Source organism: Lepisosteus oculatus, chromosome 6 (assembly GCF_040954835.1).
Source record: "Lepisosteus oculatus isolate fLepOcu1 chromosome 6, fLepOcu1.hap2, whole genome shotgun sequence".
In the NCBI taxonomy this organism is placed as follows: domain Eukaryota; kingdom Metazoa; phylum Chordata; class Actinopteri; order Semionotiformes; family Lepisosteidae; genus Lepisosteus; species Lepisosteus oculatus.
Genome location: NC_090701.1, coordinates 22736900 through 22797847, shown reverse-complemented (window position 1 = coordinate 22797847; position 60948 = coordinate 22736900). Strand labels below are relative to the sequence as shown.

Below are 60948 nucleotides of genomic sequence, written 5' to 3'. Positions count from 1 at the left end.
AAGTTTGACCCTGGACTCATGCGATACTTGGAAATATACTGGTGAAGACAGTGTCAAGGGTGCCGGTTTGCAGAGATAAGGTTTCTGTCCCTTAACGCACCCTGAGTTCTCTCATCTCCTTGCGTAATTTTATATGTAATTAGCAAAATGATGATGCTCAAATGTTTTTCTCTTTTCCCCTTTCTGATACTCTGATACTCTAAGACTTCTGGGATATACTCTCATCACCTGAAACTTATCCTCTCAAAATCTTACCTGCATTTTTCCTATTCCTCTTTCCCCTTCTCTGTGGAAGGGAAAAAGTGTGCGTGAAAGAGTCAAGTGGGTTGTACATCAAGCTACCCAGTCATGCAGTTGAAACCAAGAAAAGTGAGATGAGATGCTCAGAACAGTTATCTATTAGCAACTGAAATGGTCTAGTTCATCCAAATGGAATTATCTTATTTCAAACTTTTCTTAAATTCTTATGCGTAGGAGTTAGAGGTCTGGACACCACACTGGATGGTCCAAATCCTAGGTGGGATGATGCTGGGCAAGGTACTTCACTCCAATTACTACAGTAAATGCTCTGCTGTATAAATGGGTCTCCAGATTATTTGCTTTAAATGAGAAATTGTTCATAATTGACTTACGTACTTGTAAAAATGAGGAAAAAAAGATACTTTTCCATGTTGTAAATTACCCTGGATAAGAGTATTAGCTAAGCAACTAGAAAATATTTACAATAATAATCATTCATCACAACTCCAATCATAAAATAGTTTGGTTTCATTTTGTATTTTGGCCTTGATGTAACTGTGGCTTTATTCTTCTGCTGGAGTTTATTATTAGCATTTATTGGGATGATTTACAGTAGAAGAATGTCTTTTTCTTACTTAAATCCAAAATAGTTCTATGGATAAACACCACAAGTTTCACAGAGTGATTTGCAATAAACAATATTGCCTTTGTATCCTGGCCCTGTGCCCATTATCTGCCAACTTATGTTCTGAATAATATGAATAATAATATATGAATAAATACAGGATGAATTTAGCCCAGTGTTGCTAGTGGCTGCTTCACTAACACTATACTCCACCCCCTTTACTACAACTAATGCAGCAGATTCTTGGGTGTTTGGAGGATCAGACTGTTTAATCCTCCTGGTCAATCTGTCACCCCTCAGGAACCTTGAACTGCCAATATATCCAATACTCTTCAGTCACAGCTAACAATTATTACTATTATTACAGATATTGTTGGGTTTATATGTTTTATATAATATCAAACATATATTAATATCTCTGTCTATCTTTTATATATCTGTCTGATATCTTGTGTCTTAATGTGATATTTGTGGTCTTCAAGCTCTATATTCTACATTAATACATATAGGGCTCACTTATTTCTGCTTTGTCCCACATCCAGGCAGCCAACTGTCATTTTAGTTTGGTAAACAACAGCTTGCTGTTTTTAAATCAAAACATATCTAATAAAAATAGTAAATTTCTGCAGGTCTATGACTGGACTACAATGTTAGTACCAAGTGAAAAAGATCACATGGTTTTGAAGCACATGAAATTTGCACCGATATTATAGGGCCAAAATGGCACACTCATTTGTGCCTTGTGTGTGGAGTCTGTATTTTCTCCCTGGGTCCATGTTGTTGTTGTTTTTTCAGGGTGCTGCTTGTCTGAGTGGATTTCCTCACACAGTTCATATCTGAGCACTCTGAAGGGAGTTCTATCCAATTGTACATGCAGATAAAGAAGACTTTCTCCAGTGTTGCTCAGGTAATGTCAGATATTACATAAAGATTAGCAACTATACACTTTTCTCCTACTATGCACAGAGTTAAAAACCTTTTTTTTAACTAAAATTGTCAGTATAGAAATTCATATAGTAGAAATACTGCCCTCCTCTGGTCATATCTCTTCACAGCAGATAAAATAAAAAGTAACCAAATGACAATTTCAATTGGTAGAAGCTGTAGTACTAGTTTCAGTGATAGTAGTACTTCTACTAGCAATGAAAGCCCAATATTACACATGGTTATACAGCATATGCATTTACTAAATTGAACTTCTGGGTCATAAAACAGATTGGGAGAAATTATTCTGCCTTATAAAGAGTTATCATATAAATTGTTTTTAAAGATGCAAGGTCTAACACTTTTAGCCTTTCTCTTTCCTTAATGAAAAGCCATCAGATCTGATACATTCATAAGTAACTAATAAATTATCATGTTGTAATCCTTGACAAAGCATTACAATGCGTCTAGCAAAATGGACATCTTATCAAGCCTCATAAGTATCAGTTCATTTAAATACCCCTCTTCACCAAAGCTGATCCGCATTTCTTGTACAGCATAAGACATACATTCCAATTTAGTCCATGAGGTCATGTAAGAGGTGCAGACCATTCCTGTTAAATGACCAACTCATAATTTCTTGCATTTATTTGCAAAACTCTATATTTGTTTTTAGGAGTTTGAGAGAATTTGAAAAATACCAAATGTACGGATACAAGTAACTCATTGTATTCTGAGTGGTGTGAATGTATTTATCAAGAGCAAAAGCCATTTAAAACCAAAAACCAAAAGGGTTCCTGGGGTGTTAAGGTATGCCTGAAATTATTTCATCTTTCATTAACAAGATAACGAACATGCAGTCTCTGGATTACAGTAATGACCATATCAGTCTTAGATGTTTTCTGTTGTTGTACGGAATAATGCAAAGATGTTGAAGTAAAGCATTTTTGGTAATAATGATGTTTACAGCATCATCCAGAGAAGTGTGACAGAAAGCACCAGAAAACTTGCCATTCTCCTATATTCTAGAATGATTGTGTTCTTCCACATAATGTACTGTTCTCTTTTTTTCAGTGAAAGAAAAGACAGATGTTTTAACGAAGATAGGCTTTGGCAGATTGAAGATTTACACTCTCAATTGATATTAATTCTCTATCCTGTCAATGTCTCTGTCCACATACAATCCACTGGACTGAGCAAAACTTTTCTTTTAAATGTTTCAAACAAATTATCGGCAACTCTCATTGTTCAGAATATTGTTTTTGATGATCTAGCTTTTAATTTAAAGAATTCCAATGTAAATTTGGCTTTCAAAACTCAAAATCACCTAATGATTCACTTAAATTGTCTCACAGGTGCCATTGTGTGGAGCGTGTTCCAAATGCCTTGTGTATACTCTTTCCATGGAGTAATGAACTTAGGTGGCTTAGGTGGTTGCATTATTATGTTCTGTTTATGGAAAATCTAAAATAAATAAAAAATTGGTCCATAAAAAACATCCTGTCAAAATGGATAAATAAAGATAATGAATATTCACTGAAGAATAGCTGTTAGTTTAGAGAGTTGTTAAAACGGGATAACTTAATATATTCTTACCACTGTTATACTGTATGTATATTGAACATGTATGTACACATTCCTTCTTTTAATTTGTTAAACTACATTGAGATTCTGACCAACATCAAAGTACTGTCATAAGTTACAAGGAAATCTTTTAACCCACTATCCCAAATACTTTGTTACTTTATTTCTAGGTTAGCCTCTAGCCAAACATAGTGAAAAAATAGTGATGATACCTTGAATTAAGCTGTAATCAAAGGTTTTTTTTGCCTTCCACACAAGTTAAAACTTGCTGAGCAGATAAATTGCTTAATAAAGATAGTAGTATTTGGGTATACTTACAGTAAACATTTTAATGCATGACTCACAAGCTGTTACCACCAGTGTTATTAATCTTCCCGTCAATGTGCAATTACATTTTGTTAGCCTAATTACCATCTTTGCCACCTTGCTTTTAATGCTAAAAGTGATGCTAATGGAATATTGACATACTGCCCACAATTTGTAATACGTTTTTATTTTCCTTTGTTTTAAAGAATGCGAAGGTTCAGCAAGCTTTTTTATTTTTAAAATTACTTTTACAGGAAGTTCTTTATGTGTGACAACATCAAGGCACTAGAAAGCTCTACTGCTAGTCAAGACGTTACAGATTTAAATGAGGGCATTATATCCGCAGTACATAAAAAAATACTTTATTGAAAATGTCTGCCAGCTACAGCTCATTGTCTACTTTTCAGCTTTCAATGTGTTTTTAGTCAGGAAAACACACACACTGTCATACAATAGTTCAGGCCATGACAAAGATATACAGGGAGGGACCTTTGATCTAATGTTCATCAGACATTTAAAATAATTAAGGACAAAATTATAATATTTGGTTGCATGGTGGTGCAATGGTTAGCATTTCTCCCTTGCAAGGCTGTGGCCTGCGGTTAAATTCTTAGGGTGCTATCGGCATGGAATTTATATTTCTTCCCCTGTTCTTGTGAGTTTCTTCTGGGTGATCCGCTTTCCTCCCATCATTCAATGACATACTGGTTAATTGGCTTCTGGTAAAACTGCCCCTGGTGTGAGGGTGTGTGTCTGTGTGGACACTGCAATGGTATGACTTGTACCCACCGCTAGGTAGGCTTCAGCTCTCCCCCACAACTTTGTATTGAGTAACGTGGTTAGGAAATGGATGGATGGATTAGAATTGTAAAAGGCACTTTTGTATAGTCACCAATGGATATTTAATTATTTTTAATATACTCATGTCACTGTAATAATATTATATGACGCTCATATGGTAAAAATGCATTCATTAAATATACTGACACGAGACATGGAGAGTATTCAGTTAACATTCCACTGCCTAACAAAGCACATTCATTTATGGAGGTTTTACAGATGTTATTTTGAATGATAAAATATACATTCCTTTCAAATTATGGACCTAGATGTCTTTTCACTGTCTTTAACCATTAGGACTTTTTCATATGGCAGGTAAATTCATTGTAACATAAGGTGGTAAAAATGTATGGAGAAAAAATCATAGTGTTTTAAATATTTTCACTGAATAATTAGTCTTAATCTTGAATGGCCCCTTAAGCATACTATATTTCTTCCATTGAGGGTGAGTGCTCTTGAGGCTAATACAATCAGTATCCACATTTATTTTTCATTGTAGGAATTCTGTGAGGCCGCCTGGAAGCACTGATTTCCTGTACCCGGTCTGTATCTTCCTCACCACGTGGAATTACTTGTTTCAGTTGGCATCGCAGAACTTCCAAAAGCACTGCAGGAAGTATTTGTTAATTTTAACACATACTGTATGTACTGTAAATCCTGAACATTTACATTTCTGGTTCAAGATTTTCCATCCAGAATCAATCACTTTATAGGTGCTTACTTTATCTCTCATTTAAATCACGTTCTGATATATTTTTTCGTTCAATTTAAAGTTTCGCAGATCTAAATCTGGATATTTCTGACCAATGGCCAGCAGCCATATTACCCTGCAACTCACAACTGGCAACCCACTGAAGCTACTGTAAGTAGGTGTGAGACTGACCAGAACTGGGATGTGAGACCTCCTGGGACAAACTAAGGTTGCTGCTGGAAGAGGTGTTAGTGGGGCCAGTCGGGGGTCTGTGTGGATCCTAATGCCCTATATTGATGTGGACACTATACTGTAAAAAGATGCTGTCTTTCGGATGACATGTAAAACTGAGGTCCTGACTTACTTTGATCAATAAAAATCTCACGGTAGGGGTGTTACCCTGGCATCCTGGCCAAATTTCCCATTGGCCTTGACCAATTATGGCCTCCTAATAATCCTCCATCTATGAATTGGCTTTGTCACTCTGTTCCCCTCCCCATATATAGCTGATGGATGAGCCTACTGGGTGTACTTTGGCTGCTGTTGCATCATCCAGTTGGGTGTTGCACATTGGTGGTGGAGAGGAGTCCCCATTCCCTGTAAAGTGCTTTGAGTGGAGTGTCCAGAAAAGTGCTATATAAGAGTAAGGAATTATTATTATTAATGTTCTGGTTAATGGAGTTCTTAAATCAGTACAAATGCCTGTGTATACGCAAATGTTTGATTTAGCAACCACAATGCATATTGCACTGACAGTGAAGAACCTAGCATCCATGGAATGTTAGGCATGCATGGATTGTATGGCATCAATGGAGCTTCATAAGACATCAGTAATGCGTTGTACTACCTGTAGTCATAAGGCAAAGCTTACAGTGACGTTGTTAGGCCTCTAATGAGCAGGTTCAGCTGCAGCATGAGCCATTGCTCTTGATGGCTCACATCTCTAAGTGCTTAAAGTCCTGCAGGTGATGTCAAAGATGTAAGAGGTGTCTCTCAGTGATGTCCAAAACATGTTGTGTAGAGAACAGGTCCAGGAAAATCACTAGCCAAGAGGTGTCAATATTCCTAACATGAACATTGGTGGAAAGTGAAACTACAATAAAAAGTGTGAAATAAACTGAGATATTGTCATCCTAGAAAAGGAATATGTCACTATGATGGCAAGCAAACGGTATGATATAATGCTTGATGATTTTGTCTTGTTTTTACTAGTTCTGACATCAGTTGTGACACATCTGATAAACAAAGAGATCAGTTCCGCCTTACCAATGGTAAAGTGGATCCCTCTTCTTTCTTTCAGAAGTGGTTGTCACAGTTATGTAAACCAATTTGCCACACAGTTTAAATAATGTTTTTTTTATTTTTTCAAGTGGTAGATGTCCAAGCTTTAATTACTACAACAAAACATCATGCAAGTTTTTTTAAAAGGGCGACAAACTACATGTTTTCAAATTCTAACATTGCTTTACCATGCTACTGTTTTAGGGGATTTGCTTGGGATTTATTTCATTCATACCCTTTATATATTTTTATATTTGCTAATTTGTATGTGAGGAAATTAAATCAGGAATGATTACAAATTACTGACAGCTGAGGTTGTTTGGACATGCTTGTTGTTTCCCTTCTGAACTTTGGTTATAAACTTCACATTAAATACCACAGTATGAATACATAGTCCATGAAACATTTCCCTGAAATGTTTTATCATAGTATTTGCCAGACACAAACTGAACATTTTGTTCCTAATATGTGAGACACTTTTGTTTCTTCTGGTTTCTCTTAGCCTGTAACAATAATAATAATTAATAATTGCTTACACTTATATAGCGCTTTTCTGGACACTCCACTCAAAGTGCTTTACAGGTAATGGGGACTCCCCTCCACCACCACCAATGTGCAGCATCCACCTGGATGATGCGACGGCAGCCATAGTGCGCCAGAACGCTCACCACAAATCAGCTATCAGTGGGGAGGTAATGGGTACTAAAACTCATGTAATATTTGCTCTCATTATGCGGTATTTGTTTTTTTCTGATCTGAACTGATTGCTATCCTCAGTGTTAACTGCACTCTTACAGCTTCTGTGCATACACTAGAAATTTGACCTGAGCTATCTGCCTGTGAGCTGTAAGGATCTTGCTCTCCCTTTTTAAACTTGATTCTCTGCTGACATTTCGTATTGTCCAACTGTACTTGTACTCTCCCCTTGGAAGCACAAAATACTTGTTGTATTGATTTTATACACAGAAGGCCTTTTTGTGGGTGAAATGAACCGTGACACAACCAGCAACTCCTGCTTTTCCTTTTCATTATTCCTCTATTCATTATATTGTTGTAAAGCAACTCTGAATGCACAAAAGATTTCACACCCCTCCACATCTTTGTTTGGCATCAGCTGACTAAGTCACAAAATATGAGGATGGTTGAAAAACACATATTATGGACATATCACAGATTTGTCTAAATTCTGAGTACAATATAAGATACAAAATGCTGGGATTTTTAAACACTTTTTTGTAAACATATTGTCCTTATTTTTACAAGATCAGAAATAGAGAAAAAACATGAACATTTTTATGTTAAAATTTTTCAAGCATCTTGGTTAAGAAATGGAAACGGTGGTGTTTCTCACCACTGTTAGATCCAGTCCCAGTTGTCAGAGTGCAGGGTTTTCTGACTTGTAGGGTACACTGTGGATTGCAGCCTAGCTGTGGGTTGTAACATCTGTATGCTTACAGTTTTGCATGTGGGCAGCTGAGCACTCTGCCTTCCTGTAACTTTAAACTCTCCTGCTCTTGGCACCAATCGGTCATGTGACTTAGTCTTCATACTATCCACTTATACATTCATTTTCTAAACTCTTAAGGAAACTGGAGTCTCTCCCAACAAACAATGGGTGCAAGACAGGATAAGGATACACCCTGGACAGGATGTCAGTCCATCACAGGGCAAACAGAAACACAAACACAGACATACAGGGATTCACACTAGGGCTGCTTTTTACAGAAGCCAATATTCTTACCAGTATGTCTTTGGACTGTTAGAGGAAACTAAACCACTGAGAGGAAACACACGTGAATATGGAGAAAACATACAAACACCACAGAGATAGCAATCCAATCCAGAATTGATCCCAAGCCCCCAGCATTGTGAGGCAGCAATACTTACCACAGCAACTCCATGCTGCCATGCTGCCCAGCCTTCATACTGTAGTAACCAAACCAAAACTTTACCTCTAGTTCTTCCACTGGCAAACTTCAAATCAAAGTGTAAATGCCAAAAAAAACAACATGTAGGTAGTGTCAAAGCACTTTGACAAAGTGTGAAATTTGCATGTCATCAAGTTATATCTTCTCTTTTTTTTAATGAGAGGATGTAAATGCAATCAAATGACTGTTGGGTATGAAATTGTATCATAAATACTTTAATAATTGTTCAGGAAAATGTATGTGACCTAAGCGTACTAATTATCAAAAGCTGAAAAAGAAAGCTTTACAGGAACATCTATTTATTTGACATTTGATCCACATAACAACCACAAAACAACTCACATGGCAAACATCTGTGTTGTAAGCTACAAAAAATAATTGTAATGCCTTTGGCAAATTTATGACTTTATTCCACAGAAAAAGGGCAATCATACTTTAATGACTGAATTACTTCATATCACTTCCCGACAGACAATTAAATATTTGATGTTTTTACTAAACAAATAACCACCAAGCAAGAACGATAACAAAACTTTTAAGTAGTGTGAAAGCAATTTTGGTAAATGTTCTAGGTCAAAAAAGGACAAATAGTTCCTGCAAGCGCTGTAAGAAAATCTCCGTCATTATTGATTTAAGAAACCTTTTACAAAAAGAGGAGAAATGATGCTTTGTCTCTTATAGGCCATATCCGAGAAAAAAAGTAACTTTAGCTGCTGTGTAATAAGCAAGTCAACTTTGAAATGTTTTAGCTTTACTAAAAATGTTGCAAAGATTAACATTATTAAAGGAGGATTTCACAATACAGGTAACTAAGCTATACAAGATAAACAATGGACAGATATAAATACTTGAAATAGCATAACTGTAGAAAAGGCTAAAGATATAGCAATTCTGTTTAGCATTATTGTTCATATGTTTACAGTATAGGTTTTGAATTCCAGTATGCCTGATTTGCATTCATTCTGACCAATACTTTTGGTAGTTTGATCAGAAAATATTGAGTTCATCTGGTTTTAGTGGTAGTATCAGCCAGCTAACTTTGACAAACAATACAACTTTATTTCAGTTAAATCTTTTTCATGTTTTTAATCAGTTAAATGATTAACCAAGTTTCTGGATTATACAACACTCAAGTCTTTGAGTGTTCAATCCATCAAATGTCTAATATATTGAATCGAGAAAAAAAACTTAATTAGAACAATTTTGGCATGTTTTGTATTGTCCTTGTACTGTTTGCGTTGTCATCATACTCAGTTCAATATATCTCATAACATTACTCAACAACAGCAAATCCACAAAAAGACTCATTTTAAATGCATTTTAAATGTTTAGAATTTGAGATAGCAATTGTAAATAAATTGCAGGACATTTTCGAAAGGGAAGGTAAATTCCTTCTAGTAACAGGCTCGTGCTAATATCTGTCCTTATTAAAACCAATTCAACTGTAAACTTATGGTGTGATTTCCAAGTTCCTTATCATGCCAGATACAGATCTGACATTTGAATAGTCCCATTTCCTTTAACAGGGTCAATTAGCAAGGTTTCCACATTTCTGAAATGAACTGCAAAAATCAAACGTGAAGAGATAATCACAGTAAGAGCCTTATATTAATAACAATAAATGTTCTGGGTTGTGTTTCCCGAAGGCTTCGGAACACTAAATACTTCGTTAACTTCATTGTTCATTTATTAACGAGTGTTTCCCGAAACCCTTCTTAACTAAAGAAGTACATAAACTCACTCGTAAATTAATGACTATTCGTTATTCACAAAGTGCTTCTTTATTTGGATCTTGCCTTGCAGTTCTTCCCCCAAAAGCCAGAGGCCGCTAATTTCGGTACAAAAAAACTCACTGATGTGCTTGTTCAAGGCATGAAAACTGAGGGCAAATTATGATTATTATTATTATATTCACATATTTATTTTTAATGATTAAAACAGTATAACAGTGCACACCAGAGGACACACAGAAGATGCGCTTTCGATGCCTACACAAATCATCGAGGGGTTTTAGATTTTCATCTGAACGCTGCTGTGCTGTTATTGTTGGGTGTGCTATGGAGCATAACACTGCAGTGCATGCTGGCATACGCCTTCACCATGATATAGAGGAAGATGAGGATGAGGAGACAGAGGAAGAAAACATTGCTATTGACTTACCGGAAGAGAAGAGAGAGGGACTTCACCAGGCGGGTTAGGATGCACGAAGGCATAGATTTTGCTTGATCTGTATACTGTTTTTATTTGTTTGTGATATGTTGGTTGTGTTTGTTATTTGACATTGTGTTACTTCTGTTTTATTTGTTACATCATTAAATACACTGCATACTGCTTCTTGAGTCATCTCATGGTTCCACTCAATTCAAACTTTATTGTCTTTATGTCAGAGATGCAAAAGAGTGCAAAGCAAAACATGAAAAAGGGGAAACTGGGGTGAGGAGCTATATTTCAAGAAGGAGGCTCCATTTCGTCTGTTGTGCCTACAGTATGTCTGGAAAGAGAGTACATAAATTATTGACACAGCCACAACATGTCATGCTATTGTTTTATGGATCTGTCATACAGAAATTGATGTAAAGCCTATACATCTTTCATTTTGACTTGATTAAATAACTCTCCTTGTGCTGAGGGCAATATAATTGGCACTTAAATGGAGGGCCCATTGAATTGTGCCTCTGCCAATGCGAGCTGTTTAGCCAGGATGTCAAGTTTTGCCACATTTTGGTTCTTTAGCAGAACCAGCTCCTGATGGTGCCTCTCCCACTGCTGGAGCTCTTCTCGTTTAAGCTGGAGCTGTTCTTTCTCTAGCTGAAGCCTCTCTTTTTCCAGTGCTATCAGGTCTTGACTACACCCACAAGCATTAGATTCTCTGTCCTTCTCAGGTGGAGCCCTTTGACTGGGCCCAGCATGTGAGGGCCCTGGAGATGAGCCAGTACTGGAGCTGGGGGAAAGATGCACAGGAGAGGCAGGTTGTGGTGAGGTAGATGGAAATTCACTCAAGCACACATCTACCCTTCCAGAGATTCCTTCTGTCACTGTTGGCCCCAGCATGCCAGGACCCTCTCCTCCTCTGGGGTGAGAGGCATTGTCAGTAACTGCCCTCCACCAGTTTTAGACCTCTCTCTCCTCAACTCTATCCCCCTTCTTTTCGCCAAATTTGAACAGTCGCGCCATTTTGTTCTGACTTCTGATCCAGATCTTCTAAATGCACCACAGGCACTTATGCTGTTTGCAGTGTCTCCCCATTTCTTTTTTTCCCTCTATGCGTTTGTGAGACTTTTTCGAGCTTTGGAAAACAGCACTCTTCTGTTTTTTTTTTCTACCTCCTCCAACAGATGATTTAATCTTTCCTTTGAAAAGCGTTTTCTTTTACGGCCGCTTTTTGCCATTCTTCCTTATTTATGCAGGGAAGGCACTTTGAGCCTATTTATAGAAGTGTGACTAATTGATTGATTGAGTAAAGGATTTTGTGTGTGTGTGCGCGTGTGTGTAATGAATGCTTTTCTAATACTGGTTTTAAAACGTTTATACTTTTCGGGTGTAACAGTGAAGACATATATTTGACACTAAGTGAAACAGATGGTTCAGTTTTAGACTGGCGATTTTCTGATGCAGGGAAGGAGTCAACAAAAAAGAACTTTAAACTCAATCGTTAAATTTCGGATTACGAAACCCTTCGGGAAACACTCTCAGAATTGACAAGTTATTTTCTCACGTCCTTCTTTTGTTTGTTCGTTATTCACTAAGATTAATCGTTTTCCGGAAACCCACCCCTCAACAGTTATACAAATCTCTGGGCACTGATTAATATACAGTAGTGTTACGGCGTGTTCCCCCCCCAGTTTGCAAATCCATCTATGATCTCATTTACTGTGTGTCGTCAAAAAAAATAAATTGACCTCACAGCCAGTGAAACACAGCTGGATGCTTAAGAATTCCAGTTCAAAGATAAACACAATGCGAACGAGGTTTGAACTTTAATTGAAGATGGTGAAATGACAAACAGTAAACTTAAAAAGTTTATGTTTCAATTACAGTTCAAATAACACTTGTAACACTTCAAAGTTGTCTGTAATCACAGTTTGTAAAAAGAGCAATAAAAACATCAACGTGTATATATTTTGGCGGATTTCTGCTTTTCGATCTAGGCAACATCAATAACCGTAGATCAAGTCAGTTTAATCTCAGATCTTTCTGGTTAGGCCCCCTACTGTCCGAACTGGCAGAGTATAGTGTTACTAGCAGTGACGATAAATGTAGTTCTAAACAAAGCCACTTAGTGCAGAAGTGCTCGTTGTTGTAAGGACTACAGTATTTAGGCATGATAGATCGCGATCCAAGCCTCCTACAGTTTTCGAAGACAACATAGTTCATATTTTTAAGAAAGTAGAAATTACATTGAAAACGAATGGTTTTCATTCATAAATTGAACCAAGTTACTGCGTAGGCTGAAAGCTTTCCAGTGCTGAGCGAAAATGCCCACGCGTACCAAAGAATGGCAGATTCTTAACAGTACAAAGTTTTATCCCTGAAAAATCTGTTTTGTTTTTCTTTTCAAAGTGCAATGAGAACTACAGCTGTAGTTCATAAATTGGAAACTCCAGGATATAACGCAAGTTGTCTGTACAACCCTTAATTATGTCAAATTACAATGATTATTTGTATTACTCTAATAATGTTTATTTATTAATATTATTACTATTTTAATGGATCAGAGAATGTTCAAGAAAAGGCTTAGTCTGATTAATATACATGCTCTTAACAGTTTACGATTGGGGATTATGCAATAGACTAGATCATGTTGTAATTACATTTAAAATTATCTTTTATGTACAGAAGGGTTAGATAATAGTTTTAATTGCGGGACATTACTACAGCAGTTATAATGAAAAAACTATATATTTAAAACCCGATGGGGTATAAAGAATCTAGACGTTATTTTTAAGATAAGTCGCTCAGTCGCTTTAAAATTAAATTGCTTTGTAAACTGAGCAAAGTATAAAGATTACAAAAGTAAATACATGAAAATTAAAACAAACAATTCCATGTTTTTACTCTGCAATAAAAAAAACTATCAAAGTATTACTATCATTAAATTCAAGAGAATTATATTAAAATATTACTCGATATACAGTATAAAAGAAAATATAATTTTATGAAAAGATACTCTAAATCGTTCAAATCAAGTAATGTCAAAAATAGTGTAGCGCAAATGCATATACAAATTCAACACTATAAAAGCCCAGTAACATTTTGTAATATACAACAATTTCATATAAACAATAAATTATGGAGTACAACCCCCGGTAAAGATCATAGCTGTTCTTCAAAAAGCATAGATAGCTGCATCTCATCTATATTTTGTGTCCACATCAAAATATTCCACTGTTAAAATATTTTACCAGTTCAAATCATTCCTTTCTGAGAGATTTATACTCTCCGAATAGCACAATACTATGAAAAACGCCATTTATCACTCTAATCTCTTCTCTTTCTGATGTAATGATAATGAATAAACTCACTTCTGTCTGGATGAAACGTTAAAGTGCGTACAGTACAGTGTATGTAAAATGTCAACCAAGCCAAGCATCTCAGTAACACTGAACACTTCATCCCTTTGCTGTGAAAAAAAGTACAGGCTACATGTCAGGAATTTTAGAGAAGGCGGAAAAGGAGATAAGGTCTTGAACTCAAGACGCCTACTATTTTTCTGCTACTGGACCGAGAATTGCCTGAGTTTCAGTTAAAGGCGAGAAAAGAAGAGCGAGAAAGTGAAGATAATATCTAATAAAAAAAAGTTCTAGCCCCCTTTTATGCAAAGCTTTGATCTTTCTGTCCCGAGGGCGATTACAGAGGACTACAAAATCTCTTCAACTAATCATCAAGTAATTGAGATAGGGCTGGAAGGTTCTACCTTAAAAACGTGACTACAGCACAAAATATACAGTACAGACGACAAGCAAAGCTTTATGTAAAAAAAAACACTCAATTATATCACTGTATTTGTATACTCTATACATCTAAGACGATATGACTTAGGACAAATAGGACAGATAGGACAAATGCATTGATATACAGTATTCGGATTTGGAAATAATTTTTAAGAATTCCAGGAAGAAAAAGATTAGGTAATGACATCTGAATTCCCATCTTCAAAGGGGCGTGATAGAAAAAAAAAGATTTCCCAGATGTCTCAAATTACATCATAAGACAATCTGAATGCGTTAAAAATCTAAGCTATAGCAAAATTATTTCCTTAAAAGATAAAATCACTTGATTGTACTTCATATTTGAGATTACACAGAGATCATATTTCTTTTGTATTTCAGAATTGTAATGTTTCTTGTTTGTAATTGTAATGTGCAGTCTTAAAAATCTAATGGATTTTCTGAACAGGAGAATTAAGTGAAAAACATGGGATCACTCTAATGACAATTCAAATGAGAATGAAATTGGACTGAAAGCTTAAAAGTTGTAAAAGAATTCAGCTGAGATTAAAATCCCAATTAGAAACTGAAAGTTTTTTGGCTTTTGGAATTCATTACTGAAAAAAAGGAAATTCAGGGCGTTAATAACAAAACTTGGGAACATAAAATTAATAAACATAAATCTCGGTTCTATGTGAGAAATCGTTTTTTTAGTTGTATGGTAGATGCATACAAAAGAAAAATTTTATGATCCGCCACTTGATGGCACTCGTTACATACTAGTTACGAATGGTAGTGTATGTGAGGATGGGTTCTCGATGTCTCATTTAGAATGAGTCTTGAATACAAAAAAGTTCTATCACTAGGAACTTTCAAATGTTCGTCACATGACGTCAAAGTAAACTTCTAGCTTAAGACTGGGTGACTCACTTCATCCTTGCACGACGAAGCATATTTGTTAGTCTGCTGCCGAAATTGAATCTTTTAATTTATTAAAATTAACTTTTGCCATCAAGGATTTTTCTAAATTTGATTCTATTTCCCATTATTATTACTATTTTACTATTATTATTATTATTATTATTATTATTATTATTATTATTATTATTATTAGTTTCAATAGTGATCTGGAGCTATCTGCTGCTGATAAATATATATTATATACTGTATATTTTATAGATAAAATTGTTTAGAAAAATTATGAAGAATGTTATGAATCACAGAAATCGAAAACATATTCTACTTCTTTCTTTATTTATCCTTTTATGTCCCTTAATACAAGATCAAAGAATAGTCACACACTCATTCTCTGAGCTTGACGTCCCCTTTGGGAATTTCCGTATTAATCTACTTCGTAGTTTTGATTCGGTCATAAACCGATATAATAAACTTCTTATCCTAAAAACAATAGATATTTCTGTTTTAAACGTATTATAGACCTTTGCAATAAAAATACAAAACAAAAAATACAAAACTGATGATCTTTTATTATAACTGACAATAAGATAAGTATTCAAACGTTTCGTGTGTTATTATAGATTGTTTTCACTACACACATAAGGTAATCCCAATTATAAAACGAAGTACTAAATAAAATGTAGATGTTTTCCTAGAAACGGTTCAAAGACTAAGTGTAAAATCATCTTATTAAATTCACTGTCGAAACGTGAAATTATATTGACAACATTTTCAGGTTGCTTTTATTTTAATAATATATTTTATGGTTTTGCATTGTATTTTTCAATATACCGAGGACACTAAACAATATTGATGCCTTAGTATTTCTTGTGTTTCTTAAATTACTCAAAACGATCTGCATCTTTAACATTTCAGCACCACAGGAATGGACAGCGCCAATAACTGCTAAGAATGCATCAAATTCACAGGGGTTCGGGAAGCCTGTTCGTTTCCACTTGTTATTCCTTCCATAAATGCCATCGAAAAAATAAACATAAAATATAAAACAATAAAAAACTCAAAGTGCCTCTTTCGTAAAGCTTCGAAAACGCCCACATAAAATGACCTCAACTGCCCGTAATATCGTTTAATAGGTACATTGACAAACATGATGACTTTTCTTTGTCTGAAAATTAAGTTTTTACTAAGCATCCTTGTGCGGTTTATGACTCTGAATAGTTCATCGATGAGGAAGGAAAAGTATTATTATATTCCGGGAGGAAGTGTTGATGACGTCTGTAGCATCCTTAATGTGACTTATTGAAAAAAGGCAAGCCGGCGGATTCATGAATAAAAATCCGAGGGAAACGGTACACCAAACAAAAGTTTCTGATAAAGATAATATGTAGACAAATGTTTACACTCCTTTTCACGAAGCCGTGTTTGTACAGAATTCTGATAATTGCATATTGTATATAAAAGTGCGGAGGGTTGGACACGTTGACGGGCACATAAGGAAACGGCAGAGGCGCTTCAGTGAAGAAGTGCCGTGAGAAAGATTTTATCTCATTCTCACAATCTCAGCCTCACCCGGATCGCATCCCGCACTACTGTCAACGTACTCTGCAATAGGTATGTGGCAATGTTCAATCTTTTTAGGCAAGTTCTGCTAAAGACAAGAATTAGGAGGGAATTCATGATGAAGAAACTTGGATTGCGTTGTGGATTTTAAACAAAAGCGGCAAATCGTTTCTTTTTTCGTTTTTCCCTTACCCCTTTATCCTGAGGAGACAGTTACACCTGCATGGTTTTTCAGAAAAGTTTTTTTTAAGGGGGGCGGGAAGAAATATACAATTTCAAAACGTCTTTGCATTTCTTTCCTTTATGGAACAAGTGGACGCTTGATTACATAAAATGAATTCTAGAAACTATAGGGTTAGCTTATTGTTCTTTGTGCACGATTGACTATGACAACATAACTGAAGATGTGTACACGGTGGGTTTGGTTACGCCTTTGTACGTTAATAACAAAACATGTCTTAACTTTGAAACATTAACATGTTGCATGCGAACGGAAAGTTGTGATCGATGCTGTTCAATCTAACTTTTTGGTATATACACATTTTTTCGCAGAATGGCAATGTCTAGTAAAGCGACTTTAGGATTACTCATCTACGGAATCATAATGCACTGCAGTGTCTACTGTTCACCTATTGGGCTTAATTATCCTAAAATTAGGTAGGTAACGCAATTTGAATTATTGTTACTCTTGTAAAACAGTTTTGTGTTATCTGTGCTTTTTAATTGAATATTTGCATTTTTAGTCTTCGACTCTGCAACAGGCAATTATTGAAGTTGGAAGCGGAATTTGCTCTGTATGTAATATGTGAAGTTAAAGCATTCTATATAAGCATATCAGAGACAACGTAAACAGATATGAAAAGCGTACGAAAATTCCAAGTTTAACTACAGGCAAGCACCAGTGTTTCTGGTGTTTCTTTTAAAATTACAATAACGCTGGCATTCTAATGTAGGGTATATCACAATATTATTACGACTTTCCTAATCAATAAAATAAAAATAGACCACAAATTGGATGCTTTAGCTTGATAGAATATAACTGAAAGATTTTAGTAGCATTCTATAAAAAATAAACTCCACTAGAATTTCTGCTCAAAACCGTTCCGTCTCAAATAGTAGAAAAGACAAAGTATTGTCATAAATGCGCTATCATATTATTATACCAGTCTAATTATTGAAGAGAGGAACCATTAAAAAGAGTTCCTAACCACGATGCACTCGTCCTCCTTCAGTAGAGGGATTAATGTGGGTATGTAGACGAAAGTGCTCCCCTGGGTGCTGGTGGAATGGCGTCATTTACCGATGCATGGGGCGAGGGGAGCAATGCTACCACATTGAAGTACAAGATCATCCAGCTTATTTATTTATGTATTTATTTCGCAGTAGGAATCAATAGTGCGACTTTTGCTGAGCATCGTTTTGGTGACAGCAGTCTTACTGTATACAGTATCTACATATACTCTTCCGTGGCTATGTACATCATTGACTTTACATTCGTTTTTTTTTTTTTTTGAAGAACGGTCAGTTAATCCTAGTTTTAGACTGGGCTATTATGTTCTTTTAACTTTTCCCTGAAATGCTTTTTTAAAACTCGGACAAAATGAAACGTAACACCCGGGACTAACCCCCTGTTCAAAAAGGGCATACAGCATCCCTTTTAAAGGCCTCTTATGACATCGAAAGATGCGAATGCTAATACACAAAAACATATTAAACACATTTTGGTATAATTAGATTAAACATAATTTCCTACAGTAAATTAAATGTTTTTCCTATATCCTGTTTAGAGCCACTTAAAATTGCCGTACTGAATTCGGATTAAGAACAAAAACATATATTGTTTTAATTAAGGCAGTAGAGGTGTAGCCTTAAGATTTTTTGGTAAATGTATTGGAAACAATCTGCCGGATAATGCGTTATTTTGTGAATTAATGTTAACGTGCAAGTAAATCGCGAAAACTGCGAAACTTCTTCACCTGCTTTTTCCATCCATCTACATATCCGTATACAACATTGATCATTCTATTATTAATTTATGTGTAAATGAAAATCCCGGAAGAAATGCTAATTAGTTTTTTTTTCTTCCAGACTTGAAAACGAAGTGTATGACGAAGACGGAAATTCATTACCGGACTTGGCTTTCGACAGTGATCAAATTGCTATAAGAAGCCCTCCATCTGTTATTGACGACGTGTACACGTTATATTACCCACCGGAGAAGAGGTGATTATCTTTTTAAATCTTCATGAAAAGCATGTGGGGCATTTCATTGCTAGGACCTTATTTCTGTTTAACGTGCTTTTTTGTTTTCCCCTGTTTTCGTTGTTGACTGAATGTACTATCTAGACAACACATTTTGCTGGAATCTGACTGTGTAAAAAGCCTGTAGTGCCTTCCTTACAATTAAAGTCAGAAAACAAAGTGATTATGATGTTCCAAAAGAACACAGACAACTCAAGAGAGAAAAAGAGAATGGACGTTATGGCACGCCTCTCTGTAAAGTACTTAAACAGTGTGAATTCGTGTAAATCTGTATTGATATAATTATTAACATGGCCTATATTTTGGATCATAAGTGGCAAAGTAATATTAGTATGCTGCCTTTAGGCTTGGTCACTGACGATCTATGTTTGGCATTTTATTATCTCAGAACAGAAAGGCATGCAGATGGAATATTTAATAAAGCCTACAGGAAGGTGTTGGGTCAGTTATCAGCAAGAAAATATCTTCATTCTCTGATGGCAAAACGTGTAGGGTAAGAAGATTTCTTTTAAGCGTTTCTCTTGGTTGACCTGTCTTTTTATGTGTTATTTTTATGTGATAATTTCCATTTATGTGCCCCCTCCCTTTTCATCTGTATCATTCGATGTTTAAGGAATATCTCATTTATCTTTTCCTCTGTGCCTTCTTCTTTAATAATTAATTTTAAGGAACAATAAAACGAAAATAAAATCAGTTTATCAGGAAAGACTATTAAAGCGTAAATTATGCTATGAAACGTCTCTTTGGAAAGCACTTCTTTACAATTTCCATTGTTTAATATGTTTCTTTAAGGAGAACTGCTCAGAATCCACGTGGGTGAATAAATTACATTCCAAGTATGAATAATTTATATTGATATATAGTCTCTAGGGTTCAACAAAAAATCTGTTCTTCCTCCTTAAAATCCCTAGATGAGCAAAACATAATATTAGACAATATACTATGTAAATTATTCCTTAATATTTTTCGTTTTTTGGTAAACAAAACTGATTTTCAAAACTTTTAAGAAAAACATTGCACATTTAAATATATACTTAGAAAGTGAAAGTCTTTATGCTGCCATAGACTTTGATTCATTGGCGGGGAAAATGTTCGTGCAACTCGGAAACATCCTGGTTTTCCATTTTGCAGTGGGGGAAGCAATATGGAAGATGATTCGGAACCGCTATCCAAAAGGCATTCTGACGGGATCTTCACAGACAGCTACAGCCGCTACAGAAAACAAATGGCTGTCAAAAAATATCTCGCAGCGGTCCTGGGGAAAAGGTATAGACAGAGATTTAGAAACAAAGGACGCCGAGTAGCCTATTTGTAGCGTTCATTTACCAAACTGCCCTGTGTGTACAGCCCTGAGATCAAGTCATTTTGAGATAACCGAACAATCATTGGATCGCTCCTGTGTTCTTTAAACATGTATTTATGTATGAAGTAAAGCCATTAAAAATGAATATTTTGATAATAATATTGTTTTTCTTTTGTACAAAAGCACTTGAGAACGCACAGATCTACTTTGTGGACCAATCTTTTAGTTATATGTATATATAGCTATATATAAAACTCATATAAAGAAAGTGTGCACATGAACGTAAACAGCCTGAGCTCCTCTGTCTTTTAAAATCTATAAATTATATATAATATTGAAAATATACAGAAAAATAAATATATACAAAGACAATCATTGTTTTGAATGTTACACTTATTTTTGTAACTGAAATTAAGAGGTTAGTGTTTTTATTCACAACAGCCCTGAAGACTTTAATTATGACCATATTCTACAAGGCATAGACATTGATGCCCTCCCGGATGGGGATATTGAGGCTTTTTTGGGAGAATGGCTGAAACAGTTTTCTCCCGAATTTCCGGTGAGTTCCAAGGCTCCTTTTCAAAGGCCTGTCTGGAGGGACACTGCCCCTCTGTCTTCTCACCTCAGCTTTGCCCTATGATCTACAACTCTAAATACATTATCTAATTTCTTACTTTCTTAATCTGTGATTATTGTTTTCTTTAAAAATCAAATCACCCAAATCATTTTCTTTCTATATTGGGACTTTTATGCTTTCAAACTGTGGGCTATTTGGTAGTATAAGTACTAAACAAGCTGCACAATAAACACTATAGGAAATATATGATATCTATGCGATAGGTGGTATAAACTAATTGACACTTTTTATTTTAATGGGTTTTCCTATACTGAAAGTCTGTTCCAAAAAGAAAATCTTGCAACCTCTTCACCCTCCAGAAAAAAAAATTCAAAAATTCAGGATATTGTGAGTTACAATAGCAGAGCCAATATACTTCACTACTTAGACCTTGTGCAAAGTATCATGTGTTACTCTCCAGTGCTGTCCATGTATTGAATAAGCTTTAGAAAAACCTTGAAAATGTTGAAGGTTTCTCATAATGATCTTCCCAAATAAAAGGTACCATGGTAATTGCTTTTCTTTCACAACAGAAGGAAGGTACATACTAAATTAAAAGGTGTAATAAGGAATATTTTAAGAAAAAGAAATCTTGGTACTTTTTATATTGGTGAATTTAATTATATTTCTTGTCTATCATATGAAATTCTCCCAAGCATTCTTAAGAACATAAGTGTTTAATCTTCCTGCTCTTATTATTGTGCCTCACTTTATTGTCATGTGAAAAAATGTAAAGTTACTATGAAATATTAAACACAATTGTAATAGCTACTAAATCAGTGCAATCTTAAGCAACAAAGCATTATTTGATCACTGATTTTGGTTATATTGTATTGTGTATATTGTAGTAAATGTTTTATTTTTCCAAGATTACGGAAAAAAAATCACAATTTTTTCTTTAATGCTGAATGTAAATTTATCAACTCGATAACCTCTTGTCTTCTGATCTGTATTCATGAAGCGGTCAGGTCAGAGTAATGTATAATAGCGCCCTATTCATAAGCATTTCAAAGCATTTCAGTGGGTTTTGTTTTTTATTCATTTTTTTGTTAACTGTAGACCTGTTTTGATTGTCATTGGGCTCCATTTATCAACTGCTGCGCAATGATTATTAATTTTGTAACATTTTCCCCTTAAAGAGTAAAACCACATACGAAACATTTGAAGAACTTGAGATAAATTGTTTACAACTTGATTTCAAACATTTCTGGGAGGTCTATGCAACTTGCACTTTCTTGCACCTCCTGCTTTATAGCAGTGTATAGGGTGCCTGGATTTTTTAAGTCTCCCTTTACAGATTAGTCATTAACTAAAACTGTAATATCTATTCCTGTGTCTTTTGTAAGAAAGCAAATACGTTGATAGTTGTTATTTTAATCAATGTAATTTAAAGTTTTGTGAGCAGGGCTCATTGAGAAACAGAGTAGGTTAGATTAGCACCGAGACAAATCAATTCTCCAGCAGGAACAAGCTGGCTACAAAAGTTTGAAGGGGAGAGCTGGGCAAAAGGTTGCCACACCTCATTACAACAGCGGGATTCAACAGAATGACTTTTCCTCACACATTTCCTCTGAGAGAAAGTTCAGGTTCAGTGAACTTGACTAATACTAACTGATATGATGAGTGAACCTTTAAAACTGCTGAATGGCTACTCTTAGAGAGAGAAGAGAAGATTTAACATGAGTTCTCAAAAAACAGTGACTGTCACCAGGATTGTCTACTTTAATGCTCAGAATCAGAAAAATACAAACACTTGTCCCTCATCAACCATTAATGTAAAGTTTTGAAGAGGAAATCCAGTGTTAAGCACACCACGCCATGCAGACACTGCCAGTTGAGACTTTTGATAGCACCACTAGAGCAAAGTGATTCGATCTGTGCCTGAGTCTTGTGTATGAAATCAATCTTTCTTTAATTTTGCATTCTCCTCCAGGCTTTGTGACGCAGGATGCAGCTTGCAGCTTTGGTGCCTTGCTTCGACTTTAAAATCGCCACGAATCACAGATGGCTATTTAGTGGCCCTACAATGCTGCAAACCATCAGCTTACATTTCACTTTTTGGTGCTTGTTTTTGTGCTGGGCAGAACTTTGATTTTAGTAGCACCAGGATTAGACTTAAAGTGCGTTTTTGCTATTTCTTTTTTCAGTTTTTTTGGAGTTCTAGTTTAGAGATTTGATAGATAGTTGCAAGCATCATGGTACTCTCTCCGTATAGCCTACTGTGTATAATTTTGAAAGCGCCAAAAGCCTTACTAAACGTGAAGATTAATTCATATATATATAACTATTGTGTGAAAAATGAATATCAACAAGCAACATCATTATAATTACACACGGAACTCCTTAGGAGTTACGTTTATAAATGTTTAAAAGTGTTGTAAGATTTGTATGAATAAATTTTTGTAAACAACACAATTTCGTCTAATCTTTGAAACACATATCTTCAAAGTTATATAAAGCACATATTTAAGTATAGGTATAAATTGCAGTTGATAACAGACTTTGAAAAAGCACAGTCTGTTACTCCACATACTCAATAAGTGTACACAGTTCACCAAGATATTTCACACTATAGGCACACTATTGGTCCCATGTGAGCCAGAATATGTGTAGCAAACAAAACAAAGGCCAATCTAGACTGAGAAAGATAGAGGACAAGTTGAGGTGTGGAAGCTTTCTAAGATTAATAAGGTCTGAGTTCGTCTGTTTCAAAGAAATGTGAAATCCAATAAAACGAGTCTTGAAATACAGTAAAAGTACTGTAAGCACTGTATCTCAGTTCTTCAACTGGGTTTGAAAAAGCTACCTCATATTGATGGTAAATATTTAAAAAAGTGTATCATGGAAGGTATCACCTTCAAGAACACAGTGGAATATTTTTTTCTCTTTCAAAACACTTCTGTTAACATAGGATTAAAAAGCAATTAATATTCCACCAAAGTGGCTTTCAATTAAAGTTGAAATATATAATAGAAGAATGCCAAGACATCAATACTACCCAAAATACTGCCGTTCAAAAAGTAAAGAGCAACTGCTGCACATACGTTGCTTTTTTGCAGAAGCTGTTGGTTTTTGCAAGGTCATAAAAGGTTATGAAAGTGTATAAAGTGGAGCTTGAATTTGCTGTCCTTGATGTTGGAGACCTACTGATGATTTTGACAGGAGATGCACCATGGTGATATCTGTGTTCTTACGCACTGGAGAGGGTACATCGGATGAGATTGATTCACCTCACCTTACCAGAAAGACCACTACTAGTCTCAAGTGATTTCAACAAGAATCTTCGGAATATTAGCTTGCCAAATGCCTGGAAGCGGCAAATCTGCTTCCTCCTGGGTTGCACGGCTTGACAAGCTGATCACTACCTTCAAAATCTTCAAAAATTATGAATAATATTTAATAATATTTGCTTACACTTATAAGCGCTTTTCTGGACACTCCACTCAAAGCGCTTTACAGGTAATGGGGACTCCCCTTCACCACCACCAATGTGCAGCATCCACCTGGATGATGCGACGGCAGCCATAGTGCGCCAGAACGCTCACCACACATCAGCTATAAGTGGGGAGTAGAGCAGAGTAATGGAGCCAATTTATAGATTTTTTAAATAGATTTATAGATTCAAAGATTTATAGAAAAAAAAGTTTTTTTTTCAAATTCCATCAGAGTTAAATACCACACACTCGGATTCTTTATGAGTTTATAAATGCAATAGCAATATTGGAAAAAAATGACTTTGTTTTCTCTAACCACCTTTTGATTTTATACAGCAAAGCCAAAAAATTAAAATTGTGACAGTACAAGATATGTACTTTATGACAGAAAGCCACATGTTGGTGTTTTCCATTTTCTCTGTCGAGTCTGCTGAAGTTTCCTTTGTTTTTCTAGATGAATGTACATGTTCTGCATCTATTCTGATATTGCACACCTCCTTTGCTTCAGGGCCAGGAGGCATCTTGGTATTTGTTCAAGTTGAGCTCTAAATTATCCTACAAAGCACATTTATTATCCATTTAAAAAGACTCACTGAAGTATCCACAATACTTCAAGATCCGAATTTTGGATTTGGCACAGAACATGTATAGGGGAACGTGAAACACAGGAATGCATCCACACGAGGTGCTCTTGCTTAAGAAAAACAAGCACGTCGGCGCACAATAAAGAATTACTGCAATGGACTGTGCTCGACTGCATTTTCTTTTCACTCCTTGGCTTTCCCATAGCTTATCCTGTTAGCATAATCATTCTGAAGCTAGCCCTGTAGTTATCAGTACTTATAGTACCCTTCACCAGGGGTTTTCAGCTCTGGTCCTGCAGTCCAACAGGCTTATACTGTAGGTGGCCTTTAAATGAGGTGTGTTCAATTAGAGATAATTTAGAACAAAAATCAGACATAATTTCAGTTGCCCAGGACCAGTATTCCCTTCATTAAAACATTACTTGCTTAATTGATCAATGACAAAAGTTCTTTATCTTTCTTTATGTTCTTTATCTTTAAGTGATTCACAGTGACCTATTACAGTGACTATAAGATCTTAGCTCTTGTACTAATTTGAATTCCCTGTAAATTTACCATAGTGTATTTGATAAGCTCAATCTTGAATTTATAGTATAATTTAATATATCGAAATCCAGAATGTGATGAGGTTTCAGTTTTGGAATTCAGGCCTATTCAACTACAAGATGTGAATAGACTTAAAACAAATAGTTGCATACATTTACAGTACATTCTACCCACATAAGTGGCCACAAGTCTGTAACAGTACTATTGCATATTAAAGCAAATGCCTTTTGAGGCCTTTCATTAATTTAAAGTAGAAGTTAGTCAGAGGTGAATTGAAATTGGCACACTAGCATTCTTCTGCAAAATAGCACATTTCTTTTTTCATTCAACAAAGCAAAAGTGCTATGAGCCACACATGCAGGCAAGGGATGTACCACTGTAGGGAAGAAGATAGACACCCATTACGAAAAATTGCTCTTTTCAGAACAGGATTTATGTATACATTATGTGTGGAAAATCACATTTCAGGTTCCTGTCTTCTGGACCTTGTCTATAAAGTGGTCTGTGTCTTCATATAAGTCAATAAGTCAGCAAATTCACAAAGAGCATCACACCTGGATGGGAGCAGTTTCTAAGGATACACACGTTCTGACATTTGTGATTATGAGCAATATGTCATCTTAACAGTGAATGGGGCTGATGTCAAAATGCTACCAGGCTAACAATCAATTTAGTCTGTACTCTGTCTGTTTTTACAATCCCGTTAAGGTTAAGTTCTTTCTTTTAAGGAAGCAGTGATAGAATTGTGGTTTGCACATAGCATGCATGAGAATTTGTTTTCTTTATACATTTTGTTAATATTTTGGAATCCTCAGTTGTCCATCAACTTTTTCTAATATTATTCAGAATAGGAATAATGGTTTATCTTCCAGACTATACAATTCAGATGGCATTTTAATGACATAACTGTGAATCATTTTAAGCAATTGATAATATAATATTAAGTGTCCATATGAACACAGCCTATCATCAAGCATACAAAGTTCCATAATTTTGAAGATTATGTACTTTTTTAAACTATATTTTGGATTACTATTTTTAACAAACTAATGTTTCAAACAGTCCTTGATTCCAGTTCAGAACTGTCATGCTAAAACAGAACCATGATGCTAATTACAAAAAGTTCAACAACTTTTTTGTGTGTACGTAATGTATGATTTCTGTATTAGATCAAATGTTTTAATTTATCAGTTTGTTGTATGATTGCTTATCACACTTTTCACTTGTCGTATTTGGTTTAATATGTGATCTCTAATTTACTATTAGCTAAGCGAACTCACTACCTCACTCAAACAAGTGTTATGAATGAATGGGCCACCAGTTTATACAGTACCCTTCATCAATAGGCTTTAGATCATGCAGTACGGTATTAATGCACTTCTGTTTTAACTACCAGAATTAGTGCATGTGCAACAAATGAACCCCCCGTACTTTATACGAACTACAACACAATGCTCTCAATTATCTTTCATCTTTTGGAATTATGCAGTATGTTAGAAAACATACAGAAGCAATACTGATAAAACATCTACAAATTAATATATTTTACTAAGCTATTTAGAATTAAGAAAGAAATTTGCAACATCAGCAAAACACTAAGTTATTTTTCCAGAGAAACTCAAGATAATGTTGTTGGCTAATATGTAATATAGTACACAACTTTGTAATTGCTGCCTGTGCCTTTTTCTGGCACCTCCACTAATTATACTAAGCTATAGTATTAAAACTATAATACAAAATATTATTTTATGTTCTTTGACTCTATTCAAACTACTCAAACATTCACTGAATGTTTTAAGAGACCCACTGCATCAGACCAGCAATATTGGCTCATACCTGGCAGCCCTTGTAGGCTCCTCTGTGATTTGTACAATGGGGCCCAATGGTTTCTGCCCTTTGAGGGATAATGCCATGTTGACAGAATGGCCAATAATTTAGAAATCTACATGGAGCCCACAAAGACTGACAGTTATGGACTGATATTTTAACCCATTTTGGATCATTGTTGGTCTAATGTTGGTTGTTTTACTGGGTGTACATATTGGATAAATACTGAAACTGTATTTATCAATTATGTTTTTGTGTTTGACCTTTTTATGTAAATAGACTGGCTGTCCACTACCCATGGGATGGTTGTCCACTACCCATTCAAACAAGATTTAATTCACAAACTCATGAATTTAGTATTATTTGTTTCAAATTGCTACTACTGTAAATCACACTCTTTGTATCCCATCTGGTTAACATAAATTCAATATAAAACATGATTGCAGAAAAAAACTGAATTAGAACACAGGCATACACTGTATATGGTAGTTTGTTTGAGCGTTTGAATGTTATTCCATTTCACTGTTTCCTTGTAGTCAGTTGCCATCTTAGTGCTTATAAAGAGTGTGGTACGCTCAACCATTGTGCTCTGCACTAAAGGATAACTTAAAATGACTGCAGAGGTCATAAAGCAATGTGTGGCCACTGGTGAGCAGAGAATTCTAAAGCGCTGAACACAACTGATCTTTGCATGACACCAGAGAAACCTTTTATACATGTCATCCCAGATTAAAGGTAATGAGCTCGAACAGTGCCTCCTCGCTAGAATGGCTCAATTTACCCAATCAATGAAAAGAAAAGCCTGCCAGAGATTAAAAGTTACAGCTATTCTAGGTTTTGCTAAGGCCCAGATCAAGTCAAATCTTTCATCTACCTGCAAATCTACCTGAGTAGAAGCAACCAGAAAAGGCTTTATTCAAACATACTGTATACAGCTGGTATGCTGTGATTGTCAGGTGGATCAAAGACTGCATTTAATCTGCATTTAGATTTTTTTCTTTAGGATTGACTCTTCATCCTGTTTAGGCAGATGGACATCTCAAAGGATTTTCAAGTTTATTTCAATTCTTGTGCTCTTATAATTTTTAAATAATACAAAATGGTTTAGGTGTGAAAAATATGCATCGCTGACTTTTTCATAACACAGAAAGAAAAAAAAGTGCCCAGTGACCTGAAGATTTGTTTACTCCTGTTAGTGCTTGCTCTTTAGTTTTTTCCCCTCCCCCGCTGGTTTTTATATGCAATTCGAGCATCAACTCACTGCTGCAGCCCGAACTGGATTGAAGACTGATGATCAATGTATGTGTTTTGATCCCACTGCCCAGCCAGATCCTCTGTTAACCTAAGTAACCTAATCAGTGGATGTTGCTTGGCAACGGGTCCCAGAAGGATGTGGCTCAGCCTGTCCAGGGTGGTCTCGCTGGGTTTCCGGGGACATTATTGGATATATTTCACTCAGATCAGCTCTTGCTTTGTTTAATCGTACTGATGGGAATGTGAGGCACAGATCACAAATGCCCCTCTGGAAATGACTTCTCTATTCTATTTGGTAAAATATTTTTTATCAAGGATAAAAACCACCTGACACCCTCTAAACGAGTATTGTCGTTAAAAGTCATTAGAAACATTAAGGCATTTCCTCAACTATTGATTAGACTAGTAACAAACTTTATTTTTTTTAATTGTGCTGTGAAAATAACCACTAATACAAATTAGAATGTCATTTTCTGGGTGTAATTGTTTTTGACACAAGATATTAATTGAGACACATAGGGACTGCTCCCAAATGTTAATTTGAATGAAAATAAAGTGACTGAGATGAAGAATAAATTAATGTATAGATTAAAATGCACAGAAATTTTGTGTAGTGTGCAAGGGAAAGGTGTATAATTTTAAGTGCTGTATTATGTTTGTTTACCTTTGTTGAAATGGAACCAGCTTCATCAATTTCAAATGTTCTTGCAGGAAGAAGAAGAAACCTAGCATATTTCCTGAATTACAACCAAGTGACAAAAACCCAACTGATTTATATAAAATTGTATTTATCTTCTCCAGAAACATCTCCACAGTGGGCAGGGTATTGTTGATTAACCTAAAACTTGAACCATCAGTCCTCTATTTTAGTTGCTTCTCTCACTCAGCCACTGTAACTTTTATTTGTTTAGCTACCATTTGTGTTCTGTATTCCATGATATAAAACACTGATTTTTTTTACAATTTATCTTCCAGAGTAATTCTGCAGCTGAAGGTAATAATTGATATATATACACTACACATTGTTTTTAATCAAATTCCTTTTCTAGAACTGTGCTAACACATCATACATTTGATTTCAACTGATTTAATTTGATCAGTTTATGAAGTTATCCATTCTTAGGTGGATTCTAGCAAATTTAACTGTTGTCTTAACAGTCTTCATCACCAGTTAATATTTATGTCTACGTCTATGTGTATCTTTATATATACTATATCTAACTTTTAGAGAATGAAAAGGAAACTTTTCTTATAGACACACTGAGTCCCACCGTGAAGATCATATTTAATTTCTGTTTGGCTCAATTTAGATATTTCCAGTATCTGTCACTTTTAACTCACATCTATTTTTAAACCTGTGAGCGAAACACCACACTGCTCATTCACTGCTGTGCTGCCAGATGTGTCACTGAGCCTGCCACTAATGGTGTGAAAACACAAAGTGAATGATTTCAAGGCAGCTCTCCACTCAGCACTTTTCCTCAAATCCACGTTCCGTATTTGCTGTACAATGGCGTGTGGTCTCCCCCGAAGGGGTATCCTCATATTTTTTTTACATTTCATTTTTCTCAATGCCTTTTCAGTCTCATGCGAGTCTCTGTCTGGGTACATTCATGTGGGGTAGCAGCTGTGGGGTGGGGGGGACACTGCATGATGTAGACATGTTATTCCCAGTGGGTTACTGGTTGCTTATAAGGAGGTTGGTGGCACTGTCATGTTGAGCCAACCTCATCAACTCCCAGGGGCCGGAACCATGAAAAGAAAGTCCTGTTTTTATTTTCTTTAGAATCTCATTAATTCACCAGTGGTCTTAATTTTGAATTAAACTTCTGAGATGGTCAAATTAAAAGGTATTTGCAATTAGGTACTTTAAGCACAAAGTAATATTTAATTTATTATCCATTGCCATTTGTAAATAATTTAAAATTAATCCATAGATGTTCTGATTAGTACTCTGGCCCTGTAGTTATGTACTCACTAGTCTCTCCCATGAGAAACATCTCTGCTATCAGATATAACTGCTTCATGGCCATAACTCACAGCAGACCTTTTTCAATCACAAAACTGCAATCAAAAACATACAATGTCACAGACAAACTTGGGAGAGTTAAAGAACTTAAAATATTTTATTATTCACAAAATAGTAATTTTAAATACCCAGTATTTCAATAGTAACAACCTGCAAAATCAACCTACTGTTACAACTGGGGGGTTACGAAAATGGTGAAAATCAGGAATTGCCCGAGTAGTTTAGTCAATAACTTAAATAATTATTCATAACCCCCAACTTGTAAGTGATATCAACAGAATATCCCCGAGTGCTTGGTATAAATGGAGGCATGTAAATTCTTTATTCTTTTGACATAGCTTTGCTGGAAAGAGCAATAATCCAGGCACACTTGGTTAACCAAATATTTATTACATTGACAAGACACTATGCTACACACAGCAAAACATACAACACACAAGTTACACTACGCACAGTATTTACTAACAAGGCGTTTCAGAGGCCTAACATTCTAATCACCCAGAAACCCCCCCTGACTTCTACCAAGTATGAAACTATTAATTAATGCCTACAGAGGCCAAATAAGAGATAAGCTGCCTTCTAAATAAATGCAATACAGCCTGAAGTTACATCACTCTCTCTCCACCCCTGATGCCACAAAATAAATGAGAGCCTAAGTTCCCTAAAAACACAGAATAGCAAGCTCTCTCTAACAAGGTTCAAATACTTACTTCAGCTCTAGTCAGGTTTTGTTTGGATGATCATGAAATAGGGGCTCTTGCATGGTGCAACTTTCAAGTCCTAACGCTGGACTCTTGTCTCTTTTCTCTCTTCTTCCCCACTTCTAGTTGTTCCCTCTCTTGTTCTTAATGTGCTCTTACATTGTGTGTTTCTGTACTGCTCATTGCTAACCATTAACCCACAACGTACCTAGGCATACCAAGGTAACCTTTACAATGGTTTCTGATGAAGGGACCACCATATCTCAGCTAACATCCTTGAAGTTAGAAGTGTTTACTCTCCAAAGTGTCACTGACGTTAAAATCTAAGAGACACTTCTATGTAACTTTCTTCCCATCTCTTATGGTTGCAGTATTTCTAATAATGGATAAAACAAGAAAACTATAAATGCAAGTTACCTTACATTTAAGATATTCAGTTGTGATGTCACAGGGTATGGTCATCACATTAGGTCATGAAACAGGTGTGCCCGCAGCAGACACAGTCCCAACAGCAATCCCTCAGAGCCTGCTGGGGAACATTTTCTCTCCTTTCCTCTACATTTACACACACTCTCCTCTGAGACAACAAGGTTGTTTTTACATGGCCACCTTGTTTGGGCAACTAGGACCTGAAGCTTCAATATGTGAAGTACTTTGAGCCCTTGGTTCATGGACTTTCAAGCCTCTGTCCTTATTGTGGTCTCCTCTGAGATCACTACAAGGTTTCATGACTTTGCTCGGTGATTCCTGGGCTTATCAAACCCCACCTCTGGTTCTGTCCCTACTGAAATAGCTGTGGAGGGCCCTCAACCTGGTCATTCCTGTTTAGCTGGACCTGCTCTGTCGACACGGCTGAGGCTGCTGCTTTTCAGGACCTCGATGACCTTAAATCGCTAGGAACCACCCTGCTCCTAGCTCTCAGCCATGGAGCCTCCTTCTTCTCTGCTGTCACACATTTAACAAGGGCTATTGGTTCACCCTTAACCAGTCAGCGTTCTGAATTTCAGGTCCGCTTCCAGCTGCTGACATCAGCTCCTGGCACCACCAGACGGGGTCTCCAGTGTCTCATTCATGTGCTCAGATGAACCCACACAACCTCACAACTGCTGGTGCACCTTTCCTTCATCCCCATCCACCACTGCCTTTCTGCAAACTCAGTTTCATACACTTGCTCACATTATCAGTGGCTCTTTCACACTGTTGGGAGGAGAGCAGCCAGACAGCCCCTTTTCTTTTGCCTGGTGCTTTGACGTTTCTTGACTGAGGTCTCCTCTGCCACACCTACTCTCTGATTCACACACTAACACACATTACCACACTATGCTACTCACTCAGTGGACTTCTTTTTGTTCTTCTACCTCTGAACAGGTTGGCCCTTTATATCACTGACCTTTCTAAATTCCCATTCCCTCTGGAATTGTCACCTAATCCACCCCTTCCAGGGTTCCACATGTTACACTGTATGCTAATTTTTTCCCCCAGTATCCTCCAAGATTGTCACCCATTCTTTCTCCTTATCGGGGTATCTGAAGCTGCAGCTCAGTCTCTCATTACACAGAAATGCTCTCCTTAAAAACAGTGATGTCAGCTGTGTCCCACACCAACTGCTAATGCATGTAGAAACGATCTGTTTCTTTCTCTATGCTTCGGCCTCACTACGCTCATTGTGGTGCCTCAACATGCCTCAGGGGGACACAGAACTTGACTTGTACCAGCCCCCAATCACTCTGTTGTGCCAGGTCTGCTGCTAGTCCAGGACTGATCACAGGACTTGATCTCCACTCACAGAAGTATTCAGCCTGCTCTTATAGGCCTCCCGCAGCTGAATCTAGTTAGCTCACAAGCTCCATTCTGCTGTGGTCGCTTAGTAACACATACCTCTCTAATGAGAGCTCCACCCCTCAGGGACTCCACACCCTGGATGGCATTACACAGTAATATCAGACACACAATAAATGTGTACCGCTTTTTTTAGAAAATAAAAAGTGAATACATGATATCTGAAACATGAAACATTTAATTACCAAATATATTGTGGATTTATGGCTGTGTATTAAGCATCAATAATTGCTGATCAGAAAAACAGTTTTGAAAGATGACACATCCCTTAGTCTTTCTTTTGTCATATTATTAGTCTCTCTTCTCTTGTCAAACATTGCTCTCGGAAAATTAAATGTTACATGGTGTTTAGCAATCTTTACAGTTAGTTAGTTAGATGTTTTGATTTCATTTGGCTGTTAAAAAGGTAAATCTCTATGCTATTTCAGAGGTTTTCTCATAGCACATTTGTAACGGAAGAGTTCTTTCAGGGCCCTATGCAGACGACACGATCCAGGGTTTATTGAGGAAAACACAGGGGAAAAAGGCATGCAAGAATCGGGAATGAAAACGGGGGGGTGTCCAAAGTGCACAGATGTCCGGGGGGGGAGTCCGGGGCAAACAATGCAGAAGTAGTCCAAACGGAGAATCCAAAACGGGCAAAGTCCAAAGCTGGGTGGTCCATCTGAGACTAGACAGGATAAAAACAGGAACAGGATCGGAACCGGCAGGGAACATGAACAGGAACAGAAACAATAAACCCATAACGGAGCCAGGCGCATCCAGGTCCCGGGCTCGCACAATATGGGAATCAATGCAGAGCCCTGAACTGAGTGGGCATCAGGCTTTTAAGGTGGGCTGGGAGGAGGCTGAAACAGGGGGCAGGTGCACAAAATCAAGTCCGAAGTGAACGAGCCGGAGCGCTCTTAAGGGGGAGGGTCTACAATCGTGACACATTAGTTTAAAAGTAAAGTAAAAAGAAAGTCAAGGAATTTATAAAGCCTCTTTAACTTTCTGAAGTGAGAACAGCTCATCACAGTTTAGAATTCTTAAGACAGATGTGAAGGATAAAATATATCTGTGAAATGTAAAGGCAACTATGGCAATCTCTAGCAACTATACTCAGATGAAAAGTGGTTTCATAACAGACTACTTTATCTGGAGTCCATTCACAATTCACAATTGGAGTTCACAATTTGTTCAGCATGAGTAAGTTAAAGATTGTGAAGGAAACTGGGCTGTAGCAAGGTAATAGTAATAAACGAATTGAATGAAATTCCGTGTCTCAGCTAGAAACCCATAATCATCATAGAGCAGATATTAATGTATCTAATATACCATATGGTATCTAGACCACTGCTCTTCATAATTTATACCAATTATATAAATACCTATATAGTAGATAAAATCAAATACCATGTCTGAATTGAAAAACTTGTTAAATAAGCAGGTTAAAGTATCTGGTTCTTAATGATTAATACAGTAGGTTACCAAAAATGTATCACTCAGTTCATCTGAAAAGTTGTACAAGACATTAGGTCCATAACTCTACTAAAACAAATAATTGATCTCTGTATCAAACAATTACGGTGTAAAGTAATAATTATAAATTAGCCAGATGCTAGGAAATTAATATGCTTTCCAGTCCTTTGCAGATCTCAAAACTTCATTGACATTGTGGGCAAATTTACAAAAAAGGCTATACAGGGTTTGGCTTAATAAACTTGAATAAACTAAATAGGACTAAGTCTAGCATTAACCTATTATTATTATTGTTGCTCTTGTTTTTATGATGATTTCAAACCCGATTACAGTGATTACAGAGAAAAAAAAAACAGCAAGGAAATATAACATAAGAAGTATTATCATATCAAAAAGTATTACAATTATTTATTCAAAAGTGATCCATCCATTTTCTTTATCAATACTTTATAACCACTTTCCAATACAGACAGGATATATCCTGGGTGGGACACCAGTCCCTTGCAGGGCACACACAGACATCCATATGAGGGCCAATATTTGCAGAAGCCAATTATCCTGTAAATCATTGGGCTGTGGATGGAAACCAGAGCACCCAGAGGAAACCTATGCAAACACAATGAGAACATGCAAACTCCACACAGATAGCACCCCTGGAATTGAACCTAGGGCCCAGTACTGTAAGGCAGCAATACTAACTACTGTGCCTCTCTGCCAGTGCTAATACCAACAGTGACCAACAGTGACATATGACATTTACAATACTAACAAAGGTTAAGTAAGTCAATCCAAAGTATAAATATGTTTTATATTGTATTTTACTGCAGTAAAAATTAATTTATGAAGATATCGAATCTTATCGGGTGGGTAGGGGGAGTGAGGGGATTGAACTATTTAAAAAAACGCACTCTTTTTTTGTATATTAACTCTTTATATTTGTATAGAAACATAAATACATGCATAATCACAGGGAACTAGGAACAGGACAGAAGGAGAGTGCCCTCTAGGTGTACAGGGTGTGACACCACGAAGACCAAGGAGCTTATAAAACAACACCACAGATCAGGAGAAGGTAATAAACTATTTCAAAGAACATTAATATGTCATGGAGCATGGTGAATTCAATCATTAAGAAGTGGTAGGCATCCAGACTCTACAAAAATCAGTCTATCCCTTCAAACTGAGCAGCCAAGAAGCTGGGTAAAGAGGAAATTGGTTAGGGATGCCACTGTGAGGCCAACAGTGACCTTGTAAGAGATGCAAAGTCACTAATATAACTGAAAATAAACATGAGTCAGCAATATCCTGGTCACTTCATAAAGGGGCCTTGTGTGGAATTGAAAAAAAAAACCACATCTCAAATCCCGCAACAAAGCTCCTACAGTGTACTGTAGGTGATGCAGCAGGCATGTGGCAGGAGTTTTTGTGGTAAGACAAGACAAAACTGGATAATTCTGTTTTAAAAGCAAAACATTACATATGACACAAATCTAGTACAAAACATCGTACATCATTCAGCCAGCATAATCTCTACTGTCAGACATAACGGTAGCATTATGTTATAGTTCTGTTTTACATTAGCAGGGACTGAGAAGCTTATAAAGCATGATGGGAACATAAATGTATCTGCAAATCTTAGAGGAAACCCAGCTTCAGACCTACAATTGGGACACAAAAGTTAACTTTCAGTACAATAATGATCCAAAGCACAAGGTAAAAGTTACACTAGAGTGGCTTTCAAGTAAGAAAGTGAATGTCCATGAGTGGTCGATCAAAGTCTTGTCTTAAATACTGTTGAGAAGCGGCGGAAAGACTTGAAAACTGCATTCCATAAGTGATCCCCAAGCAAAGTGAGAGAATTCAATCCAAGACGAATGGGCAAAATTTGTACCAACCTAGTGTGTAAAGTTAGTACAGACACAGCCAAAAACATTTGTGTCTGTAATTGCTGCCAAAGGTGTTTCATCAAATACAGAGAGCATGGATCTGGACACTTTTACAACTTAATATTTCATTTCATTCTTCAGTTTTAGCTGACATGAACAGTATCTTACCCTTAGAATTCTTCAGGTTGAGCATTCAGGTTTTGAATAACATTGGAGGTTATACCTCACATGGGGTACTTTTTCAGTTTGGAATTGTTAGTCAAGAGAAGCCACTGCTGTAACCTTTTTATCAGTGAAAGACAGGGGAGGAACCATGAAAACGTTTCTCTGAAATGTGCACTGTCAGAGTTTCCCATCATCTTTTATGATGTCTGTCTCACAGTGCCCATAGTACAGTGGGTGTCAGTTTGAGAGTGATGCAACTCAGGTACTGTAAGTCCACAAGAGTGAAGCAAACATGAAGATTCCCTGACCAACTCAAACCCTCACACGCTTGGTGGCATTGACAATTCTAGTGTATATTCAGCTAATGTCACAGCCCAGACTGAAAATGTTGTTGGAAACATGGGAGTCAATATACAGTATGCTTCATAAAAGTGCATAATCTGCCTGAGTCTCATGGGAGCCTGTGGGATATGTGCTTTAAAAAAAACAAAGCTGTTGTTCTTACTTGAAGAACAAATTTACCTGTCTTCAATTATCATAGGGGAGGTAAGTGAAACAACCTGTCAGATTTATTTGACGCAATGATTAAATATCACATTTTATATAGGCACCAGCATCTGTCAAAGCTTTTTGAAACCCATACTGTATGTCTTATGAAGCTGAAGAATTTACCAAAGCTTTACATTACAAAACAGCCGATAATTTTTTATGAGTGGGGTGAACAGATACAGATTTCTTGTTATTCCCTGAAAAGCTCAGTAGAGAAACAAAAAAAATCACCCCAGCAAAACAAACAATGCTGGATCATTCTTAAAATGTTTAATTTCATAAAAATAAATTCTGTAGCTTTCAGCTTAAAGTGGCTAGAATTCAAAAGAAAAATGAAATACAGAACAGAAGCAATTCTGAAAACTCACTGTAATCCCAGACAGTAGGATATTCTTCAGAAGAATGGTTGACGGCATCCTCAAGGCTAGTGTTCACACAGTTCTAACCCATCTCCACAGAGACTGTAAGCAATTCTGGCATTTGTCTCCTGCTCAGAGTGTCTGCCATTTTTGTCTTCAGAGAACATGCTGCTTTTTTCTAGTGCTGGTGTTACTTTGTCGTGTCCACGATGGCTTGAATTATAGTCACTTTTTTAAAGATTATATTTCACATTTACAAAAATCGACATAGTTATTCTAAATGGAGTTGCACTAAAGACAAGTAACTACAAAAACTATAATTCAACAATTTTGTTCACAGCCTACCATCTCCGAAAAAAAGGAGTCACACATTGCACTTATCTAAAGCACATTTACATTTGTCACCCTTTTCAACATATGACAAACCCCACATAGACTGCATGTTTCCTCTATATGCAGGAATTCATCTGGAAGTGAGTGTGTTGCTGCAGACCAAGTAACATTGGGTCTAATAAAAGGATGGCCAGCTGACAATATCCATCTTGGCAAAAAGCTGTGGCAAAAATTCTGATCTCAGTAACAGTACATTTGTGAAGACCAGCAGCACCAGGCAACCAAAACACCCTCCTGTCAGCATCCTCCTCCACTCCCACCTGTGGGGACAACACACTGTTAACACTGGTGTCTCAAAATCTCAGATGAATGCGCACTCCCCCTACAAATGAAACAAACGCAACAGGAGGGATTCACTAAGCCTTTTACTTCCAAATGTCACTGGCGTTAGCTTATTCCTACTTTCCTCCAGAACGAAAAACACAGAACAAGAAGTGCCGATTTTTATAGCAAATTCACAGACTTTCAATTGCCAGTTGTATAGTTTTCTCTGATTTAGTTGTTACATTCAGTGTTATGAAGAAATAACCAGAACAAGCACATAATTAATACATTCATTAACCAACATTTCAAATTTGGCTACTAGTCCAATGTTCAACAAAACCATCCTGTGTCTGCCTCTACCTAGAAATATTGCAGTTAAAAGTATTGATGTTCTTGTTATTCCACTTAAGCTGGCACATCCCTTCTCTGTGATCAAAGCTGCTCTTGCGGCTGTGGAAGCATTCAGCTGTGCTGCTATCTAGTTTGTTGTCACTCATCTGGCACACATGCTGGTCACTCTAATAAGATGGTTCTCCATTTCACCTTTGATTTGTCCTTGAACTGTGCCAAATACAACCCAATCTATCACTATTTCTTTCATCTGGGTTAGAATTTAGTGGATGTGCTAAGACACAAACACAGGTCTTGTTCACTTTTTCGCACTCTTAAGTAGACACGACAGGCCATTTCTCTCTTAATTTTTTTCTTTTCCTTCTATTTTGTTCAGATCTGTTAGTCATCTTCCCATTTTACAGTTCAGTTTTGGAATCGCCAGTTGCTATTTACCGTGACTCAACACTGCACTAACCTTAGAGAACCCATAGACATATGCATGACTCCCCAGAGATGTGTGTTGTTTGTGTGCTGTACATGATGAACACAGAGCTCTGAGCTGGGCACTGAACAGCAGCAATGACACACCTCCTGCTGGAGCTGCTCTTGGTCCATTTTGTGCATCTTTCATGAGCAATTTGTGGACTTGCCAGGATTTCTCAAGGATTATTCTGAATTGCTCTGAAATTAAACATTTTTCGCCTGGGAGCATTGCTGGATATGGATTCTGTGTCTAAGTACCTACATAACTGGGAAATCTCATTACACGTTCCTTGTGTTATATTGGCATTTAAATCTCACTGTTTATGGTTAGAAGTAATAGAAAACATGACAGGTTTATTTTCCCAGGTCACAGTGAGAATGACAAAATTTGATTCAGTTTGACAGATGTGGGTTTTACAGAAAATGTGGGATTGTCTTTCTGAATCTTGTAAATGTCATGTTCAAATTCTAACAGTATTTCTTTTAACAGCACTTGAAACTTCATTTTACAATGAAACCCTAAAAACTCACACTTTCATTAAATGGTAATTGAATTAGTGAACATAAAGTGAATTAAAACACTTTTTAATTCACTTCCAAAATACAATTGCATTGATAATAATAATACATACACCATGTACTAATTTAAAAAAAAATCCTAAATGAAAACAGAATTTATTTTTCATTTTCAAATATCCCATTGTCATTTACTTGCAGCTAAAACTTTCATGGAAACTTTCATTGAAATGTTCACAGTGCAGAATCATTCAGTTCCACAATTAAGACTGTGGTGAGGGTATGTGGAATTGATTACATTTTTACAGTTCTTATAAGTACATTAATTTAAGTCATGTAATGCAATAATGAGGTGTTGATTCTAGTCTGGAAACCAGTGTGTGCTCTATAAAATATGTAAAAGACTGTATACTGGGTAAACGGATCTGAACCAAAAAAAGTCTGAGATGGATTCCAGGAGAGAAGAGGAGAGGAACGTACTGTACATTAGTGTTAAATTGTGAATGGTTAAAGACAGGAACCTTTAGAGAAACAATTTGGGAAAAGCATTCATCCATTTAAAATGTAAAATGATGATGATGACAACGATGAACCCCACATTACAATCCTAAACAGCACACATCCCTTACCAGTTGAATTCACCAGCAAAAGAAAGATTCTTAGGAAAGTAATTAATATTTGAATAGAAATGGTGGCTAGTTTTTAAACTCTTTCCTTAAGTTCTTATTCTTTACTGTAGATATAATTGTGGCTTAAAGCAAATGCAAATTGGAATATTATGAAAAATATTGAATAGCAAACATTTTTTATTAAAATAACAAATTTGAAAACATTATATTGGTGGTCAGAATATCGCATTCATTTAGAGAATTTAGACTAGCATTCTAACTACATACTGTAGTTGTCTACTATCTTTAAGACTTTACAAATCGTATAGCATACTGTATATCCCTATACAACACACTACTCTTCGAACTTGTCAATTACAGAATGCTGTGGGTTGTAAGCAGAGAAGGAACTGATCAATGATCTTTACAAACTTTTGTTTGATATTTGTAGAAACTGGATAGCCTCAGTCTATACTTTAAACATTGAAGTTGTCTGATTCACTTTTCTTCATGTCTGAAGACATGAACACACAAACACAATGAAGATGTTCTCAGAACAAAATGTGATGTACGTTGTATGTATGATGCATGTTTATGTTTATGCATGATGTATGTTTATGGGATTTTTGATGTAAATGTGTGTCTTTTAGAAGTTACAAATTCACATGACTTGATAATCTAAAAACATTTTTTAACAGCAAAAGCACCAAATCTTATTAAATGACAGTAAAAAAAAGAATGAAATTAAATAGGATATTTGTATAATATAGATGTAATATAAACACAAAGTATTACATGTATAAATTCATTTCTTTCCAGTTGTAGCTTGAAAATGGTGCTTTGTCATTTTGTACATACAGTATAGTTAATTCCTGGGAAAAAATGATATCCACTCATTGGATTTATGCTGTGTTTTTTTCTGCACATTTTCTGTCACGATCACATGCTGGTAAAGTCCAGCCAATCCTGCTGTATTCCAGTTCTAATTGGTCCACCTCCTCTGACACAGCACTGTTCTAGCTCTTTAGTGTCGCTTATCAATGACAAGGAATTTCAATGAGTTTCATGGCACATTTTTTGAATAATTAGAACTTATCAACATTGTGATAACCTAAATTATTTTTGATTACTTTTTCATTCATTTTACATAGCAGGAACTCTTGCAGACTAGTGTGAAACCAATTTACACCTCTGGTGCAGATAAAGCACAGCACGACATGATCTGCTATTTCTATTCTTACTTTTCTGTAAAGAATCTCATTACAAGCATCTCTAAGGAGCTGGTCAGAGGCAAACATTTACATTCAGTTATATTGCCCTCAGATATTATTGCAGAGCTTCTTCCTCTTTCAGCAAGTCTGACAGAGCAAGAGTCAAGTTAAACCAATTACTCAAATATATAAATTGTTCTTTAAATAACTTAATAGAGGGTAGGATCTTATTATGGAATGTAGCACATGATAAATTATTTTCCTTTCAGTTGGATTCTTAACAGATAAACTTAATGGATTTTGATACCCCAAAGGCAGATAATAGGTCTGCTATTTAGTTGGCCAAGGCCTACAGTACATCATTGAACTTCAAATACCAGGTAACTGTGTTAACATTCTGTTTTTATAAGTTATTGTAATAAAAATTGATAAACACAAATAAGATATAAAAATAGCAAATGATACCATCTGGAGTTTTTTCCTACCCATTTCTTTTCTCACATTTGCTCTTTCTCCTGAATTAACTCTCCTAAGGGTTTTTGGTTATTACGTTTTTGTGGGTTCCTTATTTGCAATTGTTTCCTAATCACAATAATGATGTCAAAGTTATTAATGTTGTGCTAATATAGCATGCTATTCCAATGCCATTTAATTAACAAAAAACATTATGTGGTTCACATATAAAGTCTTAAAATATTTTAAATATATTTAATTAAAAATAGCCTACTTACCTTAAAACAGCTGTTATATTAGCTTCTTTCTGATCATCAGTTTAGGACTGAGAAATCCTCAGTGATTTCACTGAAACCCAGTTGAAGAAGTCATACTTTATTGACATTAGAGTTAAATTACTCAGTATGATTGTTATTAGCAGCAGTATTCCACCCCAGTATTGGTTACTGGAAGAGTCAAAAACAACTGTAAGGGAATAATCTACTTGATAAAACTGCAGAATTTATTTTCTTAGAATGTGAAATTGATTATGTATTTGCCCTTTTGTTTTTCTTTTTTTGCATGAATTCCCTAAACTGAACGTTTAGTAAATTCCTCTCGTAAAAAAATCTGCCAAATCCTTTAGTAAGTTGCTACTATATTTGTCCAGTAGTTTATTCCTTAAAGCTGAATCATGTAGTTCAGATGCAAAAAGCATATAAAAGATGAAGATTGTCCATGAATCTGAAGTAACCTCTTTGTATTCTTTAGGTCTGCATATAAAGAACACAAAGAGGCTATTTCAACTCTCCAACACCCTTATGTGCTTGTTTCTTAAAATCTCTGCAGAACAGATAAAAGCTATGAAGGCCATCCTTTCCAAGTGTACCCTTTTTATCTAAAAAGGATCGAACAGAAAAAATCCAAGGTGTTTGTCTAATTCCAGTTATTGCAGGATTCAACACTTTCTTTGTTTCCTCTGAAAGAAACCCTGGACACCTCCAGACATTTAGCAGGTGCAACAACCCATATAAAGATGATTGTTCTTCCCAGTATGAATTCATTAACTTGCAGAATTGTCTTCTATGAACCTGAAGATGACAGATAAGGTGTACGGTATAAGGGATTGGTACACTCTCCCGCAGGAAGCCCAGATGCTTTGAGTAGATAGGGGGAACTGATCAGTTATGGTCTTCTCTTTTTGCACTCTTGCTTTGACACCTTTGAGTCTCAAATTGCTGTACCCAAGTATAATTCCTTCATCTGTTAAACTCAAAAGCCATAAGTTCACAGGAATTGTTACACTTCTGTGTGTTTGCTTTTAATGTCTTTAAAACTTGTCTTCTGACCTCGTAGGTTGCAATTGCCTTAGCTGAGCTGACAGAAGAGACTCTTCCACGGTGCAGGTGATCACAGATTCAATGCTTGTAGTGCTTGTAATTCCTGCTTGGGAGAGTAAACTGATGTTGGTACATCTTCCCATTTGATATGTAAAATATTCCACAAACAGTGTTAGTGATATGACCCCAATCCTTTTAACGTCTCCCTACAGTATGTTGTCCATGTTTCAGCCCAATACAATAAGTTAGAAATCATGACTGTGTCAGGACAGGTGGTACTTAAGATTATCAGTTTGGTTGTGTTGTGATCTTTAAACACCCATTTCCTCAGACATCCAAAGGATTATTCTTCAGACACTCATCATTAATTCACTAATTCTAATTGATGGCCTCAGGCTTGGTGCATTTGAAGTCTGCTGATAGACATATGATCATTTCAATTTTAAGTTTAAGTCCCACCTTTTCGTATGTCTCAATAAAATATATTGACAGTTCTCTTGAGTTCCATTTTTGAGCTCCAGGCACATACTACATTAGGGTGGTTTTAGTTTTGGACTAGAGCAGAAATTAAATAACTTAACATTCCTTCCAATTTACCTGCTACAGTACAACAGGCAGCTCGTCTGTAATCAAATGGAGTTCAGCACTCAGAAAAAAAAATCTAGACTTCAAGGAGCTCTGAGGTAGATCCATTAGTGAGGAATTCTGTATACATATCATTATGAAGCAGACTAAGAATTCTGTCAGATATTGGAGGATCAGGAGGATCTACAGAGCACCTAACGATTCAAAAACATCTATTTCAAGTCAATGAATGCTAAGTAGAGAAGGTGGTGTTGCTCCTGACATTTTTCCTGTAATTGATGAGCTGTAAAAGTCAGGTTGGCCATGCCTCTTGTGGCTCTGAATCCACACTGGGATCCTTGGAGAAGCTATTCAGCAATAGCAATTAAGCAGTTCAAGAAGATTCTTATAATCTTCACCATGATGTATAGCAGACAGATCCTTATCATAGTTCCACGGTAAGAAATGTCCCCCAAAAGACACTGTTTCCACAAAGAATTGAGTCAGGCTTGGTATACAGTATAAGTCATTGTTTAAATCTAGAATTGGGGCATATTTGGAAATCACTTAGTAATGGCCTACTGATAATTTTAGTCTCGAGGCAATCATACATTCCAACAGGTAACATAGGAGAAAGATGATAATTTAATTCTTGATGAAAAAGCCAATCTGATTAAATTGACATCTTCTTCTGATTTTCTCTTCGAGAATACGTATACAGTAGGTACTTCTACATTCCTCGAGCTTCTCTTTTTCAGCCAGTCAGGTTTCCCTTCAGCAGTGTCAATGTCATTCTCAGTCTTCAAAAGCAGTGTAGTGTTCAGTATGGTTATTGTCTGAACATTCTAGAGAGGGTCCGAATGTTCCAGGCTCCCTGTTTTAATAATTGTTATATATATTTAACACAAAAAGGTGATGCTTCTTGAAATAATGGTCATAATGGTCAAAAATGGTAAAAAATGTCATAATGATTAATGTTTTCTAGCCTCCTTCACAAAAGGGGTGGGCAGATTAGATCATCCTGAAAGGGGCTCCTTTTTGTGGGGGTGCCATTGTGGTCCCACTTTCAAATGTATCCTTAATAACAAAAAATGCAAAAAAGACTTAATCTGTGAGGATAATTGTTTAAATAAATTGTTTAATCTGTTCAACTGTCGAGGACATGGACTATAGACCTCCTTGCTGATAATGGGGAGTGTGGTACAATAATACTTAAAGATACAGTTTTTGTTTGCTTTAGTGTTGAACGTTTTGGGATCCACTAAGATCCTACAACTGCAATTATTCTGCCCCAGTGTGCTGTGTCTGTGCTTTGAATTCAGAATTAGCTGAATTTTCAACTCCATCTGATGCAGCTATTTCACTCTATACTGAAAGTATCTGATTGAGTGCTGCAGGACTGGCAGTTGTGGCAGCTGCCATTCCTTGCTGTCATTGATTTATTTGCTAAATTGTTAAAATATGAAGTGATTTACTGCAATAGCCTGACAATCAACAACAAAAAATGCTCTCAAATCATTTTAAACTTCCACACTTTTTTTCTTTTTAGTCTACTATCATATTAAAGTGCACTATTACTTAACATTTTTATCATATCCCTGCACAGGTACTGTATACAAAATGTTGTTTTAATATGATATGCTAGTAAAATAGATTTGTTGTGCTCAAAATTATAGATCAGACACATACATATATAGGATACAGAATTTCATGTATAACATTATGGGTGTAGTTATGTGAGGCCATTATGTTAATCCAGTCCTTCCCTTTCCTGAACTGTGGTTTTAAATTTTAGATGCAACATGCCCATGCACAGTGATTTATTTTTTAAAACAATTTCAGTTCTTTAATGCATAAAATTATAGTATTATTTGTGCATTTTTAATGTAAAGGTCTTTTCTTTGAATGAAAAATTGCATGCAGAAGATTTATGCATCATGTCTCAACACGTATTTTTCAATGAGAATAAGTTTGTCAGACAAAGCCTTCTGTCTCATTTGTTGTTTCCATGCAGGGAATGTAATATCTGGAGGTTGGCACGAAAAATAGCTCAAACAAATCAGGAAAATCAACAATTGTGAAATCTGAAATGACACCTATGTAATGATAAACATATTCAACTAATATAACTTCTGTTAACTAATGAAAAAAAAGAAAAATCCTGAGTATGTAAAGTACAATTCATATGAATGTAACTTATGTGAAGTTACAGTAGGTAGCTGTGTCAGCATGCGTAGTTCTGCGAAGAAACAAGTAAAGGTTTATTCCATGCTGAAAAGAAAAGAGAAAAAACGTAGGCTTCACACCTGGAGATGGCTCCACAGCCGAAATCCCTTTTCTGTTCTTTTCAGCATAAAATAAACCTTTACTTGTTCCCTTATATGAAGTTTTTTATATTTACAACTTCTGTAAGACAATTACACATAACATAACTTAACATATAATACAAACATAACAAAGATAAACCAGCTACTCTAAATTATTAATTTAATTTGAAGCATTTTCTTACATCTTGAAACTTGGTTTGTAAATATTCTTAAACATATAAGCTAAAAAAAGTATTTAGAGAGAGAAGCAAGTTTGCTTTGGTACTTAACAGTACTTTTTGCATTTCTTGAGGTTTTAAAAAATCAATGATTTGCTTTTGACACATTTCACTAGCTCTGAAAAAACTCAATTTATTACTATTTAATCACTAGCTATATTCTTATATTCTGTTGTGTTACAGGGGTCGTGGAAAGAAAAATACCTAGAGGGCAAATCTACCTCAGAGACTAAACCAAGTTCCAAAAAATATGTTCTGCTCATCATGTCTTCTAAACCCTTTTCCTTTTGAGCTGCCTGGAGGCTCTGACATCAGTACTCAGAGCAAGAAGCAGGATTTATGTTTTGGACAGGTAAAAATCTCCAGTGGGAGACATTTACAGAAACCTTGCCAGGATTTCTGTGGTCATTCTTTTTCACAAACATGTTGTATGAGTGCAGTCAGGCCTTGACAAATATTGTCAACTTTAGCAGTTTAAATATAGTTTTACAATAGCTACTAAAATATGATTTACAGTAGACCCTTGCTGTTCACGATTGTGCCCTTAGCAGATCTGCTTCTTCTGCTTATCAATAACCTTGCAGACTAAATGCCATGCCTTGGTGCTCACACTGTGTGGAATGGTGTATACTGTATGTGCGCCAACATTACATGAGGTTATTGCGCTCAGCTCTCAGATTGAATTGTTGATGGATTTCTTTCTCGAGAGCCCTTATTTATTCTCTGCCAGTCAACTAAATGAAAAGCAATCAGTAGTGAGCCTAGTAAAAAGAGACAGAGAAAAAGTGATTAAGCTTATCAATAAAGTTAATTTATTGGAAAAGGTAGGTGCAAATGTAGGCACCTATGGTCCTCAGGGGTCCTATTAAAAGATACTATAGATTCTAGTGGTACCTAGTACCTGAGCGAAAGAGGAGAATTTACCTTCTGTTGGATGTCATTATGGTATCAGCAAGTCAACAATATGGCAGGTAGAACAAAACAGTGAAAATCAGGGTAAATGCTTTGCAAGTACTAAAGTGTCTTTTGTGAGCCAAGATCCTGTCACTGAAAAGACCTTAATATATGAAGTGAAGATTAATTACAGTGAGAAGCATAGAAATTGAGACAGAGAAGTGAAATTTCTCTGCTGAAATATGTATTTAAGATCGATCAAAATATTAATGAGGCAGAGGTATAGATGTTCACTTTTTGGGTATTATTTGATAGAATTTGGGTATTGATTTGCATACATGTCATTTCTTGTATTATATCTTCCCATTTCAGGTGAGAATAAATATGTGATTCTTCCTGAGCAGAGACATGATAGAAGAGTATTCCTATTTGAATGAACAATTGAAACAAAAATGGCTACAAATAAGGAATTTGAAAACTTGAATCATAGTCATCTCTGTTAGTGACTAAAATATTCAAGTTCTTTTAACTTGGCAGGGAAGGACATTCCTTCACATCAGGGGATGAAGCTGGTTGCTTTTTTGCTTTATTTGGCCTGCTACAATGCCACAGCTGATACCATTTTTCCTTTCAAGACATGATTGAAAAAGATACTCAGATCAATTAGCTTCTAATAACCAAACAAGCTAAATGAATGGCCTCCTTAACTTTGTAATCATTCTCGTATTCTTAAGAGGGTTGTGATGAAAGAAAAAACACCCATATCAGTCACAGACCCCTCACACTCTTGTAGATCATAACTATTAGTGGGTCAGCAGCTAATGTCTGAGAAATTGTGTAATTGTGGAGGTTACCATCTCATGCAATGTCCCTGTGGAGGCACTACATGCTTTTTACTTAGTCTCATCAAAGTCTGATTCATGGCCATTTTGTTCCTGCTTCTTTGTTTTTTTTCTGTCCTTTTCCCACCCTTTTCAAGGAATGATTGCAGGTTATCTTTAATGCAGTGCATCTAAAGATAACTCTAATAAACCAGTTTTCTTTCCTTTGGGTTGTTCATATACAATGGATCATCACGCATTAATTGGAATTGTGCAGAGCAACAGCTGTCATTTTGTGCTGTTTAAGCTGTCATTCATCTGGAATACTTTATTACCTTTTATACTGCTGAACATCTGGTCTGCATTGGCACACTGCAGTTATATGACACAATAACCTGTCAGGGAGGCTTCATGTTTCTGCTAGCAATTAGTATGACTTTATAGTATAACTATCTCTTTAAACAAACCGTTATATCCTGGTACATTTTGTCATTCTTATCTATTTATTATATTATCATAATATTATTAGCTTTTGTAGCTGTAAGCTCTAAAGTTCTAAGAAATGTATTTAAATAATTTTTAATATTTGTTTTAAGAAAAATACAATTCATGGTTTTGCCATGCATATAGAAAAATCAGTTCAATTTTAGCTGAGAATCCCTGCTATTTTTATTTTTCCCTTGAACTTTCCCGATGGAAAGCACCACATTTTCAAAAGGAATGAAACCTCTCTTTGGTAGATGATATGCTCATTTTGCTCAGCTTCTGTCTAAAGTCATTCCTTATCTTTTGGAATGCCAGATAAAACCAAATATTTATATTTTGTGAAGCATTTTTTTTAACAAAATGTTTTTTTTCAAACATGGAACAAAAAGCAAAGACATGGGGGTGCAGTGGTTACTATTGTTGCTTCGCAGTAATGGAGCCCTGGTTTCAGGTCTGGACCTGAGGTGCTATCCGTGTGGGTTACCTCTAAATGCTCTGGTTTCCTCCCACAATCCAAAGACATACTGGTAAGTTAATTGGCTTCTGGGAAAAATTGGCCCCAGTGTGAGTGTGTGCATGTTTACGTTTGGCGTCAAGGGTGTACCCTGCCTTGCACCTGTTTGCTTGCAGAGATAGGCTCCAGCTGCCCCATGATGCTGAAACGTATGTAGTGGTTAAAAAATGGATAGAAGGAAGAAAGCAAGAGCAAAACAACACAGTAAGGGGATAAGTGTTTCAGTAACTGAAATGTGAAAAGGATGCCTGTAACACGCCCTGGATAAAGCATATACTGTACAATGGGCTGGGAACTGGCCTTTTATGAAAAGTGTCTTAGAGGGACACATTTAAAAGTCATCTGATGAGTAAGATTTTTTGGGACCACGACCCTCACCAGGAAAAGGGGAGTGGAAATGGATGGATGGATTTTTGGGGATTTTAATTGACTTAAAATTTTGAGTTAACTCAGATTTTGCCCAGGAAAAGTATTCACCTTCCCTTTTTAACAAAGTGAAAGTTTTGACAGCTTTGTATGAAACCTATAATAGAAAAACAAAAGTGAATCCCTTTGTTTTGGCCCTAAATTCCAGAACATTATGCATTGGATGACAACCTCATCCCCAGGGTCTCTTTGCAGAACGAAAAGTTAAAATAATACTGAGAGTGCAAGTCCTGCAGCATGTGAGGACCAATATCAATAAAATACAATATTATTTGTGCTTATTCACTTATCATTTTAAAGTGAACATTTTAATGTGAAACAAGGAAAAGAGAATTATGTGAAATAGATTTATGTGCATAATGGAGATCTCATTAGAAAACTTAAGGCATTTTTTTTACCACATATAAAGTCATGTAACTGTGACTTCAAAATGCAAACTGCAGTGTCAATGGAAAACTAGCATAAATTAAATACTGAAGTATACAGTATATTTGGGGAGAAAAAACATTTTTTGAAATGAGTGCCAGGATTCAGAAATTTCAGTATTCAAATCCATTGGTGAATTATCCCGTTATTGTACCCTTGCACATGGTACTTTAATTATATTGCTCCAGTAAAATGTCCTGCTGTATAAATTGGTACTCTCCAGCTCATCATTGTGAATGAGAATTTGTTTGCATGTGGATTATCTGGTTAAATATTATTGTTCTCAACAGGGATGTTCCAATCTATTACATGAATAAAAGTACTGTTACTTTGAAAAGTTTGGAATAAAGTAAAAGTTTCCTTACAGAAACATAACTGAGTAAAAGTAAGAAATGATCATTTCTTACTAAAGTATCAGAGGCAAAAAAAAATACCCGTCCTTAAATTCTAATATGAGAATCTGTTGGTCACATAAGTTTTACACCACTTGTATTTATCATTGGAACTACTATTTGAACACACCTATAGCTGCATGTAAATCTAAAATAATACATTTATTTTAAACTATAGTTTATAATATAATTATAAACTATAGTCAAGTTTTATCCTGGAATTAAACAATTCTAGAAGTAAATGTTAAAAATCTATCTGGAAATGATCATTATAAGTACAACTGGACAGCTTTCTGTGTCATTGGATTCACCCAGTAAACTGCCAGGTTTAACAGGCGGCGGGCAAAACACTGGTGTTTGAGTAGCTGTTACTCAAGACCATTTTCCATTTTCCAAAACTGACCCTGGTGTAAGTGTCTGCGTGTATGGGTGTATCTCACTTTGCACCAGATGCATACTGGAATAGGCTCCAGCTTCCCTGAGACCCGGTATTGGACAAAGTGGTAAGAAAATGGATGGACGGATCTTCAAAGCAACATTTTACTTCATTTCAAAGAGAATTACACTTTACATTTCACGATTATGTGCTGACATGCCCTTCACCAAAGGTCTTTCTTATTTCACACATAACTTTTTCTAAACTGCCCAATTACAGCCAGGGAGATTTCACCTTGATTCATTTACATAATGCTTAAATGTCCTAGCAAATATAGATCATAATAGTCATGAATGGGAACTCGGACAGAGCACTACACTATTTAAACATTTGTAATGTTACAGCTTTAGGTGACTAAGAGGTGTCTCTTGGATTTCAGATAAAGTTTGTGACACTTGGCAGAGTTAACACTTCCAGCTTCAAAGCCTAGAAGATGTTTGCTGAGGGCTGGGGGGTCCCTTTGAGCATAAACAATTGTTAAGTTTACCTTAGCAAACATAGGAAAGTTATAGGTTAATTGTCAAGGAGCTGTACAGACCCACACAATTTAAGATCACATTAAGAGCACAGAAAAAAGAAGAAACAAGAAGCAGGAGAGGAGAGTTCGGAGGAGCTGGAACTTAAAGATTGCACCAGGCGAGAGCCCCTACTTTTGCATCTGCATTTGCATCTCCGACATAAAAATGTGGATGACTCAAAACTTCTTTCATCTTAACTGCGACAAGACTGAAGTCATGCTTATTGGCACCCCCAATCAACTTTGTAAAGCCAGTCCTGTAACCCTATCTATAGATGGTTCTGCACTTGAGCTTCAATCAAAATTGAAAAACCTGGGGGTTATATTCGATTCTGGCTTAACATTTGACCCACATGTGCAGCATACTGTCAAAACATCTCTAACTGTGGCTGAAAAGCTGATCAACACATTTGTGTTCTCTCAAATTGACTACTGTAATGCTCTACTCGCTGGGGTATCTAAATCTACTTTGAACAAACTGCAGTATGTCCAAAATTCAGCAGCCAGAATCCTGACCAGATCGAGTGCAAATGATCAAATTACTCCTATCCTGGAGTCCTTGCACTGGCTTCCGGTCAAATTCTGCATAGACTTTAAAATCCTCATGCTCACCTATAAGGCTCTGCATGGCTTGGCACCTCAGTATATGTCTGAACTATTATCACCCTACTCCCCACCTCGCAACCTTCGCTCTTCCAATTCTGTGCTCCTTACTGTCCCCCAAGCCCGTCTACATTGTATGGGTGACAGGGCCTTCTTCTGTTATGCCCCAAAGCTCTGGAACTCTCTGCCCAAAGATATCAGAGAGTCACCTTCTTTAAACTCCTTCAAACCCAGACTCAAAACCCTCTTCTTTAGAAAAGCCTTTACTGGTTCCATACTTCACCCCTCTGCTTTTCTTAGTACCACCATCCACGGTCTCCTCTATATATTGTAATTGTGTTTTATCTTGTGTATTCTTCTTATTTATTGTTGTTGTCATCTTGTAAAGCACTTTGAGAAGTCACCTTTAAAGGCGCTATATAAAATAAAGTTTATTATTATTACTTCATGATCATCCAAATAAAACTGGACTGGAGCTAAGTATGTGAACCTTGTTTTAGAGAGCATGGTATGGTGAGTTTTTAGGGAATTTGGGTTTTCTGGATGAAACATACTTCAGTTAGAAATCAGTTAGAAACTGATGGATAGGGATATAGGCTCTCATTTAGTTTGTTTGCATTCAGGGTGCAGAGAGAGAGATTTAACTGCAGGTTACATTGTATTTAGTTTATTGTATTTAGAAGCTCATCTCTTATGGGGTCTCTGGAGGCATTAAGAGTTTAAATGATGTTTTTTAACATTTTTTGTAGAGAAATAAATTTAAATTTATTGCTGCATTATACATTTCTCACTTCATAAAAACAGTAATAGCCTTTTTTCATGATGCAGGTATGTAACCTGTGGGCAACTTTTTAAAACTGTAACCTATTTCAAATTATTTCAGTTCCAAAGCATTTAATATTTTAGTTCAAGGAGAGTTGTAGTAATACCTAAATAATGTGGAATAATGAAGTGCACTGACAAAAAAGCATACCATCTAACTATTCTCAGTCTCTTCTCTGCTATCCATTATTATTTCATGGCATACCCATATTCACATTTAATTACAAAATCCTAAAATACATCCTTCCATTTTGTGTTTCAATCATGTGTGAGTGATTAATGGCAAAAATGTGTTACAAAAGACTTGGATTAAAGCCAATTTGCTCTGTGTCCATTGTAAAAAAGCATGTGTCCTAGATTTAAAAGTGAGGGACTCTACCAAGTATTAAGATTCTCCCTAAAGGTGTGAATTTAATTAGTAAAGAAAGTAAAAAAGTACAAATTATATAACACAAATCTATAATTATAGTTAAAAACAGTTTTATGTTTGGTTCCAACATCAAGCAGTTCTAATATTCTTTATTTTTTCATTTAGCGTGTCTATCCAGATGTGCCACTGAATAAATCTCATGGAGGTGAGAAAATCTTTGGATGTGCACAATAGAGAAAGCATTCATTTCTTCTCCTCATTAAAGGGTTTCTTGCACCATTGGTAAACCACTCAATGGTAAATCAATCCCCTGAGACCTGTAACAGATGGGACACTTTTACACCATGCTAATAGGGGTTATTGAAAGATTAGAAATGCCTAGTTTGCAAGAACAGATACTATTTGTACCTGCAAGTGGAAAAAAAGAAGTAGATTATATAAAAACATGCAAGGAAAGTAATAATATCAAATATAATATTTCAATAACAAAAGAACATTTACATTATATGTTACGAATATCAATACTAAACTGTTATTTGCAATTAACTTTACTAACACATTTGTATTTGTAACAAGCCTGTTGAAGAGATCTCTCAAACTGTGAAAAATGTCAAGACCATCTCGTTATATACCCATTTCTATTCACTAGACACAGATAAGACCCCTCACGGATTAATATTTACATCTAATTTTTATTTTAGGGTGTTTATGGTGTTTATACCCTTAATATATTTGTATTTAATACTCTCTTATATTTGTACTCTCTGGCCCCCCCCTCCCAGTTAACTTATCGTCCCAACTGGTTTACCGATGATTCCGTATCCCTCGCCCTTCACCTTGCTCTGTCCCATCTGGATAAGAGGGACACTTATTATATGTAAGAATGCTGTTCATTGACTTTAGTTCAGCATTCACACACAACCATCCCCCAAAAAGTGATAGAAAAACCAACACCACCATACCGAACACCGGACCCCCCCAGGGCTGTGTACTCAACCCGCTCCTGTTCACGCTGATGACTCATGACTGCACTGCTAAACACAGTGCAAATTACAACAGCAAGTTTGCTGATGACACGACAGTGGTGGGCCTCATTAGTAACAACGATGAGGCACCATACAGAGAGGAGGCGAAGTAATTAGCGGACTGGTGCTTAAACAACAGTCTGTCTCTGGATGTAGATAAGACAAAAGAGATAAAAACTGACTTCAGGAGGGCCCGTGCTGATCACTCCTCACTGCACGTCAATGGCTCCCCTGTGGAGACAGCTAGAAGTACTTAGTTTCTTGGTGTGCATATCACAGATGACCTCACTTTGACCATCAACACCACCTCCTAAGCTATAAAAACACAACAACATTTCCACTTCCTGCGGCGACTGAGAAGGCCAAACCTCCCCCCCCGCCTATACTATCCACATTCTATAGAGGTACCATCGAGAGTATCTTTACAAACTGCATCATTGTTTGGTTTGGAAATTATAAGGTCTCAGACTGCAAGTCCCTGCAATTAATTACTGTATCAATATGTCAGGAAACATCATTGGAGCCTTCCTTCCGTCCATTGAGGACATATACTGTACTACGAACGCTGCACACACAAAGCCTCCAGTATTGTGGATGATCCCTCCCACCCCTTCTTCAACCTTTTTGCCCTCCTACCATCTAGTAAAAGGTATCGCAGTATACAGGCCTGCTCCACCAGACTCCATAACAGCTTTTTTCCACAGGCTGTCAGGCTCCTCAACAAGCTCCTGGTACCTTCTGCGCCTACTCCAAATCTGGAAACTTCTTTTTTGCCTAATGTCAGGCATAACATTCTTTGCACAATTTGTACAATCCTGCACTATTCACATTGCACTTTATGTACCCTGTACCCTGTCAGAAATGTAATGTCTGCATTGTCTATAGCTTGTCTTGTCAGTGCCTTGTCTGTATTCGCACCGTAGACCTGGAGAATGATATCTTGCTCCTCTGTATACTTGTATATGGCTGGAATGACAAATAAACTTGAACCTGATTTATGGAAATACATCTTTTAAGTCACTACTACTCTATCCTGTCCCTAGTTTCCTGTGCTTTGCTGTCCTTCCGGTGTCTCTCTCTCTGTGGGGCTATATATTTCCTGGTCTTTCATTCACCTTGGCTCAGCATTGACGTTCGGATGTCCTGAGACCCACCTAGCACCAGGCCGCCGCTCTGTCCGTAGCCTGAGGGCACAGGTTTCTATACGGCAATTCCACAACTCTTTGCACTGCTGACTCCCTGTTCCGCCGCTTCGCATAGGGTCTTTTTCTGCTCTCCTGCCATTCCACGGTTCGTCCCTTCCGAGGAGCCGTGGAGCCTTCTTCAGGTGTCCTTCTTCAGACACCTGAAGAAGGCTCCACGGCTGAAACGTTGTGTTTTCTTTCTTCTTCTTTTTTTCAGCATGGAATAAACCTATTACTAGAAGGAGTGTTTGGTTGTTGTCAATGTTGTCAGGCTACATTTTATAACATCTACGGCATAACAGTTATAGTGCAATCAGTTGTGAGGCATGTGAACTGTATTGTCAAGTATAACAGTTTTTAATATTATATTTATATTTTAAGATATAAATTTTATATTTAAAAATAACTGTTATGTCTATAATTGTCCAAATTATATATTTAGAATTTTTCCAATGTTTTCATTAGTAACATTATCATTGTAAGAAAACACTCACATTTCAAAGTAAATGAATTTAATCTTTAGGACAATGTGCCAGCAAGTGCTATCATTTTTTAAGCAGAAAAATATATTATATATTTATTGTGAGCAGATGACATACTGTCACAGCAAACATTTCATACAAAAGGCCTCATTTCATTACAATGTTACTGTACATGAGTGTGCAGAATGTAAACTTTGAAAAGACAAAATATACTGTATATGGAGAAGGGATTTAGAAAAAAATATTTTTCACTTCAAATCTGTTTGGAAATGTCTGTTATATTTTATATTCAATTTGGTTTTATATTAAATCAGAAAAGTGGACTAAATGTGATCCTGGAATCCACTGCCTTTTAAGTTATTTGGGAAATGTGTATTGTCAGTGTATTATGTAAACATAAGAACATAATAATGAATGCAAATGCGAGGAGATCATTCAGCCAGTCGTGATTGTTTGGTAGTTTAGTAGCTAAATAAAACTTAATTTTTGTCTAAATGTTGCTTAAAAGTGCCCAGAGTGTCTACATTCTAAATTAATTTTAGTTACTAATTTTGATCCCAAGTCCTCAATTTATACTGAGTCTGTAAAAGCTTCTTTTATAACTCCATTAACCTGCCCATGGGACCAGGAATCACTCTGTTCATCTTCATGTAGCTCTTCTTCGAACTCATTCTAAGATTATGATATACTGTATTTTCTGTGGTGTGGTGACCAAAACTAAACACACTATTCTAAGTGACGTCTTACTGGTGTGTTTTAAAGCTTATGCAAAACTTCTCTGGATTGTTCTATATACTATCCTTAAATGTTTTGCTTGTTTTTTTATTACAACCAGATATTGTCTTGATGAGAACACCTAGATAAGATATAGAAATATACATACCCCTTTTTAACATTAGGTTCTAGCAGCTAGAATCATAGTGGTTGTGAAGTAGATATAAGACAGTTAAAATAAATTGCTAAATAACTAAAACAATAATAATGAAAGTCCCAAATAGTTTCTGAGGTTTAGTTCTTTACCTGGACATACGTAAGTCTATGAATGTGCTAAACACATTAGATAAACAAATGGCTGGACGTATCTTTTTTTACCATTATAATTTGCTTATAATTGTTTTATAACCCAAATATGGAAATGCAAGTTAAATTATCTCATCTCTCTTATCCTGAGACCAAAATGAAAGACATGACTACTGTGTGGGCAGCATAGTGTCGCAGTGGTTTGCATAGCTACCTCACAGCACTGGGGCCCTGGGTTCAATTCATGGGGTGTTATATGTGTGGAGTTTGTGCATTCTCTCAGTATTCGAGTGGGTTCTCTCCAGGTAACTCCTGTTTTCTCTCAATGTCCAAAAACATACTGGTGGATTGACTTTTGTAAAAATGGACCCTGGTGTCCCTCTGCATGCATATGTGTGTGTTTGTAGGTTTTGTGTCCAAATTGTGTCTGGCCTACGATGGACTTCTGACCCATCCAAGGCGTATCCTACCTTATAGTCTTTGCTTGCTGGGATAGGCCCTGGCTTCCCCAAGACCCTGTATTGCATAAAGCAGTTAGCAAATAGATGGATGATATACTGCACTGTATAGCCCAGTCCTGTTCCTGGTTTAGGATGCAAAGCAAGACTAACACACAGTGAAAATTTTGACACACCTACAGTATTAACCTACTTAGAATGTTTTTGGGAGGAGGGAGAAATCCATGAGCGCCTGGTCAAAACCCACAGAGACTAGAAAGAACATGTACAGTAAGGTGCTTGTAGGGACTTCATTCAGGTATTTAAAACCTTGAAAGTGACTAAACAGATCAATTCAAGAGAGATCTGAGTTAACAATTAAAAAACAGGAAACTGAAGCTTTTAAGCTAGTACAGTACAGTGAGCTTTCTGTTATATGTCTGAGAAGTCAGAATGAAAAAAGATCACAAGTACCCCAGATCTTTAAATGTGTTATTTTTAGTGGCTAACATCAGGATTGTTTTTAAGCCAAAATAAGTCTAAGGCAGATCTCATTCAATAAAAGTACAAACTTCAACAATACAAAATATTAACAACTGCAGAAGGAAATCAGGGAAAAAAGCATAGCCAGTTTTTATTCTTCTAAGTATTCCATTAAAATCTTTTTATGTAGCTCAGTACCAAACAGGAAAAAAAACAAACCTAAAATCATGCACTGAAAAGAAATCCATTAATACAGCATTATTAGCTTTAACCAGCATCACTATTGAACCTCAAGTTCTGTTAAAAAAAAACTTTAGAAATAATATTCTAAGAAGAAGGAAAAATGAACAATGTGCTTAAGCACTCTTTATGATTGCCAGAATACGCATTTCTTGGAGTGGTCAATACATCCCACAGAAATTTAGAAAGGCGATATCTTATGGTGATTACTCCATATCATATTTCTTCCATAACATTCCACCACAAAACAAAGTTTAATTTTTATTTTCCTCTGGAGCAAAGCTGGTTAAACTTAACATTCATCCATGGAGCCTAACCTGTCACTGGGAACAGGGGAATCTGACACAGGAGGAAAAGGACGGACCTGTCATCCTGCCCAGACAGTTTTGAGACATCGGTTATGTTAGTCAGCAAGTGCTTGGATGGTGGTAAAAAACAGGCACACCTGGAGAATAAAACACGTCAGCACAGGGTGATCATGTTATCTCCACGCAGATGGTCCTTCAGTCCACAATCAATCTGAGGACCCCAGATCTGTGAGATAGCAGTACTAACAGCCATGTCACATGCTTCTCTGAAACACTTTGATGCACAGTATATTGTAACAATAAATGTGCTAGTGACTGACTTGACTGTAAATAAGAAACTAAGGAATGGGGAGGATTTGAGAATGGATTTTTTTATAGTACATCAATTTCAAATAGACTATCGAGAGTCCAAGCAGTTGGTGGACTCAGTTTTCCTTTTAGTTGTGGTGTACACTGAAATCCTTTTCTTAAAAAAAACACAGAAAAAGGGGGTTTTCCAAGAAGAGAAAGTTCAAAATTATATTCCATATTTGTTTTCAGTCCATTTCTTTAGGCCATATACTGTAGCATCTTCCTTCTTTCAACCATATTATAAATTTTGATTTTGTAAGGAAATAAAATTCTTGGATAAGGACAAGGTAGTCTAATGAAGCTTAACACATTAGTATTAAAGCCTCAGCAGAAACAAATACATGTCTGACCAATTTACTTTATTAAGACATCACTCTCTATCAATTCTGCTGTGTTCAATCACATTACCTCAAGAGAACGAACCCAGGTGAGCTATACATCCCTCTTATAATGCAGTTCAGTTCAGTTGACCAATTTCCATTATAACAAGCCATTATAACATACCAGGATATAATAAAGCCAATGATTGAACACAGATTTGTCATATAATAATTAATCAAACAAAGTAACAGAGGCTGTTATTCATTTCAGCCAAAGTATAATTTAGGAAAATAATATGAATGTATTTATTGTATATACGTGGTATTTGCTATAATGTTCCATGAAGGCATTACTGGCATTTGACAGGCTGCATTACTATAAAATATAACTTTTCTAGCATTATCCACACAATATTTGTGTGTTATTACTTTGTCACAACCCAATACTAAATTATGAGCAATTTGAAGTGGTAAAAGTTATTCCAAGAAATTGGAGAAACTGCAGAAATTAAAAATAATTTTAATAATTCACCACTACTGTGAGTATACAGTATAGAGCACAGTCACAGACTTAAAATAGTCTGAAAAGGTAAAGTGTAAGAAAACTGGAAAATCAAATCCTTTTGCCCAGAACTTAACACACCAGTCTAATCCAGATTGTTACCACAATAAGATTTTTTTTCAGATTTTCATTATCTTAATCATGTATTTATTTGAAACACGTAATTGTATGAAGAGCTGCTGTATTTTGCTGTAAAAAATGCTTTAAAGTTCATGTCTCATGATGCTGCTGGTGAATGAAGCCACCAGGGCAACACTCAGCAGAGCTGTGTGTGATTTCCAGTGACAGCTGGAAAGGTGAGCGTCTTTAGTTGTGGACTGACCGCCTGTAGATTTTCCTATTGCTTCTTTACATTCAGTGCCTTGCAGACATAACAGGATGCTCAGATAGTATATATTAACCTTTTCCACTGTCACGACGGGTTATGTATTTTGTAGAACCATGTTTATCATAGATGCCAAAACATCTTTCAGTGCTAACATTTGATTTGAATAGTTTCATTTTCTTCTCAATTTATGTAAACACTGTTGTGTTTTTGGTTACGATTCTAAGCAAGCTTTGTTCGTGTGATTTTTGAACAATGTTATTTTTATGTGTAAATGCACCTTCTGCTCAGTGAGGTGCTGTCCTTGGAGTTCATCTTCACCTGCTAATTGAAAGAGGATGAATGACATTGAAAAACAGAAAAGCTGAGGATTACAGTGTCTGTAGACCTCTGGTAGCTCAAATATGTTCTCAAAACAAGGTTCAAATTGTGGATTAAAATGTGAAATGATAATACTATCCATGTAAGACAGCTTTGCAGCGATTTCAACAGTAGCTGATTTGTGTAGACAACCCCACTGTCACAGAGTATCAAACTGCTTATATTCATATTTTCCAGGTCAAGTCAGTCCACACGTCCAGCTTGTCTGTTGCAAGACTTGTTGATAAAATGCACGTTTTAATTTTTTATGGAGAATAATGGAATAAACACATCTAAATGACTTTAGAGATATTACTAGCCAGCAATTATGTAATTTAAGTACAGTTAATTCTAATTTTCCTTTAACATTATCATTCAGATTCTGTGTCAAGATACTACTTAAATGGTTCCCAATAATTTTCAAAGCAGACTTTGGTGTTAAGTGTGTTTTTAGTGCGACTGTTTCTGAACCTCAATTAAAATTAACTGTACTACCATAAAAGGCACAGCAAAAGTCAATGCAAAGAAGAATGGAAATAGCATTGCTTTAATGGTTAACAGCAAGAAACAATTATCCCTTTTTATAACAATTGATGGATTTCTCCCAGAAACTAATAAAAATGACAAGTTTGTGCAAGGAATTGGGGAAAATGTCAGTGCAGAAGAATGTACTGCAGATTCTAATTATAGAGGCATAACATTTGATATCCCACATCTCACATCCCACATTATCAACTAGCTCCCACATTTTATAAAGTTGGATTTATTTGACTTCTAGCACCTTTCAGAGAAACGTAATGAAGCAATAAAAATGTG

At 36.2% G+C, this 60948-nt stretch overlaps 1 protein-coding gene across 3 annotated transcripts; it reads left to right on the top strand.

The window, feature by feature from the left end:
- The first annotated feature begins 16518 nt into the window (after positions 1 to 16518).
- Positions 16519 to 23420, top strand: adcyap1b (adenylate cyclase activating polypeptide 1b). 3 transcript variants are annotated; one of them, XM_015354342.2, is made up of 7 exons: positions 16910 to 17239; positions 17377 to 17481; positions 18913 to 19047; positions 19475 to 19579; positions 20218 to 20352; positions 20831 to 20948; positions 22939 to 23032. In XM_015354342.2, the coding sequence occupies exons 1-7, from the start codon at positions 17229 to 17231 to the stop codon at positions 22945 to 22947; spliced, it is 618 nt and encodes a 205-aa protein (XP_015209828.1). In that variant the 5' UTR covers positions 16910 to 17228; the 3' UTR covers positions 22948 to 23032. The 3 variants fall into 3 exon arrangements, with proteins under 3 accessions (XP_015209826.1, XP_015209831.1, XP_015209828.1); XM_015354340.2 differs by lacking the exons at positions 16910 to 17239; positions 20831 to 20948 and adding an exon at positions 16519 to 16875 and having other exon boundaries at positions 22939 to 23420; XM_015354345.2 differs by lacking the exons at positions 19475 to 19579; positions 20831 to 20948; positions 22939 to 23032 and having other exon boundaries at positions 16908 to 17239; positions 20218 to 20572.
- Positions 23421 to 60948: the final 37528 nt, after the last annotated feature.

Excerpts from the sequence above, each read along its gene's own strand:
- adcyap1b (XM_015354340.2), top strand. The coding sequence starts at position 17,378 with ATGGCAATGTCTAGTAAAGCGACTTTAGGATTACTCATCTACGGAATC. Across the intron at positions 17,482-18,912 it reads CTTAATTATCCTAAAATTAG|ACTTGAAAACGAAGTGTATG; the intron begins GTAGGTAACGCA and ends TTTTTCTTCCAG. Across the intron at positions 19,048-19,474 it reads TATTACCCACCGGAGAAGAG|AACAGAAAGGCATGCAGATG; the intron begins GTGATTATCTTT and ends TTATTATCTCAG.